At 54.2% G+C, this 68,746-nt stretch overlaps 2 protein-coding genes across 10 annotated transcripts; both read left to right on the top strand.

The window, feature by feature from the left end:
• Positions 1-11,816: 11,816 nt before the first annotated feature.
• GPR157 (G protein-coupled receptor 157) lies at positions 11,817-29,879 on the top strand. Of its 3 annotated transcripts, XM_027060515.2 has the most exons (5): positions 11,826-12,328; positions 24,507-24,720; positions 27,482-27,676; positions 28,148-28,391; positions 29,459-29,879. In XM_027060515.2, exons 1-4 carry the CDS (start codon positions 11,946-11,948, stop codon positions 28,361-28,363), a joined length of 1,008 nt encoding a protein of 335 aa, XP_026916316.2. In that variant the 5' UTR covers positions 11,826-11,945; the 3' UTR covers positions 28,364-28,391; positions 29,459-29,879. The 3 variants fall into 3 exon arrangements, with proteins under 3 accessions (XP_053062673.1, XP_026916316.2, XP_026916315.2); XM_027060514.2 differs by having other exon boundaries at positions 11,828-12,328; positions 28,148-29,879; XM_053206698.1 differs by lacking the exon at positions 27,482-27,676 and having other exon boundaries at positions 11,817-12,328; positions 28,148-29,879.
• A 7,487-nt stretch (positions 29,880-37,366) lies between these two features.
• LOC106984890 (solute carrier family 2, facilitated glucose transporter member 5) lies at positions 37,367-63,968 on the top strand. Of its 7 annotated transcripts, none has more exons than XM_027060511.2 (13): positions 37,367-37,521; positions 42,838-42,931; positions 51,392-51,490; positions 52,007-52,167; positions 54,657-54,781; positions 58,390-58,542; positions 60,705-60,830; positions 60,924-61,111; positions 61,203-61,313; positions 61,764-61,865; positions 62,456-62,531; positions 63,008-63,135; positions 63,241-63,968. In XM_027060511.2, exons 2-13 carry the CDS (start codon positions 42,902-42,904, stop codon positions 63,442-63,444), a joined length of 1,503 nt encoding a protein of 500 aa, XP_026916312.1. In that variant the 5' UTR covers positions 37,367-37,521; positions 42,838-42,901; the 3' UTR covers positions 63,445-63,968. The 7 variants fall into 7 exon arrangements, with proteins under 7 accessions (XP_026916312.1, XP_026916313.1, XP_053062665.1 ...); XM_027060512.2 differs by lacking the exon at positions 37,367-37,521 and adding an exon at positions 42,602-42,744; XM_053206690.1 differs by lacking the exon at positions 37,367-37,521 and adding an exon at positions 50,728-51,238 and having other exon boundaries at positions 42,847-42,931.
• The last annotated feature ends 4,778 nt before the right edge of the window (positions 63,969-68,746 follow it).

The following is a 68,746-nucleotide window of genomic DNA, read 5'->3' as shown; positions in this document are numbered from 1 at the left end:
GCGTCTCTCCTCACACGTGTGCGCACACGCACGTGCTCCTGGCCGTCGATTTGGGGGCACCCACATAAGTCAGTGGCTCCTGGTGACATCCCTGTGCCCTGGACACTTGGCCTTCCCTAACATCAGGGTCGGCTTCATGGTGTGGCATCTGTGTCTTTAGCTGGCCCTGCCTTTGGACTGTGGCCAGATTGAAATGTGTCATAATTTTGGGGGCGCCTGGGGGACTCAGTCGGTCGAGCGTCCGACTTCGGCTCAGGTCACGATCTCGCGGTCCGTGAGTTCGAGCCCCGCGTCGGGCTCTGTGCTGACAGCTCGGGGCCTGGAGCCTGCTTCAGATTCTGTGTCCCCCCCCCCCCCGCCCCCCCATCTCTGCCCCACCCCTGCTTGTGCTCTGTCTCTTTCAAAAATGAATAAACATAAAAAAAATTTTTATAATTTTTGGACAAGGGCTCCGTGAACTGTGTAGCTGTTTGTGACTGTCAGCCTTCCGTAGGCCTTCAGGCTTCAGGTCACGAGGACTCTGTCATCCCACATCAGGAGTTGGGTGCCCGTTTTCCAAGAGGTCTTGGCACAGAACAGGCGCTCCAGCCTGCTGGTCTCACCCAGAGGGTCAGGGTGAGTAGAGCTGAGCGGGACCAGAATGCGGTCTCGAGCTGAACCCAGAGCCAGCCGGGGTGCACACGCGAATAGAGAACTCTGGTCCCAGGCGTGGGGCTGCTTCTGGGGTTAATCCAGAATTGTGATTCATCAGAATTCAAGGAAGGATTCTATTGGTTTTGGGGAATTGTATCTATTTGGGGATTACATTAATTTTCTATAGGTTTTTTTTTTTTAATAGTTTTTAAAGTTTATTTGTCTTGAGAGAAAGAGAGAGAGAACGTGAACGGGAGAGGGGCAGAGAGAGAAGGAGAGAGAGAATCCCAACCAGGCTCCGTGCTGTCGGCGCAAAGCCCAGTGCGGGGCTCCCACTCACAAATGGTGAGATCGTGACCTGAGCTGACGTCGACACTCAACCGACTGAGCCACCCAGGCGCCCCTTGAGATTATATTCATTTTCTAGGGCTGCCCTGACAAAGAACCAGAGACTAGGTAGCTTGAACAACAAAAATTTGTTTTCTGTCGATTCTGGAGGCTAGACGGGCAAGATCAAGGCGTTGCTGGGGTTGGTTCCTTCTGAGGCCTCTCTTCGGCTTGTAAATGATTGTCCCCCACCCCGACCCCCATATCTTCACTTCCCTCTGTATCCATCTGCGTCCCAATTTCCCCAATTGTGTCCCCAATTTATAAGGACACCAGTCATACTGGATTGGGACCACCCTAATGATCTCATTTTAACTTAATCACCTCTTTAAAGACTCTGCCTCCAAATAAGGTCACATCCTGAGGTGCCCGGAGTTAGACTTCCAACATATGAATGGGGTGGGGGACCCAGTTCAGCCTGTCCCCTGGGGATTTTTCTAGGCACTTCAGAATGTAGTTTTAATAGCTTCACAGTATCTCTCCGAAAAGGCGAGAAATTGTCGACTCCTGGGCTCTGCTCTCCCAACACAGGAAGAGGCAACATAAGACTCCGTGGCCAGCAGAATGTGGCTGTGGGTGGTTGCTCAAGGGTGAGAGGCGTGTGTTACTTAATTCTGGCTTCCAGATAGACACAGGAAGAGTGACGGCGCAGGGGATGGGAGCCAGCTGCTCCCCGGGTCCTGTGGGGCCTGAGCGAGAGGAAATGAGTGTGAGCAGGAAGATTGGGGTCAGAGTTGAGGGAAGACCTTAAGGCTGGGGCGGGGTGGGGAGGACCAGAGGCTGAGGTCGGGAGAGCAGGAAATGTGGTCCTGAGACCTGCACTCGGTCACCTGGGGTGTCCCAGGAGGAAGGGCCGGGCTTATGACAGTGGCTCACAAACGCCCTGTGAACTTTGGGAGGGCTCTAAGGCTCTGATGTCCCCGTCCTGGGCCGGGCCTGGCCACCCGGACACTTAGGAAGCTCCATATGTGAGGAGATAATTATTGAAGCCGGTCCCTGGCTTTCTGGAGGTTTATAAACTTTTGTGCTTGTTTGAAATTTTTCATAATAGGGGCACCTGGGTGGCTCAGTCGGCTAAGTGTCCGACTTTGGCCAAGGTCATGATCTTGTGGTTCGTGAGTTTGAGCCCCACGTTGGACTCTGCACCGACAGCTGGGAGCCTGGAACCTGCTTCAGATTCTGTGTCTCCCCCTCTCTCTGCCCCTCCTCTGCTCATGCGCTCTCTCTCAAAAATAAATGTTAAAAAATGTAAAAAGAAATTTTTTTTTCGTCATGAAATGTGTTTTTTGTTTTTCTTTTTTTAAAAGGGAGGGAGGGGCGCCTGGGTGGCTTAGCTGGTAGAATGTGCAACTCTTTTTTAATTATTTTTGAGGGAGAGACAGAGTGCGAGCAGGGGAGGGGGAGAGAGAGAGGGAGACACAGAATCTGAAGCAGCCTCCAGGCTCTGAGCCGTTAGCACGAAGCTCAACACGGGGCTTGAACCTACTGACTGTGAGACCATGACCTGAGCTGAAGTCAGACACTTTTACTGACTGAGCCACCCAGGTGCCCCCAGAGCCTGCAACTCTTGATCTCGGGGTTGTAAGTTCAAGCCGCCCTTTGGGTGAAGAGATTACTTAAAAATAAAATCTTAAAAAAAAGAGAGGCAGAATAAAGACAAAAAAAAAAAAAAAAAAAAGCTCCCAGGGGCTTCTGATGCCAGCCCTGGTTAGGACAAAGATGGGAGGAGGAACCATTGAACCTGCCCTGGGCCTCCCCTGACCTGGGGGAAGCAGCGCCTCCTGGTGGCGAGAGGCGGCACTACTCGCAAAGCCGGGTCACCTGCATTCCCAGACCAGGACAGTGTGTGCCCCGGAAAGACTTCAGAGGAGGAAGCCAGGCAAGCCTTTGCAGCAGGCTCTTACCCTTTGTTATACCACGGACCCCTCTGCCTACCTAGTAATGCCTATGGACCCCAAAGACAGAGGCGAAAAATAAAATACATGGGATTACGAAGCAGAACAATTATAACGCAGTGTAATTATCAAAATAGCTGATAAAGCCAAATTTGTTATGTGCCCCTTATCAGCGTATTCAATATAAGATTCAGCAGAAGCTGGTCTAATGATAATTTTTTTAAGTTTATTTTGAGAGAGAGGCGGGGGAGCGCAGGAGTCAGAGAGAGGCAGAGAGAATCCCAACCAGGCTCCGAGCTGTCAGCACAGAGCCCGATGTGGGGCTCGAACCCACAAACCGTGAGATCATGACCTGGGCCGAAGTCTGACGCTTAACCGACTGAGCCCCCCAGGCGCCCCATCATCTCATTTGCTTTAAAGCCAAGTTTTCAACCTACGGAAGCCCAAGGTCCCTTTTAATAAAGCAAAAGAAATCTTACACCCTCCGGAAGATTCTGAAGGACTTCTGGGAAGGAGGGGTGTTCATGCCTCTTATCTCCTCCCCAGTCATTAAGGGTCACTGCTTATTCTTCGCAGCGTTATTCACAGTGAGCAAAAGGTGTGCATCGACAGCTGAATGGGGAAGGAAAATACCATGGAATGTTATTTGCCCATAAAAGGAAAACGAAGTGTTCACACGTGCTGCAACCTGGGTAAACCTCGATGACATTACAAGTGAAAGAAGCCACACGCAGAACGACTACCTACCATCCGATTCGGTTGGTGGGAAATGTGCAGGAAAGGCAAACACGTAGAAACAAAAAGTAGACGAGTGGTCGTCAGGGCTGGGGAGAGGAGACGGGGGAGTTAACTGCTTAAGGGGCACAGTTTCTGTTTGGGTTGAAAAGTTTTAGACATAGGGGTGATGTGGGGCGCCTGGGTGGCTCAGGGGGTTGAGCTTCCGACTCTCGATTTTGGCTCAGATCGTGATCCCAGGGTCGTGGGATCGAGCCCTGTGTCGGGCTCCTTGCTGAGCCCGGAGCCTGCCTGGGCTTCTCTCTCCCTCTCCCTCTCCCTCTCTCTGCCCCTCTCCCCCACTCTCTCTCTCTCCCTAAGATAAGATAAAATAAATGGTTTAAAAAAAAAATAGCGATGCTGCTTACGTCATCTCTTGAATGTCGTCATTGCCACTGATCTGTGTACTTAAAAATAGTTAAAACGGGGCACCTGGGTGGCTCAGTTGGTTAAGCGGCCGGCTTCGGCTCAGGTCACGATCTCGTGGTCCGTGAGTTCGAGCCCCACGTCGGGCTCTGTGCTGACAGCTCAGAGCCTGGAGCCTGTTTCAGATTCTGTGTCTCCCTCTCTCTGACCCTCCCCTGTTCATGCTCTGTCTCTCCCTGTCTCAAAAATAAATAAAAATGTTAAAAAAAATAAAAAACATAATTAAAACGACAATTTCTTATGTGATATCTGTCTTACCACAATTTAAGACAAAGGAGTCCCCTGCTTACAGACATCTTTCTGGTTACACCGAGCCATCCCCCCCCACCACCCCCAGTCATGCAGTGGGACCGGGGACCCTCTGCAGACCAGACGGCCTTCTCCGCACCCCATCCCTGGCAGCTCGCAGGTCCCCTGGCTTAAATGCTACCTTAATGCTGCCTGCCTCCAGTTTCTGTCCCCAGATAGGACCTCCTCCACAACCCCGACCCCCACCACACGGCTTGTCCGATGGTAATGTGACACGTCCGTCCGCAACCAGCTCCTGCTTTTGCCCGCCCCCAAACCTGCTCCCTCCACTGAAGGCATCTCTGTCCTTTCGTCTCCGAAGCCTAGGGCCTTCCTCACTCCTCATTTGCCCACACTCACGTCGGAGCCCCCAGTAAATCCTATCATCTCTGCCCTCAGAACACATCCATGACCCCAGGCGCCACCATCCCTCACCTAGACCATGCAGGGGCCTCCTAGCCGGGCGTGATTTCTCGTAAGTAACACCTCCGCTCCGCCCTCCCGCGGCTCCTGTGTCGCTCAGTGTGTAAAAGTAAGACCCTCACATTGACTGAGGGCCTTGCGTACTCTCCCTGTGTCTGTTCTCTCCCCTCTCTGTCACGGCTTCAGCCACGGTGGCTCCTGGCTGCTTCTGGGACACGTAGGCTGGGCTCCTCCTCAGGGCCTTTGCACGTGTTGTTTCCTCTACCTAAGATCCTTTCCCTGGCTGTCTGTGCCGATCCTCACCCTCTCACTTCGGGATCTGCTCAGACACCAAACCATTAGAGTCGACTTCTCTGGACACCTGTACAGAGCACCCCCGGGCCCCCACCAGGACACCCCCAGCCCTGTTGCCTGGCTTTACTCTTCTCCCGCATTTACCGCCATTTGCCACCCTGTGTATTTGTTGATGGTTTCTCATCTCTCTTCTTGACCAGAAGGTCAACTCCCGGAAGGCAGGGATTTGATTTCGCTCAGTGTCGTATCTTCAGATAATCAGCAGAGGGGCTCGGTAGATGTGTGTGGAATGAATAAATTGCTGGAACCCTTTGATTCGCTGAAATTCTACAATATTCTTCCAATGCTACTCACTTGTAAGCACTAAAAAATTACTCATAAATTACAGTAGCTCCACTTTACAAAACAAAACCCTGGGGTAAGGACCCTCGGACCTGCTTTCCCCGTATTGGTAGTTTGTGCTGGTGAAGGCAAAGACCAGGCTGCTGTCAGAAAGAGCCCCCGATATCCAGTGGCTCCAAGGAATGGATGTTTATTTCTCCCTCCTACGGCGGCAAAGACCAGCATGCCAGGTTGTCAGGTGACTCAGCCACAGCCACCTTCAGGGACCCCAGTTCTTTCCATCTTCTTCCTTCGAAGCACCGGAGGCTTAGAAAGGTTAAGTGGCCCCTTTTAGGTCATGCGGTGTATCGGTTTGCTATCCGTGTGTAACAAATTACATACACTTGGCTGTGTATCCACACCAGTTTATTCTCTCACGGTGTCTGTAGGTCAGAAGTCTGCCGGGGTGCCTGGGCGGCTCGGTAAGTTAAGCAACCAGTTTCAGCTCCGGTCATGATCTCAAGGTTTGTGAGTTCGAGCCCCACACCGGGCTTTGTGCTGACAACTTGGAGCCCGAAGCCTGCTTCCGATTCTGCGTCTCCCTCTCTCTCTCTGCCCCTCCCCGCCCCAAAAAACAAACATTAAAAAACAATTTTATTTATTTATTTATTTTTTTAAAGACGTCTGTTGTGTGATTCACAGACTGGGTCTCCTGCTCTGGGTCTTGCACGCCCCGCACCGGCCGGCCGTGTTCTCAGCTCCCTGTGCAGGTGGCTGTGGGTTCGGGTGGCCCTCACTTCCTAGCAGCCACGGCCTCACCTTCCCACATTCACAGTCCCACTCGTGACAGTGGACGGCGGGATCCCCACGTCAGAGTCCCTTCATAGGAATCTCCCCTGCCCTTCACATTTCTCTGACTTCCTCTTTTGCTACTCGCCAAGAAAAACTCGCTTCCTGTAAAGGGGTCTCCTGGTGGGGCCAGGCCAACCTGGATCGTCCTTTGTCCTGAGATCCGCTGAGCCCGTCGGCGCCGGGCCGCTGTGACAAAATGCCACAGACTGGGCGGCTTAATTAATAGACCTTGATTTCTCACGCTTCTGGAGACTGAAGTCCCAGACCGAGGTGCTGGCAGATTTGGTTCCTGGAGAGAGCCCGCTTCCTGGCTTGTAGAAGGCCGCCTTTTGCCGTAACCTTCCCTGGCCGAGAGAGAGGAAGCAAGCGTCTGGTGTCTCTGCTTATAAGGTCACTAATCCCATCACACGGCCCCAACCTCATGGCCTCATCTAAACCTAATCACCTTGCAAAGGCCCACTTCCTAATCCGATCATTAAGCTTGAGGGTTAGGACTTCGTGTGGACTTGAGGGGTTGGGGAGGACAGAGGGACCAGCATTCAGTCCACAACCTTAGGCCTTCAATCACATCTTCAAACTACCCTCACAGCAGCACCTGGATTAGTGTTTGATGAAATAACCAGGGGACAGGAATTTTGATGGGGGGGTGGGGGTGGTCTTTAGAAGGCTGCCCACCATGGGCACCTGGGTGGTTCAGTCGGTTAAGTACCCGCTTTTGGCTCAGGTCACGATCTCACGGTTCGTGGGTTCAAGCCCCGTTTCGGGCTCTGTGCTGACAGCTCGGAGCCTGGAGCCTGCAGCCTGCTTCGGATTCTGTGTCTCTTTCTCTCTCTCTGCCCCTCCCCTGCTTGCACATTCTCTCTCTCAAAAATAAATAAAACATTGAAAAAAAAATGAACACGTTCCATGGAGACACAAGGGCTTCTGTAGGAACATACACCCACTAGGTGGTGCCCCTTGAAGAGGGAAGAGGCCGTGGCTGGTCAGCCTTGTCCCCGTCTTTCAACTGCCCAACGGTCGCGTGAGCATGCCAAGGGTTACACCACCTCCTTTGGGGGAGCTGGATGTGGGGGAGCACGGAGCGGGGCCCTATGGGCCGGGTTCCTCTTCCAGGGCCGTCGCTCACTGTGGTACCCGGGTAGGGAAGGCTCAAGACCATGTTCACCTCCACACAGGGAAATGAGAAAGGTGGCCAGCCCACATTTCTACCAGCAACATAAGGAATAGTCCCCCTGCTGTTCTAGTTTTCAGGTCACATACGTGGCTTGTTATTCAGGTTGGTGTGAAAGCTCAGCAAATCGTGTAGGGCTCCTCTGATTTCGAAACAGCAGCTTGTCACCCCTTTTAATGTTTTTTTTTTTTTTCGAGAGAGAGCGAGCACGTGCGTAAGTGAGGGAGGGGCAGAGAGAGAGAGAGAGGGAGACACAGAATCCGAAGCAGGCTCCAGGCTCCAAGCTATCAGCACAAAGCCCGACGCGGGGCTTGAATTCATGGACCGCAAGATTATGACCTGAGCCAAAGTCGGATGCTTAACCGACTGAGCCACCCAGGTGTCCCCTGTCACCCCTCTGGCAGCTGTCCAAGGAGGAGGATCTTGTGCCGTGGCTGGGGTGGGAAGACAGAGGAGAAGCAAGTCAAAGCCAGTCTGCCCTTGGGGCCACTGGCTGTGGTTACGGGGCCTCTGGGCTTCTTGACCCCTCGACCTGCAGTCAGGCAGTTGTGGTGCAGGGAAGGCTGTCGCCATGCGCCAGGACCTTGTAGATGGAGCAGCAGACAACGGCCAGGTTGCCTGGCACAGACTCTAGAGTGGTGACTTGGGGTCAAAAGACTCCATCTGAGTTTCTTACCAGTTCGCCCAAGGAGGAGGAGTGGGGGAGGGAGGGCTGGGAAACCAGGAATGGAAAATGTGGCCAATGGGACATCCCATTCCCCATGGGGTGGGAACCGTCGATGGCAGCCTGGAGCCTGAAGCTTCTCTGGGTCTCCCGCTCTCCGGGTCAGGCCTCTCTGGGGGCCCAGCACCCCTGGGATAGGAGAAGCAGAGAGCCCAGGAGCTCTACTGAGAGGCATGGGGCCAGGAGTCACTGGTTCCTTTTGGTGGAGAACACACTAAGTGGCTTAAAACCACCCAGCCACCTGGCACCCATGCATCTTCCTTCCTGCTCAATGCCCGGACCCACGGGGCAACGTCAGGGAGCTCAGATTGTGGAAAATACTCTCTAAGCTTAATTTGAACTGATTTGAAGCCAATCGTTGTGTGACTTTCCCCCCTTTTCCCTATAGTGGGAAGTCTGAATGTTCTTTGAACGTTGTTCCCCGGTGCAAAGAAAACCAAGCCATCACCTGATCGGACTTGCCTGCAGAATGGCCAGATGCTCTCCGGGGATGGTGGGCAAAGGGCTGTCATCTCAGTAAAGCAGGAAAGACGTAGTCAGTCTAGAGCAGCTAGACCTGTCCCGTCTGTCTTCCTCCCCCAAATACCCAAGGGATTAAATGACTCTGATCTTGGCGGGTTGGGGGGGTGGGGGGGGGCAGTCCATTCTGGGCTCTTTCTTGCCCAGCCTCATGCCAAGGTCCAGGGCTGCCTGCACAATCCAAGCTTAAAACTATTCATCTCAGTAAAAAGCTGAGAGGCTTCATTGACAGCAACCTCCGCCGGGGGCTGTTCATTATCTGGGGTCCTCTCAGGAGGAGGTCAGGGCCTTCTGAAGTGACTCAGAAGGAAACCAGCTCTGCGGAGCAAAGTCCCTGAAGATGTTTGCTCAAGCTTCGGAGAATTGTTTTTGGTAAATTTTTTTCTGATTAAAGAAAGAACGTATGCTTATTCCAGCCTTGCTAGGAATAGCCCAGACCTGGAAACACACATTGTCAAAAAGCAGTAGAATGGGTAAATATATTGGTCATACGATGAAATACTATACAGTGATGAAAACGAACAGCAGCTTTGTGTGAGAACGTGGTGAGTCTCACAAAAATAACATGGAGTGAAAAATAGAAGACACAAAGGGAAGATAGGGTGTGATTCCATTGACACAAAGTTCAAGACAGGCAAGCTGTATATACCATTTTGTTTAGGGATGCATACATGAGTGGTTTTGTAAAAAGCAAGGAAATGAGTGAAGGGGAAAAAAAGGTTTGGGGGGAGGTTTCTGGTGTGCTGGAAATGTTCTATTTCTTGCTCTGGGTGGGTATTTGTTGTATAATTATTCGATTGTACTTTGCATTTTAGTTTTCAGTATGCGTATTTCAGAATACGGTGTTTTTAAAAGTTAGACACAAAAAGGTCTATGCCTATGATAATCTTTACCTTTTATGAGTCAAATGTAAAAGCAAATCTAGTGTATACCGAAAACTATAAAAACTTCATGGAAGGAAATTAAGGGCACTCTAAATAAATGGAAAGACATCCCATGTACATGGAGAAGAGGATTTAATATTAAAAGAGCATTATCCAGGGGCACCTGGGTGGCTCAGCCAGTTGAGCGTCCAACTTCAGCTCAGGTGGTGATCTCATGGTTTGGTTTGTGAGTTCAAGCCCCACATCAGGCTCTCTGCTGTCAGTGCAGAGCCCCCTTTGGGGCCCCTTCCCAGCCCCACCCCCACCTCCGACCCTGCCCTGCTTGCACTCTCTCTGAAAAATAAAAAATAAACATTAAAAAGACGGCGTTATCCCCCCAATTTATATACATATTTAAAGGAATCCCTATAAAAATCCCAGCTGACTTTTTTTTTTTTGTAGCAATGAAAAAATTGCTTCTCAAATTGATATGGCATTGCAAGGGGCCCCAAACAGCCAAAATAATATTAAAAAAGAAAAACAACGTTGGAGGACTCACACTTCCCCATTTCGAAACTTACTACAAAGCTCCAGTAACCAAAATACTCTGTTGTACTGGGAAGGAAGGAAATACAGGTGTGAATCTTCATGAGCAGGGATTAGGCAGCAGTTACTTGGATACGACACCAAAAACACAGCAATCAAAGGGGGAAATTGGACATTGTCAAAATAAAAACTTTTGTGCTGCAAAAGTAAACTATCAAAGTGAAAAGACAACACACAGAAGGGGAGGAAATTTTTGTGAAGTCACATATCTGGTTAGAGTCTAAGATCTAGAAATATAAAGAACTCCAACCCCTCAGTGCCCAAAAGGATAGCCAAGGGAATTGAATAGTCATTTCTCCAACAAGGATATGCAAAGAATCAACCAACACATGAAGAGCCACATCGCTATTTACTAGAGAAATGCAAAGCAAAGCCACGACGAGATACCACTAGGAGAGCTAGAATCAAAAAGACAATAAAAAGTGTCAGGAAAATGGAGAGACGTTGGAACCCTCCTGCATTGCTGTAGGAATATAAAAAGCTGTAGCCACTTTGAATAACAGTCTGGCAGTCCCTCAAAAAGTTGGACACAGAGTAACCATATGACCAGCCGTTGTCTTCCTAGGTACATACCCCAAAGAATTGAGAACATGTGTCCACCCCAAAACTTGTACGCAGATGTTTGTAACAGCATTATTCAAAGTAGCTGGAAAGTGGGCTATCAACGTAATTGATAACATGCTGCAATGTGGATGAACCTTGAAAACATGCCACGTGGAAGAAACCAATCCCCAAAGACAACTTACTATCTGATTGCATCTATGTGGATGCCCAGAACAAGCAAATCCATAGACACAGAAAGTAGGTTAGTGATTGCCTGGAGCGGAGGGGAGGGAGAGGTCGGCAGTGACTGCTAACAGTTTCATTTTGAGGTGGTGAAATGTGGAATTAGACAATGATGGTTGCACAGACTCGTGAATATACCGTAAACTATGGGACGGTACGCTTCAAAGGGCCAATTTGATGGCAGGTAATTGGTCTCTCAATTTTTAAGAACACGAAATGTTGAAAAAAGTAAAACCAGCACATCAGGAATTAGTGTTTCATGAAAAAACCAAACCAAACCCTAGTAATCTTAACTTTAAAAAATCGCGTGCTCATTGCCAGAAAAAATGAAAACACCCCTTGCCCAAAGCAACCATCCCTGCCCTGTATGAGGAATGAGTCTCGTCCTCCACCGTTGTTTCTGTTACTAGTGGAAAGAATGCCTCCCTCCGCCACCCACCACACACTCCGCACACAAGCTGGCTGCAAGGAAGGAAGGTAATAGTAGCCCTAGAAATGCCAGTCCTTCCCCGTCCAGGACAGGATGTCCTAGCCATCTGGCTGGAGCAGGGGTAGCCCTGGCGTAGGGGGCGGGGAGGAGGGTGGCCGGGCGGGGCGCGGGGACGCGGCAGGGCCCCCGGGAGCCACGGGGTGGAGCCTAGAGGGCGTGGGGGCGTGGCTCGGGGTCCGGGTGCTGGGTCTCGGACGGCGCTGGGGGGCCACGGGGCGGGGCGTGAGGGCGCGGGGGCGGGGCGTGAGGGCGGGGCGAGATGCTGGGACCTGGGCGGGGCGGGAACGGGACCCGCGGGCCACGGGGCGGAGCGTGGAGGGCGCGGGGGTGGGGCGAAGGGGCGGGGCCGGGGCCGCTGACCCTGAGGGACCGGGAGGGGTCGGGGCGCGAGCTGTGGGCGCGTCGGTGCCCAGACGGCGGCGGCGGCGGCCGCACGCGCGGCCCGGCCTCTGTCCCCGCGGCGCCGCGGCCCCGGCCCCCTGCCCGCCGGGCCATGCCGCCGCCCGCGCCGCCCACCGAGCTCGTGCCGTCGGAGCGCGCCGTGGTGCTGCTGTCGTGCGCGCTCTCCGCGCTCGGCTCGGGCCTGCTGGTGGCCACGCACGCCCTGTGGCCCGACCTGCGCAGCCGGGCACGGCGCCTGCTGCTCTTCCTGTCGCTGGCCGACCTGCTCTCGGCCGCCTCCTACTTCTACGGGGTGCTGCAGGACTTCGCGGGCCCCTCGTGGGACTGCGTGCTGCAGGGCGCGCTCTCCACCTTCGCCAACACCAGCTCCTTCTTCTGGACCGTGGCCATCGCCCTCTACCTGTACCTGAGCATCGTCCGCGCGGCGCGCGAGCCTCGGACCGGCCGCCTGCTCTGGGCCTTCCACGTGGTCAGGTGGGTGACAACGGCGCCGCTTTCCCTCGAGTCCCCGACCCCCCCGCCTGGGCCCTGCCTGCTGCCTCTGGGGCCCTCGCGCCCTTGTGGCGCCCGCGTCCTGGTCGGACCCCTGGCGGGGGGCCCCGACAGATCGTGTCTGCTCATGTTAGGCGGCAGCCCCGGGGCCAGCGGGACGATGCGAGTGGAGAGGTTGGACCTGTCCTGAGCGTCAGCACCGAGGGCGCCCCTTCCTGCCTGCCCTGGCCCGAGCCTCCCAGCGAGTTGGGTGCCTCAGCGCAGCCCCTTGGAGGGCGGGGGTGGGGGTAGGGCCAGAGCTCGGCCCTCCTAACTTGGAAGACAGCTTATGCCTTCCCTAAGTTCTGGCCATCTCTGCTGCCTTTGGGGAAAAGCGCCTCGTTCCCAGGCAGAGAGATGAGTTAGGTTGGGCTCCAGGCTGGAGAGGGCGGCTGCTCCCAGCCCCCACCCTGTGCCACAGGAGGTGTGATGCATTTGGCCACTCCCAGGTTAGCTGCCCCCTGCTACCTGCAGTGTCTCAGCTGTAAGATTTACAAAAGACCATCTTCATTATTTTGTCTTTGCTCGTCTCTAGACCCAGACCATCTTGACTTCCTAGGGTTCGGCATCTCTGAGGGTGAGGTCAGTGGCAGAAACGGGTCTGGAAGAGGGCCCCCAGCTGCCTGGAGTGGATGGGAGTAGAGGAAGCCCAGGCGGTGCCCTGCCCTGGCATTGAAGCGTCTCATTAGGTCACCCTCACCTACGCCTTCCTGGTGTAATTTCAAGATTCTGACATCTGATGGTGTCCTGTGCTGCACCCAAGGCCGGAATCTTATAGGGCTTGTTTGCCCTTTTTCCTGTCCCAGATAAGAGCACCAAATACTGGGGCGCCTGGGTGGCCCAGTCAGCTGAGCATCTGACTCTTGATTTTAGCTCAGGTCATGATCTCACAGTTCACAGGTTCGAGCCCTTTATCAGGCTCTGTGCTGATAGGGTTGAGCCTGCTTGGGATTTTCTCTCTCCCTCTCTCTGCCGCCCCCCCCCCCCAAATAAATAAATAAACATTAAAAAAACGTAAGCGCACCTAGTGCTGCCCTAATTATAGGACATCTCTGTTAAATACTTGAGTGCTTTCCATGGGACTGAGGACACTCAGCAGTTTGGTAGAGACAGGTCACCTGGGTGTCACAACAGTGAGATCACAAGTCTGCAGGAGTCACTTGACCTCTAGGTCTCAGAACTGCTGGATGAAGGCCAGCTGGTCCCTGGGAAACTAAATGGCCTGCTTCTCAGCTGTTCATGTCAAAAGCTTGGCAAGGAGTGAGACAGGACCTCAGATGCTGCAGGGACTCACAGGGGCTGCCTTTCCTCCCCTTGCAGCACCCCCCTGAGCTCTGTGTCCACGCCAGAGACCCAGTCCTTAGCAGTCTGGCTGGGTGTGGCTGGCATGTAGACTAGAGTTCACATGTACTTGAGAAATCGAGCCTCCGACTGGCTTTCTTTGCCAAGAATCTCTTCTCTTTTTTTCCCCTCTTAAAAAAAAAAATACACACACACACACACACACACACACACACACACACACACACATATATATTACAATGTGTTTTTTAAGGGATAAAGAGAACCTAGTACAGATCCTATAGAAGATACATTTCCTGATGAACCTGAGTTGGGAGTTCCTTCAGCTCAGTCCTAGGGGTGTTTTCTGTGATGCTTAGGAAAGGCCTCCTAAGAAAGCCCCTTTTGCTGGCCACAGAAAAGAAGGGAATTGTTCATCTTGTCCATTGAATGTGATCCATCTACTTCTTAAAAGAAAATTACAAGAAGGAGAAGGAGAAAATTATCTATATCCAAGCTAGGAAGGGAGAATGACAATTTATTCTCTGGGGTTCCCTTTCAGAAGCTTAGTGCTTAGCTCCTGGCTGGTCTAAGAGGATTGGTAGAAAACCTGTCTAACAGGTTCATTTATTGACTGAGATCCTCCCAGCCTGTCTTGCTAATGACCTTGCTAAGGCCTCTCCAGCACCTCTCCTGGGAGTACGAGTGTATCACTGTTAAAGACCTGTCGGCAGGAGAAATCTCATCTTCAGACAGAGGCTGCAGGGTCATCCACTTTTTCACCATTTCAGACTGCTGAAAATCAATCTTCTTCAGACCTCCAGTTGATCATGTCTATTGTAGTTTTTATGAAATGATTTTGTAAAAGATTTTATTTTTAAGTAATCTCTATACCCAGCGTGGGTCTTGAACTCATGACCCCCGAGATCAAGCATCACACGCTCAGCCCCCTAAGCCAGTCAGGCGCCCCTGAAATGATTTTTTCAAAAAACCAGCAGATATCCTGATGAGTGGATAGAGGACACATCCAGACACGGAGTCAAAACGGCTCATAAACATGTGGGGAAAAGTTTACTCCATTCATACTCAAAATAATGCAAATTATTTAACAGTGAGCTACCATTTTGTTATTAAATTAGCAAAAAATAGTGAAGTAGAATACTAACACGATAAATGCCAGGAAAACAGGTATTTTCCTACATTATTACTGGCAATGTAGACTGGAATTATCCACATAGAAAGTACTCCTTGGTCCACTGATCCTATTTATAGGATCCTATATATCTTTAAAGAGATCATTCAAAATACATTCAAAGCTGTATATACAGGGGAGTTTGTGTGAGAATTTGGAAGCAACTTGAATGTCCAAAAAATCAGGGAACAGTAGATGACAAATTGCATCCTACCGGGAATGTATCACAGCCTTTAGATACTGGCTGCGAACTCTTTAAGTCGTGTTTTTTGAACGGTATGATATAAATGAAAAAATCCATCTATAAAACTGAATGCAACCATGTAAAGCAGGAGGCGGGATAGAATCCTGCCCATACACCACTTCCCAGCAAGAGCCTGCAGTGCCCCCAAGACCCCATCGTAATAACTGACCAGGTTGCCTTTACAGAAAGACTTTTTTTTCCCCGCTTTGGAGGAGGGCTGCTTACACTTTGTCCTCATGGACACGGTATCTCATCACAAGCCTGCATCTCGCTCCTGACGTCTTGCAAAATGCAGTTCTGTTCCTTAGCCAGTGACCCAGGGGCCAGGCAGGATGGTCACCCTCCTGTCACAGCTGGTAAGACTTGCCCCAGGTCACAGAACCATAAATGGGAGGCTCGGGGCTAGAGGGTCCGTCCTGTGTTTATGATCCCATCTTGTCTCTTGGCCTGACGATAATTTTAAAAATTGAGGTGCCATGAAACAATTTATTTTTGACGTTCCAGATTTCCACCGTTGTTAACATTTTATCGTGTTTGCTTTGTCCTCTGCAGTTATTTTTCTGGGGCCATTTAAGAGTAAGCTGGAGACTTGGGGCGCCTGGGTGGCTCTAGTCGGTTGAGCGGCCAACTTGGGCTTGGGTTATGATCTCACAGTCTGTAAGATCAAGCCCCTCATCGGGCTCTGCTATCAGCACAGAGCCTGGAGCCTGCTTCGGATCCTCCGTCTCCCTCTCTCTCTGCTCCCTCTCCCCCCCCCCCCCCCACACACTGTGTCTCTCAAAAATAAATATTTAAAAAAAAAAGGTTGTAAACTGATGTCCCCGGAACCCCTAAATCCTTTAGTGTATGTTTCCAAAAGAAAGGAAGGGTCTCTTAAGTAACCACATAAACCTTTCAAAAGCAGGAAAACAGCACAGCACGGAACAATGCTCTCTGACAGTGGACGTCACAGAGACTTTGTCTTCTGCGAATGGCCCCGACAGCAGAGGGAAACCTGGGCTTGTGTTTGGTTTCGTTGTCGGGTCTCTTTAGTCTCTTTCAATCTGCAATGGTTCTCCCGTTGTTCCTAGTGTTTCAACAACACTGACTTTTTTGAAGAGTTACAGGTCTGGGTTTTTTGTTTTGTTTTAATTTTTGTAATGTGTATTTTATTTTTGAGGCGGGGGGGGGGTGCGAGCAGGGGAGGGGCAGAGAGAGAGAGAGGGAGACCCAGAATCCGAAGCAGGCTCCAGGCTCTGAGCTGTCGGCACAGAGCCCGACGCGGGGCTCAAACCCACAAACTAGGAGATCGTGAGCCGAGCCGAAGTCGGACGCTCAACCTACCGAGCCGCCCAGGCGCCCCTGAAGAGTACGGGTCTGTTTTGCAGAAAGTCCCTCTGCCGGGCTGGCAGCTGCTTCCCCAAGAGTGGTTTCAGGTCCTGTCCTTGGGCTGGAATCTCACAGAAGCACCGTCTTCTCATTGCCCCCTTCCCCGGGTGACTTTGATTCCCCCCGCCATCTGGTGATATTAACTTTGATCGCCTGATTAAGGTGTTGCCTGTCAGTTTTGCACTGCAGTTACTGTTGCCCCCCTTGTGATTAGTAAATATCTCGTTGCGATAAAGATCTGTCACTCCTCAAACTTAACCCGCTCGCTCGTTTAGCATACATTGAACCTGACAGTGTTCTGAAGTGAATTTCCTGTTTTTGGTTGCCTTTTTAAGGTTGTGCGAGAATAGGCAGCATGAAAGGGAAATCCCTGTAGTAGGAAGTCCCTCCCTGCTGTATCTTAGCTGCTGAGGCAGCCTGACACAGTCACCCCATGTTTTACATTCACCTGGACATGCATCGGGGACCCTTTACGATTCGCACCTCTTAGAAGGGCCTAGAGCTGTGGTGAGCGGGGGGCGTTCTCTTCTGGTCAGACAAGCCAGGTTGGCCAGAAACCATCCCGGGCCCCCTGGGGATCACTCACGCCCTGCCTTCCGAAAGCAGTTGTCTGCTCCGGTTCCCCCGCACGGGGTGGTGGGCTCCTTCAGGGTCAGTGAACTGTCCCCTGCACCTGGGTGCCCAGGCGCCACTGTGCCAGCTGTCCTTGTGTGTCCTGTGACCACAGGAGGAAGGTGGGAGGGGTGGAGGGGTGGGGCGGGGAGGGGCGCCTCATTTCACCAAGTCAGAAGGAAGGGTCCTGGCCGCCTCAAGCAGTCTTAGGGTTTCTTCCGGCGTCACTGAGGTGGGAGAGGATGGGGGCACGTGGGCCCGCCCACTCCAGAGGTTGCTTGGGGGTTCTGGGGGAAGAGTCTACGGCACCCACCGCAAGTTCACCATCGAGATCCCTGCCGTGGGGGGAGGGGCGCCTGGGTGGCTCAGTGGGTTAAGCTTGATTTCGGCTTAGGTTACGATCTCACGGTTCGTGGCTCGGAGCCCCACTTCAGGGTCTGTGCTTGGGATTCTTTCTCTCCCCCTCTCTCTCCCCCTCCCTGGCTCAAGCTCAAAATGAATAAATAAACTTAAAAATAAAAATAAAAAGGCCCATGCTGTGGGGAGCGGGAAGTTCTAATGTGGACAAAAGGGGAAACAGGGGCCACAAAGGGGAAGATCCTCCGAGCTCTCTGGTGGGAAGCTAGCGCACCGTGGGGCCCCGTGACGAGGCCCCAGGCAGGTGCATCTGAGTGAGGGGCGCCGGTAGCAGCTGCGTGAACAGCACCCCGTGTCGGCCAATGCTCCCCAAAATAACAAGAATTGGGCCGGCTTTACCTGTTCCCCCTAAAAAGTCTTCAGAGGGCACTGCTGCCTCGTGAGGTCTCTGCACAGCGTTTCGTGTTCACGGGATACTGGGCGCAGCACCAGAGGCTGCCCTTGACCTTCCTACCCGGGCAAGGTCAGACTCTGCCCGTCCTTCCCCGGCGTCCAGTCAGCCAGGACCTGGACGGCCAGGAGAGTGGCTCCGAGCGTTGCAGCGTGGCTCCCTGATGCCCACCGGCCCCGGGGCTGCAGAGGCGTGCCAGGGTGTGTGTGCTTCAGCGTCCCTTTGGACAGACACCCCACTCCCTTCTGCGGCCAGAGCTGTGGAGCGACCTCATGGTGGCCTGGGCAGTGGCCGGCTCCCTGCGCTTCTCCCACGACCCACCCCTCTGCCCCCCACTCAGCAATAAGTGCCCATTGTTCCCGGGAAGAAACCTCTAGGCAGCCACGGGCCTTGTGACTCCTTTCACCAGGCCCGGCTCCTTGCAGCTGCGCCTCCCTCCGGGCCTGGCTCTGTCCTGCCACCAAGTGCTTTCTAAATTGGCACATTGTTGCCCGATAGTTTTGTTCTCAAGGCAGTTTTTGAGTTAACGGTCAAGGCCTTCCGTGGGCCACACGGCACGCAGACCAGGCACTGGGAAAGGCTCCTGTTTCTTTCCCAGCAGGGGCCAACCCCCTTGCAGAAAGATCTGTGGGAAGAGTGAGGTTTGGGGTGGGGGCAGATGACTGAGCAGACCTTTCAGGCGGCGGGTGGAAGGTTATTCCCGTCTGTGTGCTAAAGTGGAACTGTCCCTGCCCCTGCAGGTGTCCCCCCCCCCCCCCCATGACTCCAGTGGGAGAGGTTTCGGAGACCATTTAACAGAAGATCCCCATATGGGCAGAGCTGGGGACTCCCAAGGGAAACCCAGAGCATCACTGTCCTGGGGACGGGCCGCCCCCGCTCATGGTCATCTGACACATGCCAGGGAATGCAGGTGTTAGGGATGGCTTACTCACCACCTGGCTCATCCTGTGGTACCTCCGGTTCTGCTCCTCTGGAGGAGACTGAAAAGCAACAGGATGCCAAGTTCCAAGGAGGAGCTAAGCTCGTGGTAGATCTGAATGGCTTTTTGTCTGTTCACCCCTCCCCTAAGCTTACCGAGGGCCCCCCACCAGCTCTGTCCGACCGGATGTGGTGGGGTCCCCAGGAGCTGGCACATGTCTCTCCTGCAGAGTTTGTAGAAAGCCTCTCTGGGGCGCCTGGGTGGCTCAGTCAGTTAAGCCTCTGACTTCGACTCAGGGCATGATCCCGGTGTTCGCGAGTTCGAGCCCCGCGTCGGGCTCTGTGCTGACATCTCAGAGCCTGGAGCCTGCTTTGCGTTCTGTGTGTGTGTGTGTGTGTGTGTGTGTGTGTGTGTGTGTGTGTGTCTGTATCTCAGTCTCTTCTAAGGACAGCAGTTGTGCTGGACTAGGGCCCACCTTACAGACCATTCTAACTTAATCACCTCTCTAAAGACCCCCATCTCCAACTACGGTCACATCCTGAGCTACTGGGGTTAGGACGTCAACATATGAATTTTGAGGGGGACGCAACTCAGCCCTTAACAGCCTCCGAGGGAGAATGAGTCCGACTTGGAGTCTGGCCTTGGTTTCCAGGTGAACACGAGTGAGGGGGTGTGGGCACCTCTCAAAGAACCTCTAGGTTACCCCTCCAAGTGAGGGACTCTGCTCGGCGTGTGGTCTTCGGGCTCCCTCCATCTACGTGCCCCCAGCCCTGCTTCTCAGAGTCACAGGTTTGGAGAGAAAGGGCCTTATCAGTCACCTGCTTTAATCCTGTCCCCCTCCAGACACCTTTCATAGCCTCCCCTGCACGTGGGCCAGTCCATCCCTCAGTTTGGGGATCGAGCAAGATGCCTTGCCCTTTCCTCCAGCCTCCTGACCCCATCTCCTAGGTCAGGTCCTAGCCGGACCTCATCAGGGGTCTTTAAACATCTGAGGATGGCCCAAGGCCCAGCATCTCCTGACGTGCCTGGCTCTGGTGCCAGCTTAACCATCTCGGATTTAGAATGCGGGTCGCAAGTGTCCACACGGAGGCGGGAGAGTTCCCTGGCGGTTCTGATCTGTCCCATCTGAGCACCAGGGTGATCCCTCTGACCACATGAGTTTTTAGGTCATAATCAACTACAGCCCTTGGTCTTCTTCACGTGCTGCTATTCAGCTATATTTTACTTGTCCTGCTTTTGTGACATGTTTTGGTTGATGGCTTCTTTGGGGGGAGGGAAAAGAAAAAACTGTGGCATGGTACCTGCCAGTACACCCTTCTGGAAAGCAGGGATCATGTCGCGCATGTCTTTGTGGAGTGCCTTCCGGATTCATGGCGCCTACAACTCGGGCTGGTCACCTGGCCAGAGAATGGCTCGGCTTATCCGAGGTTGCCCCAAATACTGACTGTCTTCTCACTCTACAGGTTAAGAACACAGGGCGTCTTGCAGCTTCTTATCCGTTTTTATCCTCTGTCCAGAGGTTGTCCTGAACCAGCCGGCGAGACCCCAGTCGTTAAATTTTAGGGCATTTTATGAGCTGATTGTTAAATACAGCCATTAGCAAAAAGCAAAGTATGGAAACTTAGAGTAAGTTACTTTAAAAAGAGTAACAAAAATGCCAAGAACTACATCTTAATGATTTTACTCTTATCCGTACACTGGAGCTGATTTACAACTATTGTCTCTGTGCAGGGGGAATACTGTTGGGCATGCTGCACATCTCTTCCCTACCGCACGTATTGGCGGCTTGAAATTAGCCACAGTGGGGACGTTTACGCCGTGGAAAATGGCAGCCCCTCCAGATCAGGGGCTGGTTTATTGTTTTGTCGATTGCGTGGAGCAGAGGTCAGCAGCCTTTCCCTGTGAAGAACCAGCTAGTAGTTCTTTTCCGCCTTATCTCAGTCGCACCTCTCCAACTCCTGCTCTCTCCGTGGCCTGAGAGCAGCCGTACACATGTACGCAAGCGAGTGCAAATGAGGCTGTCCTGCAATAAAACTTTATTTAAAAAAAAAAAAAAACAGACCTCGGGCCACAGTTGGCTGGATCTGGACTTACGGGAACGGAGAAGATGTTAGTGAGGATGACACTTACGAAGTGTTCCTTGTGAGGACTTCAGCAGAGATAGTAACCCCGTTGGGGCAGGCAGGAAGGCGGGTATTTAAGAGGGTGACAAGAGGCGTTCCGGCACTTGTCTTGTCTCTTAGGTTTCCCTTTTCACGTTCATCTTATTCGGGAAGGGAAACGAAAACACAACCAACTTCACATCATGGGACTACTTTCATTTGGCAACTGCAACCACAGGGTGTCGGCACAGACCAACTAACGCGTTTTGTGAGACTCAGTTGGCTCTTTCGAAGTCACAACGAGGAGGACTGTGTCGTCTATGTTACTTACAGATCGTGTGCTTCGCACGTTTGGTGTCAGTTACATTAATGAGACACGTATATGTACATGCATTCCTACCACACACACACACACACACACACACACACGCACTCTTTGCGGAGAGCCGGTTGTTAAACATCGCCAGCACGCCAGCCCATACCCATAAATTACAAGTCGGGCAGAACCTGCTTTGTGGGTTACTAGGCTCTCCCTCCCTCCCACTCTATTCCCACCCTTCCCTCACGTTACCTCCTCTTCCCGGCTCCCCCTTAAATACCTCCCCAAACAGCTTCTGCCCGTCTGTGCTTATGTTCAAATAGTGACTCTGATTGATCAACCCACGTTCCTAGGATGTATTTTTTCTAATGTTTGTTTATTTTCGAGAGAGAGAGAGAAAGCGTGCATGTAAGGGAGGGGCAGAGAGAGGGGGAGACAGAAGATCCAAAGCGGGCTCCACGCTGACAGCAGAACTCCAACCCACCGACCGTGAGAGATCATGACCTGATTCACCAACTGAGCCACCCTGGCGCCCTTGAAAGCCCTCTACCTGTTTGGTCTTCTCTCTGGCTCTTTCCCAACACAAACTTAGCTCCAGGTGCAACCCAGGATACACAGGATATACAAACCCATCACTCTGTAGCTTTCCTATGACAAGTCACAGAGCGGGGTCCGTCTCCGTGTGGGGCCCAGGTCTCCTGTGAGCGCCGTCAAGATGCTGACAGAGGAGGAGTCCCTGCTGACTGAGCGGTTCCTTCTTCCTGCCCTGTGCTCTCCCTTCCTTCCAGCCTGGGGGCACCCCTCCGCTAGGAGGAACCCTGTAAACCATAAAGTGGTCGAAACACAAATAACTTCAGGATTGCAGTTTAGTACTTTATAAAGCCTCTTATTTCATTTTCAATGACAATGATGTCCTTGCAATGAATAGTTAAGGAGTAAATTGGGGAAAGCTGTCTCAGTCACTTGGCTCAAACTCCATTCATTCATTCATTCATTTCATTCATTCATTCATTCAGCAGGTCCTTGTTTGGCCCCTACCAGGTGCCGGGAGCTGTTCTAGATGCTGGAAAGAGCCCTGCACCTGCCTTCATGGAGCTCATAGCTGTGACATATGTTGTCCCCGGGCCCCAGGATGGCATGAGCTTTGATTTCGTATGGTAACCCTTTATTACGACACAACAGTTTGACGCTAATATATATCAGCTAAACAGATGACTAACTGACAGAACAGGCATTTAAAACGGACAGACTCCCGGGGCTAACTTGGTACCTTTCTCATAGCCCTTTAATTTCTGTGGGGGTTTTTGGCCCTTCTGTGCCTTGGTGACCTCAAGAAAGACAGGCTGCGTCCCGCCTCCCCTCCCGCCGTTGGGCGAGCAGAGGCCGGGGTGCAGAGGTACAGTGACGCTATCCTCCTGCTCCTGTCTGGGCCCCCCCCAGAGGCCAGGGTGGGGACAGGGGCAGGTTGAACAGGCACCTCTGTTCTGAAAGTGCCCCACGCCGAGTCCTTCCCAGGTCCGGGAGTTGGCTTCCTCCCTTCTGTTCCACCCTAGCCCCCGCAGCATTTAGAGACTCTGATTGACCCCAGCACTTCTCAGTTTGGCAAGACTAATGCACAGCCTCGGTCTCATCATTATTCCACAACTTTCTCTCAAAAAGAGCCACTGCTGGCTGGCTCAGCCAGAAGAGCATGCAGCTCCTGACCTCGGGGTCATGAGTTCGAGCCCCACATTGAGTGGAGAGATTACTTATAATAGTAAATAAATAAAAATAGACTTAAAAAGAGCTGCTGTTGCTCTCAAAATATAACCGATTTCCGGGGCACCTGGGTGGCTCAGTGGGTTAAGTGTCCAGCTTCAGCTCAGGTCATGATCTCGAGGTTCATGGGGTTGAGTCCCATGTCAGGCTCTGTGCTGACAGCTCAGAGCCTGGAGCCTGCTTCAGATCCTCTGCCCCCTCTCTCTGTCCCTCCTCTGTACTCCCTCTCTCTCTCTCTCTCTCTCTCAAAATAAATAAACTTCATATATACCTATGTAACTTCGTATATACATATATACGTATATATAACCGATTTCTGAACTAAGCATTTTACTGAAGACCGTGTTCTGTTTACGTAGTGCTTGTCCTTCGGTGACTGACCTGGGACACGGGCCCGTGTGTACTCTTCCAGGGGGCAGAAACTGCGTGGGCCTCCCACATTCCTGGCACCTGCACCACAGGCCGGAATCCTGGGCCGTCAGTCATGACCCAGGACAGCGGTCAGATACGCTGACACACTTACCCAGTCCTGTGTGCCAGGCACACGCCAATCTTTACTGGCGATCTCGTAATGACCTACTCGGTCCCAGGCCCGGTTCTCAACCCCACTTGGTGGGGAAAGACACTGATGTGTTGAGGCCGAGTGGGGGCAGGGCCAACTTGGACCCAGCCTGTGGCGTCACAGCCCAGGCTCCTAACCACCCCTCGTGCCACCATGAGGCTTCTGGGTGTCCCCCCGGCCCGTTTCAAATGTTTTGCCAGCAGACTGGTGCGGGGACACCAGGAAGCACCCTGGGGCCTGGCCCTCATCCTGCTGGGTTGCCATCAGGGTGAGCTCCCAAAATGTCAGCCCCGTGCTTCTGTGAGAGGGGGTCCCTGCCCCAGGTTTTATGCTTTAGGGGGCCCCCTTTTCCAGGGATACCCCCTTCTCTTGGAGCAAGGAAGCCTCTGGGCCATAGACGTGTCCACCCAAAGCCCTTGTTTCCCCTTCTAGAAACGGCTGCAGGTGCACGGGGCCCTGGAACCCTCTGCTCGGGCAACCCAAGCTGCCCGTGTGTGCAAGGGACCAAGGGGGGCCCGGCTGTTTATGGGGTGTGTGGGCGAGCCATGGGCACATGGGCCGGTGTCTGTGTGCTGCCATGCAGGCCCCTTGGGGGCAGGAAGGAGCTGCCCTCCCCGCACCGCAGCGTTCTCGTGCCCATCTGCAAGGAGCCCAGCAATTCTGAATCAGAACCCGGCCTCTGAGGGAGGTGGGGGTGATGTCTATCCAGGCAGGAGGCCGGGACATCCCTGTGTCCTATTACCTGAGCTCCGTGACATTCGGGTGAGCCTGGCAGGGCTTGGGCGGAGCGGGGCCGGGGTGGGGGATTCGAGGATTCCTGCCCGCCTCTCTGCTGTGAGGTGCAGGGTTTGGAGAGCACCGATCTGTCCGCGGAGTGTCCGCTCGCTTCGCCCCTGCCGGCTTTGCCGGGAGCGGGGCCTGACCTCGCAGCGTCCCCTTTGTCCCTTGTTCCTCAGCTGGGGGGTCCCGCTGGCCATCACCGTGGCAGCTGTCGCTCTGAAGAAGATCGGCTATGATGCCTCGGATGTGTCGGTCGGCTGGTGCTGGATCGACCTGGACGCAGAGGACCGCGTCCTGTGGATGTTGCTGACCGGGAAGCTGTGGGAGATGCTGGCCTACGTCACGCTGCCCGTGCTTTACCTCCTCATCCGGAAGCACATAAACAGGGCGGTAGGTACCTGCGGCCCCCCCAGCCCCCCAGCCCAGACCTCCCTGTGGCCACTGTGCCCGGCAGCCCGGTGCTGGGCTCGGCCACCTCGGGGACAAGCCGGGATGGTGCATCGTGGGCCGAACGGTTGGCTAATCACGCGGCCCTGGCAGGAGCGGGTCCTGTCACTCCTCCGTTGTGGATGAGGAAACGGAGACTGGCAGAGGCCGAGGGGCTCCCCAGACTCGCCCAGACCCTGAGGCCAGAGCCACGGTGCGTGGGGTGCGTGGAGTCCGGGAGGCGGAGGCGAGCGCCGCCGCCTGTGTTCGGCGCATAGGCCTCTGCTGCCCCCTCCTGGCAGGCCGCCGGGGTTGCTCCACCTCCAAGAGCGTTGAACTGCTCGCGGAGCGGGCGAACTTGGACGCCCCTGGAAGAGGAGGGCGTGGAATTTCGTAATCGGCGACACAGACGCCTCACCGCGTTACCTGTGGTCGTTAAAAGCGTGTCATAAATGGGGGACTCTTCGGGGTCTCGGGAGCTCAGAGAGCACGAGCTGCGCTGGCCGGAAAAGCTGTTCCTCCCACCAAGTGGCCAAATGGTTCCTGGTCCTGCCGGCTCTGCGGGCGTGCAGTACGGGCGTCCTGCCGGCGGAGGCGCTGCGGGGCGGGTGGCGGTGGGGCCTCACGGGGACGGCGACGGGGACCGAGCGCCACCAGTTCGCGGAGCCGAGCGGGGCGTCCGAGCTCGGGCCGGGGCTGCTGCGGCCGCCGGGGACGGGGCCTTCTTTTCGCCCCTGTGTCGGGCTGGACCTGCAGGGAGCGTGTCCCCGGTCCGGTCTCCCGGCGTCCTGTGACTCGGCAGCCGTTTCCCAGCTCGTAGGGGACTCCCCGCGGCTCCCACCGGCGACTTCGGAGTCTAGACTTCGGGCTCTCTTTTCACGCAGAAATGTCACTGCCGCCCACCTCCCTGCCAGCCTCTTCTGGCGCCGCTGGGGCTGCCGACCGACTGGTCTGAAATCTGTCTCCTCGCTGGTCTCCTGGCGGCCCGGGACTCCCTTCTTGGCTCCTTTTTACCCTGGGAAGGTTCTGGGCTCCCTGATGAAGCCTCCCGGGCCGCCCCTGTGGAGCTGCCCTTCTGTGTGTCTGTCTTCTTCCTTGACCATCCCCCGCCCCCAACCCACCCTGGTGGGAGACCTGGTGTGGTGCCTTCGAGCACCCCATGGGAGAAGGGGTTCTCTCTTACAATTCTGCAAGTGTTTCCAGAAAACGGGAAGACTAGCCAGCGGGGAGGTGTATGGGCTGTTCTCTGCCTCCAGCTAGGAAGGAGAGCTAAAAATAAGTGAGCTGGAGCAAGCTTTGCAAGGGAGAGGACAGCCACCCTGCTCCCCCAGGCTCCCCGGGTCCTGGAAGGGCCCCCGCTACTCCCCTGCCCCCCAGGCTGCCTGGGTTCTGGAAGGGCCACCCTGCTCCCCCAGGCTCCCCGGGTCCTGGAAGGGCCCCCGCTACTCCCCTACCCCCCAGGCTGCCTGGGTTCTGGAAGGGCCAGCCTGCTCCCCCAGGCTCCCTGGGTTCTAGAGGGCTGCTGCTGTCACCCCAGGGGAGGAAGGGAGGAAGCAGGTGCCCCGAGCAGGTGAGGTGCCGCAGCTTGGGTGCTCACAGGTGCCAGGACGTGTGGCTTCTCCCCTCCCCTGGGCTTTCAGGGTCCCGGACACACGGCCAGGCTGAAAAACACATCTTTGTTATGAGGAGCTTCATCTCTTCTTAGAAGTTCAGCTGCAATCTGGAAATGGAGCCTCCCCGTCCTCTCACTGAAGGGTGTTCCCAGGAATCGGGAAGCCAAAAGCCTGTGCCCGCTCACCTTTCCTTTCTCCCCCAGCTTTGGGTGGAGCCCCCTCCTTCGCAGGCCTTTGCAGCCTGGGTGGGCTTGCGATCTGGAGGGGAGGACAGGACCATCATCAGCACCAGGCCTGATAAACAAGGATGAATGGCGTCTAGCAAGGAGGATGGCAAGAGCTACGAAAAAACAGGCGAAAATAAAGAGCTGACTATGGGGACAGCACAACCCGGGAAATGCCTTTGCACTTTAAAAGCCGTTGTCAGGATAGACCTCCTCCAGGGGGCGACATTGAGCAAACACTTGAAGAGGGCGGGTGGGGGGGAACAGCACTCGGGAGGGAGGGAACAGCTAGTGCAGAGGCCCTGCGGCCGGGGTGTGCCTGGTATAAGTTTGGGGAATAACCAGGAGGCCTGAGTGGCTGGAGGAAACCAGGGGAAAGCAGTAAGCATGAGGTCAGAGCTAGGCCTTGTCAGGAACGTATGAAGCGGGGAGACCTTTGAGCGGCGGACTGGCTGAACCTGACTTAGGTGTTCAAGGAACCGTGCGGTGCCAAGAACAAGACTGCGGTGGGAGGAGGGGGGGTGGGGAGGGTGATGGAGGGAGACCGGTAAGAGGGAGCCGCAAGTACCCGGAGAGGCGGCGATGGTGCTTGGACCAGGCTGCCTCTGGCAGTGGCAGTGGACGGAACGTCCAGATTCTGATGTCTTTTGAAGTTAGAACCCGCAGGGCCTAGGGATGGGACGCGGGCTGTAGCAGCGGGAGGGGGTTCCTGGGCCGGGCGACCGGAAGGATGCCGTTTCTGGGGCTCGGATCAGGCATTGCCTTCTCGACACGGGAGGCGTCAGACGTGCGTTGGACGCCCTGGTGGAGACGCGCCGCGGGCGGTGGATGGAGGGCGGTGGGCAGCCCGCCTGGCTCACGCCTGTTCTCTGTGTCCCCCCAACACAGCACGAGGCGCTCTCGGAGTACCGGCCCATCCTTTCTGAGGAGCACAGGCTTCGGCGCCACGCCTCGGCGGCCGACAAGAAGCTGGTCCTCATTCCGCTCATCTTCATTTGCCTCCGGGTCTGGAGCACCGTGCGATTCGTCCTGACCCTCTGTGGCTCAACGGCGGTGCAGTCGCCAGTGCTGGTCGTCCTGCACGTACGCAGGCCTGCCCTCCCTGGTCCTGGGTCCTGACTGCTCTGGCGCTGGGTCCCGTGCCCCTCGCCCCCCCCCCCCCGCCCCTCCTCCAGCCGCAGAGCAGGTGCATCCCAGCGCACCAGCCAGCCCGGGGCTGGCAGGGATCTCGGATGCACGGTGCCTCCCCCCGCTGCCCGAGACAGGGCTAGCCTTGGTGAGAGAAGGTGGAAGGGCGGTGAGGTTGTCGTGCAGCCCAGGGGCATGAAGGTGCTCTCCCCCGTGGCCTAGGAGCAGCCCCGGCTGAGTTGACCGATCCTGTCCTTCCCAACCCAGAAGACCTGGGGATACAGGTCTGGGCCAGGCCTGCGCTCCAGACCCGCCTCAGGGGGTGGAGGACAGGGCTCTGGGGTCCGCAGCACCTCCCGGCCCCCTTGCGTGTGGGTTTAAGACCCCCTCCAGCCGCGGCACTCAGGCCTCTTTTCTCCCTGACAGGGGATCGGGAACACATTTCAGGGCGGTGCCAACTGCATCATGTTCGTCCTCTGCACCCACGCCGTCCGAACCCGGCTCTTCTCTGTGTGCTGCCGCTGCTGCCCTTCCCAGCCTTCCGCCCAGAGCCCGGCTGGCCCTCCCAAGCCTCCTGCGCCCTCCAAGACCGGCGAATCTCAGGGATCCAGACACACCCCAGATGAACTTCCAGTCACCTGAGCTGTTCCCTGCCCGCTTCCATGCACAGGTGCTGCCTACCTGGGGACAGGTGGTCTCGGGAGTCCCCGCTGCAGGGCGTGCGGCCGGATGGCTGCGGAAGTATTAACCTTCTGCTTTTCAAGCTCTTGACGCCCGGTAGGGAGGGCAGCCAGCAAACTCAGCTCCTTCTACCTCCTAGAGCCTCTGGGGGCTCATCCCCACTCACGCCCTCCAGCCCGCGTCCTGCTGCGCTCGCTCGAAGGGGTACTCGTCTGCAGGAGGGTCGGCCGTGAGATTCAGGGCAGCCGGTGGCACGAGGTCACTTTTAGGTCGCCCCGCGGTCCAGCGGTCATCGGCCCCGGGACCGCGCACAGCACTGTTTACAGTTCGAGGGGCCCACGCCTGTGGGGAGGAGAGCACAGTGAGACGTGGATACCGTGCACTCATCCTAAATAAAATGGCAGGGGGTGTCAGAGATGCGTCCCCCACTTAGATGTCGTGAAGCGGATTTTTGGTTTGTCGGGGGGCATTGAGATTTCTGGGAGAGCCCAGCTTTTTTTCGCAGAGAGCTTTGCTCGTCAGTGAAAGAGCCAGTTCCCTTTAAGCAGGTCGAAGGTTTCCCCGGGAGGTTTCCCGGTGATCACGTGAGCCCAGCACAACGCCGCCGGGTGGCCGGCCTCCTTGGGCCCCCCAGAACCTCTGTATGTATGGGTTGCCAACCCTTGATGCAGATTGTGTCTGAATTTCAAGCACAGGCCGGAACCCAGACCCTCCCTTCACCGGTCACTTAAAATACAGGTTCCCTCGTCCCACGCAAGAGCTAGGACGGGGACAGGAAGAGGCCGTTGCAGAGAATCCCCGTGGATGCCCACTGCCCCTCCGGTCTGCCCTTGTGAACACTGAGACGGGGAGGGAGCCAGTTTATTCGCTCCCTGCTTTAGTTTTTTATAGGAAAGGTGACCAGGGAGTCCAAGAATGATCCAAACCTGAAGGGGAAGGTTTGGGGCGTTGGTTGGGGGAAGTGACACATGCATCACGGGAATGACGATTTACATTTAAGAGAAAAGGATTTCAAATAAGCGTATGTGTCTCTCTCTATATTCACGGCTCTTCCAGGAACAATTTCCTCGTGTTTCAGGAAACAGTTTCTCTGTTAAGTCACAGAAATCACTGGCGAAGGTGGCAGGTGACAGCATCACTGCAGGAGGCTTGCGGAGGGAAAGTGCCACTTTACCCCACACCTGTCCTTCCCCTGGGCTCCGTCAGAACCCGGCAAAACCGAAACGATCTTCTGAACCTGGAAACCGGTTCTGGATTAAAGCCAAAGCCTCATCATACTGTTGATTCCTTTTTTTTTTTAAAGTTTATTTATTTTGAGAGAGAGAGAGAGTGCGTGGGAGGGGCAGAGAGAGAGGGAGAGAGCCTGACATGGGGCTTGAACTCACGGACCGTGAGATCCTAACCCGAGCCGAAATCAAGAGTTGGACGACTCAGCCACCCAGGTGCCCTGTTGATTCCTAGTTTATTCTTTTTTTTTTTTAATGTTTTTTTAATGTTTATTTATTTTTGAGACAGAGAGAGACAGAGCATGAACGGGGAAGGGGCGGAGAGAGGGAGACACAGAATCTGAAACAGACTCCCGGCTCTGAGCTGTCAGCACAGAGCCCGACGCAGGGCTCGAACTCACGGACCGCGAGATCGTGACCTGAGCCGAAGTCGGCCGCTTTACCGACTGAGCCACCCAGGTGCCCCTCCTAGTTTCTTCTTAAAAGCAAAATCCGTCACAGGAAGACAACGGGAAAGGAAGAGTGGTCGACAGAACTAGGTCCAAAATGCTTTTTTTTGGTTTCCTTTTTTTTTTTTTAAAGAAAAAGTTTTCTTTATGAAAATCAGCAAGAGGCAGTCCTCCCCTTAGGGACTAGAAGCCCCGGGCTGCCCTACAGAAAGCTACTTGTCAGGGGCGCGGTCTCCTTACAGAAGCGGCCAGCGTAAGAGGAATCCGGGGTTAAGGACAATACAGCAGGTCCTGGGCACATGGCTCGTAAAGACCTTCACATTAGCTTCTAGAATGGAGCAGGCGTTTAGGAAGCTGCTTGCTGCAAAAAAGAAAACGGTTCCCAGCTGAGTTAGCGTGTGGGGCACGGTGGATGATGTGAGACTAAAACCTCGGAAGGGGGCCCAGAGTCCCGGGCTTAGACGGCAGGGCTGGCTGTCCGCCGCCCCGTGTGACTTCCACGGCACTGGCGAGACCTGGGTGTCCCCAGGCAGGCCGCGGTCAGGAGAGGCCCGCAGAGGCAGTAGGGGCGCAAGAGAATCTCTGGGTGCCTGGGGCCGCCTCAAGTTCTCATTCTGCTTGTCTGATGCCGCTGCCGTGCTGTCTGCTTTTGCAAAACCCACCCACGGGTTACCCCTGGCTATTTCCACTTCAGCTTCCTCCACTGCCCGCCCCGTCTCTGCAGCAGGTGGATGTGTTACTGTAAGTGGTGGAGACCGCGTGGGCAGGGGACAGGCTTGTCCCAGGGGGCCAGGTCAGGGGGTGACGGGATTCGGAACCGGGTGGTGGTGGCGATGAGGTCGAGTCTTAGGACTGTGGGAGGGGCTCCTGCTTCCGATCGAGCGAGAGAGGCTTCGTTCGTCTTCCGCTTCGCTCAGGCCCCAGTGGGTTTCTTTCTCTCCCATCAGCCTTGCTCGTGTCCATCCGCCTACAACCCCCCGTCACGGATGCGTAACAGCCTGGACAGGTGCTGCGGGCCCCTCGGCGGCTCCTGGGCCGGAGCCCTCTCTTCCCAGGCACTTTCTGAACCTCGGTCTTTGAATCGGGTTCGCCAGGCACTGTTTGTTTTGTCATTTAATAAAGAGTACGATTTGGTCCTGGGCTGAGGGTGCGAACAGCTCTCGCTGTGTGCCCGACAGGAAGAAACGTTTTATACAGACGTCCTGTCCTGGCACAATGAGCGTGCGGTCTTTTGGCGGGTGCAAAACTGTAATGAAACCCCGGGCATCTTGGGTCGAAGCCACAGTCTTGCTGTTTTTAATGAAATAAAGTAGCTATTTTTCTTTTGCGTGTTTGGTGCACTGACTGCCGGCGATGGGGGTTGGAGGGGTGGGCACAGACTGGCCTGTGCCGTGGGGCGGCTCCAGAACCTTCTACGCGGCTGGGACCTGGAAACAACATCTGGGCCCTTCTCTGTGGGCAAATATAGTCAAGTGGCGGGGGGGGGGGGTGCACACCGTTGGCACAGCCAGCTTCTGAGTGTGCGTGCTAGGGTCTCGGGTGCATGGGGGGGGGTGGGGGAATGGGGACTGTAGAATAGAGATTTCTGGCTCTGCCCCATAGGAGACCAACAGGTCCAGGTTCCAAGGACTCACGCCTGGCGCTAAACTCTGATTAGTGAGAAGCTCCCGCACCGGGTCACTGACCCTGTCCCCTTTCCTGCACCATTTTATCGTGCCACACTGCTGCATCCTGGGAACTCCGCTCCCCGAAGCGCTGCCTGTGCCTTGGTTCTAGTCTCTGGGTTTTGTGAAGTTAAAAGCACATGACCCCTCGAGAGAATGGGAAGAGAAGCCACAGACTGGGAGGAAACATTTGCAAAAGACACGTCGGGGTGTCTCCACGAGGTGCACGGTAGCGAAACTCGTCACCGTCGTCATTTCACAGCGTTGCAAACCAAACCGCCGTGCCGTACGCCCTAAACATACCGCCACATAGGTCGGTTATTTATCACCAAGACTGGAAAAAGCAGACACATCGGGTAAAGAACTCATCCAATATACACAATGAGCTCTTTTTTTTAAAAAAATTTTTTTTAACGTTTATTTATTTTTGAGACAGACAGAGCGCATGAACAGGGAAGGGGCAGAGAGAGAGAGAGACACGGAATCTGAAACAGGCTCCAGGCTCCGAGCTGTCAGCACAGAGCCCGACGCGGGGCTCGAACTCATGGACCGCGAGATCATGACCTGAGCCGAAGTCGGCCGCTTAACCAACTGAGCCACCCAGGCGCCCCTTTTTTTTAATGTTTAAGTTTATTTATTTTGAGAGGAGAGAAAGAGGGAGAAAGTGCACATGCAAGCGGGGGCAGGGGCAGAGGGAGGAGAAAGAGAATTCCAAGCAGGTTCCGCACTGTCAGCGCAAAGCCGGATGTGGGGCTCAAACCCACGAACTGCGAGATCATGACCTGAGCTGAAATCAAGAGTCAGACGCTTAACGGACTGAGCCACCCAGGCGCCCCTACAATGAACTCTTAACACATAACACTAAGTATTAAGAAATGGGCCAAAGGGGCACCCGGGTGGCTCTGTCCATTGAACATCCAACTCTTGATTTGGGCTCAGGTCATGATCCCAGGGGCCCCACATCGGGCTCTGTGCTGAGTGTGGGACCTGCTGGGGATTCTCTGTCTCCCTCTGCCCCTCCCCTGCCTCTCTTTCCAAAATAAAATTTAAAAAGAAAAAAAGAAATGGGCCAAAGGCTTTGACAGACACCTCCCCAAAGAAGATGTACACATGGCAAGTTAAGCATGAGCAAAGAGACGCCGCATCGTGTATCCTCAGGGAAATGCAAATTAAAACGATGAGATCCCACCGCGCAGCTGTCAGAATAGCCAGACTCCTGCCAACGCCAAATGCCGGCGAGGGTGTGGAGCCACAGGAACTCTCACTCATTGCGAGTGGAACGCATCATGGGAGAGCCAGTTTGGAACGCAGTCGGGCAGTTTCTTATAAGACGAAACACACTTTTCCCATCTGATCCAGCGATGGCGCTCGATAGTCACCCGCAAGTTGAAAACCTTCACATCCACACAAAAACCGTCCCATGGATGTTGGTAGCAGTTTCGCGCGTACTTGCCCAAACTCGGAAGCGACCGAGATGCTCATCAGTAGGCCACCGAGACCATGGGATATCATTCACCACTGAGAAATGAGCTGTCAATCCATGAAAAGCCACGGATGATATGCATTGAAGTGAAAAGCCAGTCCGAAAGGCTACGTACAGTACGATTCCGACTCTCAGACATTCTGAAAAGGGCAAAACCATGGAGGGGTTTGCCAGGGGTTGAGGGAGAGGGAGGGATGAATGGGCAGAGCACGGGATTTTTAGGCCGGTGAGACCACCCCGTATGGCACCATGATGAGGGATACTTGTTCATACACGTTTGTGCAAACTCACACGATGTCCAACACCAAGAGGGGACCCTAACGTTCACCTACAGACTTTGGATGATGATGGGCCCAAGTGGGTTCATCCAAGGTCACAGACACAGCACTGTGAGGGAGAGGGTCGGTGGGGAGGCTGTGTGTGTGGAAGAAGGGGGATATGGAAGCCTCTGCACCTTCCCCCTCACTTTTACTGTGAACCTAAAACCATCCTAAGAATCAGTCTTAGTAACACTAACGAACTGAAAATACATCAACTAGCCCCTAGGAATGGTTTGCATCTTTTCTTTACATTAAATTTGCTATTAAGATGTCACCCATAGGGGCGCCGGGGTGGCTCAGTCGGTTGAGCGTCCGGCTTCAGCTCAGGCTGTGATCTCACAGTTCATGAGTTCGAGCCCTGCGTCGGGCTCTGTGCTGATGCCTCGGAGCCTGGAGCCTGCTTCCGATTCTGTGTGTCCCTCTCTTTCTGCCCCTCCCCCCGCTCTCTCTCTCTCTCAAAAATCAGTAAACATTAAAAAAAATTTTTTAAAAAGATACGGCACACACAAATTTATTTTTATTTATTTTTTAAATGTTTTTATTTATTTTTGAAGGAGAGAGAGAGAGAGACAGAGCATGAGCGGGGGAGGGGCAGAGAGAGAGGGAGACACAGAATCCGAAGCAGGCTCCAAGCTCTAGGCTGTCAGCACACAGCCCGACGCGGGGCCCAAACCCACGAACTGTGAGATTATGACCTGAGCTGAAGTCGGTCGCTTAACTGGCTGAGTCACCCAGGCTCCTTACAACACACACAAATTGAAATAGTATGGAAAAATCAGCGCCTTAGTCTCACCTCTAGGCGACGACCACTGTGATGGGAGCTGCGGGTTCTGTTTTTGTTTTTACCTATTCTCTCTGCATTTGCCGCCGTGTCTCTAAACTGGATGCTGTGTGCTTACCTGTGACAAAACGGAAGAAGCCTGTCCCGCTTATGCTGAGAAATATTCCTGCCACCCTACATTCCTCCTAGGGCTCCATGTGCCTGTCCCCACCCGTCCTGTCTCCCTTCATCACCCTTCCCTGACTTTCCCACCGGCCCCCTCCCCCTCGTCCTGCTTAGGGAGGTCCTGAGCACCACCCAAAGCACAGTCTGGCCAGGCGACCCCCAGGCTGAACAGCAAAAACTGTAGGGAACGGCCCCAACCCCCGGTGTGCCCTCTGGCCTCCCCTCGCCTGGTCCCTGTCCCCTGTCCGAGCTCTCACCACCCTCCTCACCCAGCAGGCAGCACGCTGGTCCATGCTTCTGACGTGCGGGTTTCTTCTCAACACCGACAAGCAATAATCTGCGTCACCAGCTGCGTGTCCAACGGTTCAATTCAGTTTGACCCCCGTTGGCCTGGAGACAGCGTCAGGTCCTGCAGAAGGAGGGCTCAGTCCCGCAGGACCGCCCCCCACCCCTCAGATGCCAATCTCAAGTCACCTGTGCGTCTGACCGCCCTGCTGTGATCAGGTTCCAACGACCCCATCCTCAGGTCTGATGAATCTGCTAGAGGGGTTCACGGAACCCGGAAACATTTTGCTTGCTCGATTACTGGTTGATTACGAAAAGATATAACTCAGGAACAGCCAGATGGAAATGACTCCTGGGACAAGGCGTGGGGGAAGGGCACCACTCTCCCCGAGCCTCTGCATGTTCACCAACTCAGGAGCCCTCCAGACCCCTGTCCTCCTGGGCTCTCATGGAGGCTTAATTACAGGGATATGGCTGATTAAATTATTGGCCATGCGTGATTTAATTCACTCTCTAGCCCCTCTCCGCTCCCAGGAAGTCAACAGCGGGACTGAATCTCATCCCAGTCTCACCCCTAGCTTACCTAGGGGCTTTTCCAAAAGTCATCACAAGGACATAAATATGCCTTTTCCACTCTCAGTACTTAGGAAGTTCTAAGGACTTTAGGATCTGTACGCCAGGGCTGAGACGAAGACCGAATATATATTCCTTATTCAATCACAACCTCTCAGTGCTGTTCCATGCTGTCCTATGCTGTTCCCTCTCCCTGGAAAATCCTTTTTTCCTCTTCCCGTCCGTCCGGTCTTTCACTTCTGCCCGGAGGGCACTTGTGTCTGCGTCAGGCCTTCCAAGCAGACCTCTGGCAAGCAATGTCTGCAGATACTCCTCTTCTGGCCTGTTCCCCCAGAGCCTGCCCTGTTCCTGGCACAGGGTGGGCCTCTATCAGGGCCAGCCCAGCACGCGCCTGGAGCTTAAGCCTTTCACATCTGGAAAGGGAGAAGCTTTGGGGGAAAGGCAGACTGCTTTTTGAATGAAGCCTGTGGGTCCAAAACAAACAACAAAACCGTCAGAATCGCTTCCTGGAGAAGAGTCTAGAATCCAGGCCCCGTGAAGAAAGGCTTTGCCTACTGTTACTAGGTCGGACGTTCTTAGTAGCTAATAACTAGCGTTCACTGAGCTCTTGCTTAGGTTTGGGGCCAAATGAGGTAGCCCTTCTCAACATAAAGCCCTGGCCAGCTGCACAGGTTGCAGACCAGGATAAAGAAGAGTACTTTTGTGACAGGGCCTTACTGTATCTCAGGGTGAGAGCAGCAACATTGGGACATTAGGTGGTGCTGTTGAAGTGTGGCTTAGGTGGGTCTCTCAATGTTCTTCGATTGGGCAGGGGTCAAGAAACTGATGAAATTTGACGTGAGGTCCGCGAGCAAATGGCTAAGGAATCTTGAGACGTCTTTGGTGCAAAAAAGGTTTTCATTAAAGCATGGGACAGGACCCGTGGGCAGGATAGAGCTGCCCCAGGACCCTGAGGAGAGACTGGTTATATACTCTGGAGTTGGGGGAGGTAAGGTCAAGAGGAAGTTTCCTAAAGGGATTTTCACATGCTAAAGACTCACAGGTTACTTGAGGCCTAGTTATTGTCAAGCTAAGGTTGTTTTTCCCTCTTAGCAAAGCATTAACATTAAGACAGTAGGGGCTTCCCCGAAGAAATATTAAATTCTGTATTGGCCTCCAGTATTTGTCAATGGGCTGCAGATTATAAGGAAACTTAATTTTCCCCGCATTTCCTTCTCGCCTTTGATCTCCACCTCACTACGGAGGGGAAGGTGATGTTGGGGCTGTGGTTTCTGGACATTAGACTGTTGGTAAGAGTGCCTTTTTCTTGTAATTTACGAAGATTTGCAAACTGGTGGAGACTCAGGTCCTGTGATCTCTGTCAGTGCAACCACTTGTGTTCGGTCCTTTGTCCTTGGGCAGCTGAGGAATGTCATGCATGTCCCACCTGGGGCAGGGGAGGGGGTGGAGGGTGCGGAGGTAGGGTGTTGTTAGCTTGCACTTTGCTCTCAGCTTGCTTTATGCTCCCTCTTCAATCTCCGGGCCCACCGTGGGGCTCCAACTCATGCCCCCGAGACCAAGAGTCGCATGCTCTACCAACGGAGCCAGCCAGGCATCAGGATCTCGATGATCACAGCTTTGGATTAGCCGGCATCTGAGATGAAAATTCAGAGATGGAGTGTTGTTGTTGTTTTAAGTTTATTTATTTATTTTGAGAGCGAGAGAGTGTGGAGCAGGGGAGGGGCAGAGAGAGAGGATCCCAAGCAGGCTCTGCGTTGTCAGCACAGAGCCTGATGGGGGTGAGGGGGGGTGCGGGGGGCTCGATCCCATGACCCCAGGATCAAGGCCTGAGCAAGATCAAGAGTCAACCGACGGAGGTGCCCTGGGGGGAAGGAATGGTGGGCGGCCCCTATTCAGCGAGCATTTGAGGAACTCCTCAAGACTATCAGGCGGGAGATCGGAGATCGGAACAGACCCTCCCTTCCTCGAATCCCTTCTATAGCTTTTCTTCTTGTTCCTGGTGGACGGGACAGGATCGGCTGATCCCTGCACTGGGGACGACCAAATACCAGCGAGCAGACCTCCCTGCAGCCTGTCACCAGCCCCGGAGGAAAAGCAGAAGGCAAGGACACAAGGGTGGGGAATCCCGGCAGGCGCCCAGTGCTGTCTGAAGTTGGCCGAGTGGCCTCACGAGGTAAGAGCCCCGGGGACGCGCGTGCAAGGCCAGAGGGTGACTCTGCCCTGGCCGGATGCGGGAAGCCTCCGGGCTGTTTATCGGAAGAGCGGTGCTTCTCTGATGTTCTGGAGGGCAGAACCACCTGGGACTCGGGTGGGGCCTGAGAGCCCGCAGGTGTGGCTGTCCCCTGCCCATAAACTAGCAAAGCCTGGAGGAGACGGGTTCCGGGGGCTTCAAGAGCGGGGCCTGGGGGTCGCGCGGTTGGGCTGCGAGGGGACCTCGAGTGGCCGGGCACCCCCTGTAGGGCTGCTGGCTTCCATAACGTGTGCCTCAGGATCCCAGGTGGGAGCTGCAAGATGCATTATCTGGCCCTGGGGGGGTCACATAGTACTAGATCCCACGGAGGTGCTGTAAGTGTCCAAACGGAGGGGACTGGATGGGGTGGGGGTGGGGGGTGTTGATTTATAGCCTTTGCCGATGCCTGCGATGCTCCCACCAAGGCCGATCTCAAACTCTGGAGGGGGAAATGAGCTTGGGGGGGGGGGGCAGGGAAAGTGGTGATATCACAGCGCACTTCCTGATTCCACAGAGCTCTTCCCTTCCTACTGCCTTGGAGTTTACGATTCTGCAAGTTGGTGATAACGATGCTGACACAAAATAATTGTCCTACAGTCCCCAAACAAATGCTGGCAGGGGGGAGGTTCCCTGACTTCCCTCCCTCCCTGGAAGCCAGTTTAGATCCATTTACAAATTCCTTTCAACTTGCCTGGTCTATAAATGTGTCTGCTTTTCTGGATCCTCTTAAGAATCATTTATAACCTCTGCCTGGGCCCCTGAATAACGAGTTCAAATATTGAACACGTGCTTATTTTTTTGTCTGTACAGGAGTTGTAGGTTTTTACTTTTTCTTGGGAAAATTATCCTTTAACCTTATTAACATGAGGTCACTAGACGGTAGCTGTTAGATCATTAGAGGATATTTCAGTATTCCCTTTTATTAAAGTGAAATTCACATAACAAAATTAACCTTTTATTTATTCATCTTTTTAATATTTATTTTTGAGAGGGCCTGTGCATAAGCCAGGGAGGGGCAGAGAGAGGGACAGAGAGTCCCAAGTAGGCTCAGATATAAATTAACATTAAAAAAATTTTTTTTTAAATGTGTATTTACTTTTGACAGAGAGAGACACAGAACACGAGCTGGGGAGGGGCAGAGAGAGAGGGAGACACAGAATCCGAAGCAGGCTCCGGGCTCCGAGCTGTCAGCACAGAGCCCGACGCGGGGCTCGAACTCAAAGACCGCGAGATGGTGACCTGAGCCGAAATCAAGAGTCAGATGTGTAACCTACGGAGCCACACAGGTGCCCCCCAAATGGACCTTTTTAAAGTGCACCATTCAGTGGCACTTAGTGCATTCACAGTGTTGTATCACCACGACTCCAGCTAGGTCTGAAACATTTTAATCCCCATCCCCAAAGGAGATCCCACCCCCATTAAGCCATCCTTCTCCATTTCCCTCTCCCCCCAGCCCCTGGCAACCACCCACCTGCTTTCTGTCTCTAGGGACTTACCTAGTCGGGGCTTCTCCCATAAGCAGAATTGTTTAATGTATACCTTTTTGTGCCTGTCTTCTCTCACGTCGCGCGATGGCTTGGAGGCTTGTGAAGGGTGTACTTTGGGAAATTCGGGGGGCGCCGAGTTGGCTCGGGCGGTTAAGTGTCCGATTCTCGGTTTCAGCTCAGGTCACGATCTCACGGTGTCATGAGTTCGAGCCCCAGTCGGACTCCGTGCTTGACGGTGTGGAGCCCGCATGGGAGTCTCTGTCTCTTTCTCTCTGCCCCTCGCCCACGTGCGCTGTCTCTCTCTCTCTCTCTCTCTCTCTCTCTCTCTCTCTCTCCCTCTCTCAAAATAAAATATTTTTTTAAATGGGATATTTTGTTATTTTTTTTATGACCGTTAAAAACAAGTAACAGGGGCGCCTGGGTGGCTCAGTCGGTTAAGCATCCAACTTCAGCTCAGGTCACGATCTCACAGTCTGTGAGTTCGAGCCCTGCGTCAGGCTCTGTGCTGACAGCTCAGAGACTGGAGCCTGTTTCAGATTCTGTGTCTCCCTCTCTCTGCCCCTCCCCTGCTCATGCTCTGTCTCTCTCTGTCTCAAAAATAAATAAACATTAAAAAAAATTAAAAAAAAAAGTTAAAACAAAAAACAAAAACCAGAAAATAAAACCCAAAAGACAAAACACACAAAAACACCCCAAAAATCAAGAGTTGTCTACCTACGGTAACGTACACGCAAGAGAAGCCACTTGGGTCCGTGAGGAGTCTCGGGATCTGGCTTTCACGCTTTCTGCCCGTGATTCTTGGGGGACACACCCGTTTGTGCACGTGAGCTCTGATAAGCAAGGTCAAATTCTGTTCTTGGAAAGAACGCATAGGAACCTTGTAAAGTCTCAAGTTTATTCACCAGGTGTGTCAGAGTGTGATGGGCAGCCTCCCCGCCCCGGGGACACCTGATGGCATCTTGAGCCAGGTTCCATATCAGAACTCAGAATTGGCTTAAGGAGCGAGAAAGGTAACTTGGATCCGGGTAAGTTTTCTCCCTCCACCTCCCACCCACGGTGCAGAGTTGACGGGTGGCGGTGGTTGGCCCCCCTGGGCCCGGGGCTCGAAGTCTTGTGTGAACAGACTGGACCACCCTCCCACCTCCCCTCACTGCACCGAGAATGCCCTGTGCAAAGCCAAGGAACACCTGGATAGCTGGATCCATGCTAGTCACCTGTTAGTTACTCCTTATCTAAAGCTGGCCTGGACCCGACCCGGTCCCTTCCCGCCCCTCCAGGAAGCAAGCCCCATACATGCTACACCTTGTAGACGGCCTCTCTTGTACCCCCGGAGGCACACGCAGACATTTCTGCTGTGATGCTTACACCTGTTCCCAAAGAACCCCACATTCTATGTGGTACAGAAAAATAACAGGGCCGGGGTGCCTGGGTGGCTCAGTCGGTTGAGCATCCGGCTTCGGCTCAGGTCATGATCTCACCGTCCGTGAGTTCGAGCCCCGCGTCGGGCTCTGGGCTGATGGCTCGGAGCCTGGAGCCTGCTTCGGATTCTGTGTCTCCCGCTCTCTCTGCCCCTCTCCTGCTCATGGTCTGTCTCTCTCTGTCTCAAAAATAAATAAAAACATTTAAAAAAACTGTGTGCTAACATTTACATTTTATGTGAGTAAGAATAATTTGGGAACTGAGATCTGAGGCCTGAATCCTTGACGAGTACTTTCTGCATCGCGAGAGGTCAGAGGAGACCTAATAATAATATATACACATTGTTTCTTGAGAAAGAGGAAAATTGGCTTTGGGTCCTTCTCTCCCTCAATGATAAAATCCTAATAAATTTCCCTGTGACGAACCAACCTTTAGGGACGATGGGGGAGAGAGTCAGAGGCCCCACCAGTACCCACTATGGCCCTGCAACTGTCCCCTTTCCCTTAAAATGTGATTCCTTACCTCTCCTTCAAGGTAGTTTCAAAACACGTATTTTCTGGGAAATATCTATACACAATGGATTAATCAGTGTTGCTCATTACTGTCATTTTAAACCCATGGCGAAAATAAGCATCAAGCGGCAGGTTCCTCTCCTGGTCCCAGACCGGGACTGGGCAGGGGGAGTGAGGCTCCCCACCGCCACCCAGAGTTCAGAAAACCACAAAGACCACTTGCAGGGCCGGCAGTTCAGGCCACACACCCCAAGTCAGCCTGAGGCAGGGGGGTCTGCCTCTGTCCCCTGGGCCAGTCCCCTGTCTGAGTGCCCAGATCCTGGGAGCCCAGGGCCCCTCTATGGCGGGGCGGGGGCGGGGGAACGAGACGGCCACCAGAGGTCCCAGGCTGCTGGGCCCAGGGTGGGGAAGGACCACTCAGAGACACAGCACCTGCCTGGAGCCTTCGAGCCCAAGGGGGGTCTGGGTGGAGGGCGGCCTGACCACTCGCCCCTCCACAGGCCGTGCTGGGGTGTTGGTGACACCCAGCTCTGCCCACAAAACCCGGGGACTCGCAGGAACCAGGCTCGACCTGAGCAGGTCAAGGAGCCGTGCAGGGACCTCCGTGCCACCTCTGCTCAGCGTGTAGGAGGGCAAGGGGTGGCTGGGCCTCACCAGGAGCCAGGATTGCAAACTGCGGCCGTTTCTTTCTTTGCACAACTTGCGTCCTTCCTCCTCTTTCCCCCCACCTAAAGTGCATTTTCTCTGGAGAATTTTCCAAAACTCTTTGAAATGACTGGAAACCTCTGGTCTTGGCAAACCTTCTTTGGAAACCGTGGCTATGATCCAGAAAGAAAGGACAGGACGTGAAATTGTGGGGAAGAAATGGCCAATCCTCCCTTGTGACGGGGGCTTAGGGACCCCCCCAACCCACACACACGGAGGCCCCTCCAGTCACCCTCCCCCCCCCCCCAGTCTCCTGCATGCAGGAGCCCTGGTCACAATTCCCAAGTTTGCTACTGATGCAGGAACAGTGCCCAACACACAGAGGCCTCCCGGTTGACTTGATTTCTGCACCAGGGGAAGGAACGGCCGAATTCACTGCATTTGTCCCACAGCAGATAAAACGGGGAATATATCTTGCAAACATGAAAGCCTGTGGGCCACGTGGGACTCAGCTCCGGATCTTGGCCCCTTGTCCTGGTGCGCTCCATGGAAGCTGCACCCGTGCTGAGCACGGGGTCTGGCCGCGGCCTCGGTCACGCATGGAGGGCCCACAGCAGCAGCCGTGACTCACTTTCCCTGCCCTGTAGATAAAGGCATCCGGACTATCTACTGCCTTTAGAGCGGTAATGATTATACACCCTTCGCATCATACACACTCGGTTCCTTACAAAGGAACCGAAACTCTCCGAGCCAGCGTGGCCTGGGTATTCGGGCGGGAGCTGACTCTCTCGGAGAGATTTGCGGCAGGCTTCCTTTCAGGGACCGCTTCTGAGAAACCTCCTGTGACCCGATCTCTTGCCCTCGCGGGACCGGGAGTGGCGTGGGGCCGGCGACTTTCCGTGTGCTTGTGACAGAAATAACCCCGCCGGCCTCGCATCACGAGCCTCCTGGTGGAGACTTGCGCAGTGAGGAAGTACCGCCGTCGGGAAGGCTGTGCCTGCCGTTGGGGGCGGGGGCGGGGGGCACCCTCTTGCTGAGCTAAACCCCAGACGTTGAATTTAGAAAGAAGGGGAAAGAAGACGCACGTCGGGACTCCTGAAAGGGTTAGTCTGTGTCGGGCTGTCTGTAAAAAAAACAGGCTATTGGCTGTGACTTGGCGGCCAAAGTACAGCCAGAATGTTTCTGTCTCCATTCAGAGCACTTGTTAGTCTGGTGGAAAAGAAGGAAACGGCTTGGGCAAGCTGCACTTTCAGGGCCAGGATGGAGCAGGTTCCGGCCAAGAAGGAAGGGGTAAGCGGGCCCCCCGGGGAAGGAGCTTAGAACAGTCGGCTCAGCGTTGCTGGAGGGGTAGGGGGGGTGGACCGTTGGAGGAACCTGCCCCTCAGAGTTCACTTGCACAGGGACTAGCGGCCAGCTTTAGAGACATTTCAGTTTAGAGATTGTTTGGGGATCGTTCTACTGGAACAGCCTTGAAAAGCCCTGTCACCAAATGGGAGGGACGCAAAGAGTTAATTTGTCCCAACTGCCTTGCCCTTAAAAGTTGGAGGTGAAGGGATTCTGAAACCAGCAGCAAAAGCCCTTGTACATGGTTTGTGGCTTTTTTTTTTTTTAACGTTTATTTATTTTTAAGACAGCGCGCGAGCAGGGGAGGGGCAGAGAGAGAGGGAAACACTGAATCCGAAGCAGGCTCCAGGCTCTGAGCTGTCAGCACAGAGCCCCACGCGAGGCTCGAACCCGTGAACTGCGAGATCGTGACTTGAGCTGGTCAGAGGCTTGACCGACTGAGCCACCCAGGCACCCCTGTTTTTGGATTTCTCTTGATTTGGGCTGCAGAAGGTTTTCACTGGGCTTTTCAGCAAGTCGCACGGCTGGGCCAGCGTGGGAAGAAGGTGGGCTCGGAAAAGACCGTGCAAGACCCGAATCGAATTCAAATCTGCAGTGGAGATTCCCTTGTTTCAGAGACAGATTTTTCTGGACCTCGTCCCCACCCCCCCCCCCCGCCCCCGCACCGCCCCATTCCCTCGATTGACGAAAATGCATAACGACAGAAAGATAATAGGAATGTATTATGAATGCTTTGAAAGGATTTGTGTCTTATTCATCACAGCAGCATTTGCTTGTATTTATGGAGGCAGAGGCACATATTTGTGCAAGTTATTATTTAATCCGTCCTGGACGGAAGACCATGTCCACAGGCCGGTCAGGAGCACGCCCTGAAGCTTGTGGGTTCTGAACGTGTTTGGGAGATGGTTTCATTCCTGTTCCATCCTATTCTAGCTGTGGGAACTTGGGCAAGTTATTTCACTGTTCCGTGCCTCAGTGTTCTCATCTGCGAAATGGGGATAATAACCATACCACCTCATGGGGCTGCGGGAAAAGTGAGATGGGGTAATGCATGTAAATTATCTGGCCCATAGTGATTCCCCCATAAATGTTATTGCTTTCGATCAGCCTTTCGAGCAGGGCACTAATGACATTTGACGCCGGATGATTCTGTGCTATGGGGGACGGGCCTGCGTAAGGCAGGATTTTCAGCAGCATCCCTGGTCTCCACTCCTTAGAAGCCAGGAGTGCTCTTGTCCCGTGAGAGATAGAGCTTTCGAGGTTACTGAGTGCCTTCACATGGACCTTGGTGGACTCTCATGACAACTAAGAAAGTGTTAGACCTCTCAAGCGCGGTGCCCCTCTATTTTATAGGAAAGGGGCTATGAGGGAACAAGGCCGGAGGGGCTTGGGAGTCAGGAGAGACCCTGATGTGATCTGTGCCCTCTCCGCAAAGAGAGGTGCACTGCCTGGTGGTCCCCCCACGTAAGGTTGCAGAAAAACAGAAATGCCCCTGCAGCGTGGGCCCTGAAAAGCAGCAATCCATCTTGAAAGGAAATGGTTAAAACGGTCACATGCAAAAGGTCTGGGCTGAGTATAGCCACCTGCCCCCTGGGTGGAAGGAAGCCCCTCCAGTGCCAGGGGGGATGAAAGTGTCCCCTTCCCGGCTGCCTGAGGGCAGACCTGCCCCTTTGGACAAAAGCCAGGACGCGTGCTGGGTTTCCTGAGAATCCTGATGGCTGCTTGCAAGAACCCGCAGATCTTGAAGTGAAGTCCAGGGGGGATTCAGGAGCCCGGGGAAGCCTGCAGAAAGCTGGCGCTGTGCGGGCTGGGCTGGGGGGTGGGGGGCGGGGTACAGCTTTCTGTACCCCCCCCCCATTGGCTGTGTGACCATGACCTCAGTGGCCTTTGGGTTCCTCATATGTAAAGAGAAAAAACCAGAATCTGACCAATGTGCATCAAGGACTTTCTGCGCAGAAAAAGTACTCTTGGCCTGGAGGGGGGACAAATAGGTTAGGAAAAAAAATATGCCAAGTGTTTTAGAAACGAAAAACATGTCCTTTTTTTTTTTTAAGTTTATTTATGTATTTAATTTATTTTAATAGTTTAAAAATATTTTTAATAGAGAGAGAGAGAGAGAGGATCCAAAGCAGGCTCCATGCAGACAGCAGAGAGCCTGACGTGGGGCTCGAACTCATGAACCGTGAGATGGTGACCTGAGCTGAAGTCAGAAGCTTAACTGACTGAGCCACCCAAGTGCCCGAAGTTTATTTATCTATTTTTGAGAGAGACAGAGCAAGCGCATGTGGGAGAGGGGCTGAGAGAGACAGAGAGAGAGAGACAGAGAGAGAGAATCCCAAGCAAGCTCCATGCTGTAAGCACAGAGCCCAATGTTGGGCTCGAACTCACCATCCATGAGACCATGACCCGAGCTGATCTCAAGAGTCAGACACCTAACTGACTGAACTTCCCAGGCGCCCTGTAAACACATCCTTGTGGGCGTGTGCCTCCATCAACAACACATCTAGCATCATAGTAACTTCCCTCTGGTTCTATCATTGTTCGTAATAATGATAGCAAACCTGTGGGTAGCACTTTCTACAAGCCAGGCAGGGCTCCAAGTGGTTTTCTTAGAACTCATTTTCTTAGAACTTCTTCATTCTTCACCTCAGTCCTATGAGGGAGGGAGTATCGCTGTCCCCATTTTACAGGTGAAGGAGCTGAGACACAGAAGTTCAGTGACCGGCTCGAGGCCACACGGCCAGCCGCAGGAGCACAGGACCTGATGATCCCAGGCTCTCGGCCTGCCCCCACTGTGCTCTAAACCACCACAGCCACAGGACAAGGCACCTCTCCTCTGTCCCCTCACCACCGAAGCCCCACTTTCTGTTTGAACTTTGGGATCAGGAGTGTGAGAAAGTGGCTCAAAGAGTTAATAATTCATAGGAGCTAACTTTTCTGGAGATGCTTGTGTTCTAACAGAGATTACTGAATGGATCTTGGAAGAAAATCCCCAAGGGACCCCGTTTGGGTAGGGCTCCCTTTCTCAGTGGCCTTGAATGACACTGTGCCCCGGGGGGACCGGCCTTGAAGGTGGCTATTTTACTAAGTCTCAAAAAGGTACTCAGCATTATGGAACAGGAAGCCAGCTCACTATGGGCGTGAGGAATGTGGGATTTCTCCAGAAAGCAGAGCTGAGTCATGGCTCCCCTTGGCCTCTGAGGAGACCCCCCCCCACAACCCCCCGGCTCATGTCTGAAGGCCACCGGGCCATGCGTCATTTTTACAGGCTGCTGGGGGACCTGGAATCCTTTGCTCTCCCTCATGCCCTAATCTAACCCAGTGCTAAGTCTTTTTTTTTTTTTTTCCCTCCTTCCTGGAAAGTAAAAAAGAAGAAGAAAGAAAGCTTAAACCCTGGCTTTCTTTTCCACGCCTTTTTAAATATAGTCCCTTTGCTGAGACTAGGGAGGGGACGCTGTGTTTTTTTTCTTTGTAGAGCTCACTACAGTTACACTTAGTATGGTAAAGTTACAGTTCATTTAAATTATTCAATTATTATGTACTTTTGTATTTTTATTTTTTCCTTTTTAGAAAAGTTTATTTGTTTATTTTTGAGAGAGAGAGAGAGAATGAATGCCAGTGGGGGAGGGGTGGAGAAAGGGAGCTAGAAAGAGCATCCCAATCAGGTTCTGCACCCACTCGTGCAAAGCCCCCTGTGGGGCTCAATCCCATGAACCGTGAGACCATGACCTGTGCTGAAACTAAGTGTTAGACACGTGGGACGCCCAGGTGGCTCAGTCGGTTGAGCGTCTGACTTTGGCTCAGGTCATGATCTTGCAGTTCATGAGTTCAAGCCCCACGTCAGGCTCTGTGCTGATAGCTTGGAGCCTGCTTCGGATTCTGTGGCTCTCTCTCTGTCCCTCCCCCACTCACGCTCTCTCTCTCTCTCTCAAAAATAAAGAAAGATTAAAAATTATTTTTTAAGAAGAGTTGGACACTTAACCAAATGAGCCACTCGGGCACCCCAGTTTATTTTATTATTTAAACATTTTTTTGGGGCGCCTGGGTGGCGCAGTCGGTTAAGCGTCCGACTTCAGCCAGGTCACGATCTCGCGGTCCGGGAGTTCGAGCCCCGCGTCGGGCTCTGGGTTGATGGCTCAGAGCCTGGAGCCTGTTTCCGATTCTTTGTCTCCCTCTCTCTCTGCCCCTACCCCGTTCATGCTCTGTTTCTCTCTGTCCGAAAAATAAATAAACGTTGAAAAAAAAATTTTTTTTATTTTAACTTTTTTTTAATGTTTATTTATCTTTGAGAGAGAAAGAGAGAGAGCGCGCATGCATGTGCGCTAGTGGGGGAGGGGCAGAGAGAGAGGGAGACACAGAATCCGAAGCAGGCTCCGGGCTCTGAGCCATCAGCACAGAGCCCTATGCAGGGCTCGACCTCACGAACCATGAGATCATGACCTGAGCCGAAGTCGGACGCTTTACCAACTGAGTCACCCAGGCTCCCCAATTTTTTTATTTTAGAGAGACTGAGAGCAGAGAGGGGCAGAGGGAGAGAGAATCTTAAGCAGACTGCACGTCAGCACAGAGCCCGACGCGGGGCTCGATCCCACAACCGTGGGATCATGGCCCGAGCCTAAATCGAGAGTCGGGCACTCAACCCACTGAGCCACCTGGGCGCCCCTATTATGTATTTTTTTAAACGTCTGCCTTCCACATTGGACCCTGGTGTTGGAGGGCAGCTGATCTGCTCACCAGACTGGCGTGGCACCTGGACTAGGGTCAGCTGTCAACCACTTTGTTTAATGAACGAAGGCATTCGGACCGGCAAGGTCAGTGAGAACCTCCCGGAATGGCTTTGCTGTTTCCGCAGAGGGGAGCCCCTGACCCGTACGGGTCTGTAGAATGTGGCCGCGTCTTGAACTCGAGGAGGAAGATGGACCTTAGATGTTAAACGGTAGGCTCTGTGCTTAGAGAGTCTATCTGCGACCCGCGTTCCTCCTGGTCACGTTCACTGGGACCCCACGGAAGCAGTCAGGCCGCGGACTGTCCACGGTGCCTGCCAGCATCCCCCATTCTGGGGCACCAGCCAGCCCCCCAGCAGCGCTTGGCCAAGGACTCCAGACCGTAGGACCCATCGAGGTGGGAAGTGGCCGAGAGTTGCACTTGGCAGAATGAGGGAAGCCTGTTGTGTTTCTAGTTAATCGTTTACCTGGAAGAGAATTAAAGAGGAAAACTGTTTATCAATTTTCTCCTTCCTTCTCTCCTCCTCCCTCCCTCCCTCCCTCCCTTTCTTTCCCTTCTTCCTCCCTCCCTCCCTTTCTTTCTTTCTCTTCTTCCTTCCTCCCTCCCTTCCTTCTTCCTTCCTTCCTCCCTTCCTTCTTCCTTCCCTCCCTTCCTTCCTCCCTCCCTCCCTCCCTCCCTCCCTCCTTCCCTCCCTCCCTCCCTCCCTCCCTTTCTTTCCTTCTCTTCTTCCTCCCTCCCTCCCTTTCTCCCTCCCTCCATTCCTTCCTCCCTCCTTTCCCCCTCCCTTTCTTTCTTTCTCTTCTTCCTCCTTCCCTTCCTCCCTCCCTCCCTTTCTTTCTTTCTCTTCTTCCTTCCTCCCTCCCTTCCTTCTTCCTTCCCTCCCTTCCTTCCTCCCTCCCTCCCTCCCTCCCTCCCTCCTTCCCTCCCTCCCTCCCTCCCTCCCTTTCTTTCTTTCTCTTCTTCCTCCTTCCCTTCCCCCCTCCCTCCCTTTCTTTCTTTCTCTTCTTCCTTCCTTCCTCCCTTCCTTCTTCCTTCCTTCCTCCCTTCCTTCTTCCTTCCCTCCCTTCCTTCCTCCCTCCCTCCCTCCCTCCTTTCCCCCCCTCCCTCCCTCCCTCCCTTTCTTTCCTTCTCTTCTTCCTCCCTCCCTCCCTTTCTCCCTCCCTCCGTTCCTTCCTCCTTCCCTTCCTCCCCCCCTCCCTTTCTTTCTTTCTCTTCTTCCTTCCTTCCTCCCTTCCTCCCTCCCTGCCACAAAATCAAACAATAGAACAGTCATAGGGGAGTGGTCTTTGTTTTGTCCTCCACTGTATCCCCAGCACTTAGAACCCTGTCTGGATGCTCCACATGTTGAAGTGAGTGCGTCTCCGGTGGGGGTGTGTGCGCGTGGATGTGCCTACTTGTGCACCCCCTGCCTTTAGAAATCACGGGACAGCGCGGCAGAAGCCCTGGAACCCGCTTTCTCTCCTGGGTGCCATCGCCCCCACTTTTGTCACCTGCGCCCCACGCCGGCTCCAGGGGATGGTGGGGACAAAGGGAGACTGGAAACCAGAGCCCAAGGCTCATACCTGGCTTACCAGAAACTTTCTGCTGAATTAACCGTCTTTTAAAATGTTTATAAGAGAGCGCGAGTGAGCAGGGGAGGGGGCAGAGAGAGAGGGAGAGAGAGAGAATCCCACACAGGCTCCGCGCTGTCAGACAATCCCACAGGCCCTGAGACCCCGGCCTGAGCCAAAATCGAGTCAGGTGCTTAACGGACTGAGCCACCCAGGCGCTCCTGAATTAGCCATTCGTCAATCCTTTTGGTGGGGGGAGGAGGAGGGTGAGGTTTCATTTATTGGGGGCTCCTGCTGTGCAGAGGGCTAACCAGCTCGGGCTCCCCAGAGCACCACAACAAGGCAGGAAGGACCACCGGCTCTCTGCCTGCCCTGGTCCTCACTTACCCCTCTGCAGAGCTCGTACCCTCTTTGGATTAGGCAGGGGGGTGGGGGCACCCAGAGGAAGACCTGAGGCCCTGCCCCGCCGGTGAGGGGGAGGGCACGTGTCCCCTGGACTGGGCCTCCGTGGGAATACGTGCGTGAAGATGCTTCAGCGGCCGCCTCCGAGAGCCCCATCCAGGCCCCAGTCAGTGGATTCACCTCCACGGCTAATCGCTCTCGTAATTACACCTTGCGACGGCTCTGAGGGAGCGTTATGACCCTCCTTTGGAAGATGAGGAAACTGAAGACTGTAGCAATGAAGCTAGAAAGTGGCAGTGGACACATGTGAGATGAAACCTGCAGATTCCAAGAGAAAAGCTTTTTTCACTTCGATTTTTCTCCGGCTTTCCGTGACTTTGCAAACGACCTTCCTCTGGTCATCGAAAAGATTGCCTTCTGTGTGTACTCAGTTTCCTCGTGGCTGAAAGGGGGATGTTAGCACAGAATGCATGTGTGTGAGAGGCCCCAGAAATCTGTATTTAAATGTTTTCCCCGGGCGCCTGGGTGGCTCAGTCGGTTAAGCGTCAGCTGTCGATTTCAGCTCAGGTCATGGTCTCACGCTTTTGTGACCTTGAACCCCACGTCGGGCTCTGTGCTGACAGCGTAGAGCCTGCTTGGGATTCTCTCTCTCTCTCTCTCTCTCTCTCTCTCCCTCTGTCTCTCTCAAAATAAATAAATAAACTTTAAAAAGTATAGATTTTCTCACCCTGCCTTTCATCTGTTACAGCAAAAGTCCAAAGGCTAAAGGAAGTTAATCAGAGGCCCTAAATAAACGATGAAAACTTTCCCATTCTGGGGCACCCGGGTGGCTCAGTTGGGTAAGCGTCCGAATTCGGCTCAGGTCATGATCTCTCGGTTCATGAGTTCAAGCCCCGTGTCGGACTCTGCTGACAGCCTGGAGCCTCTTTCAGATTCTAGGTCGCCCTCTCTCCGCCCCTGCCCCACTCATCCCTTTGTCTCTCTCTCTCTCTCTCTCTCTCTCTTTCAAAAGTAAATAAACATTAAAAAAAATTTTTTTCCCATTCTCTCCTCCCCAATTTTTAGGGGACTTTGTGTTCAAGGCAGTACTGAGTGCATTTGCTACGTTCAGCAAATACAGCCACACGTCAGGAATGTTACGGAAACAATTCGGACATTACAGTGTTGGAGGAAAGGACCCTTCCGGGTCTTTCTGACCTAGTGATTCTCATCCCCCCACCCCCTTCCCGCCAATCAGTGGGACATGTATAGTGCCTGGAGAACTCTGGGTTGTCGCAGGCAGGGGAGGGATGGCCCTCCAGTGCATATAGGACAGCCCCCCAGGGCAAAGAATTACCTGGCCCTAAGTGTTGGGATTGAGGGAATCTTTTTTTTTTAAGGTTATTTATTTATTTTGAGAGAGAGAGAGAGAGAAAGCACTGGCAGGGGAGGGGCAGAGAGAGCGAGAATCCCAAGCAGGCCCCGCACCGTCAGCGCAGAGCCCGACGCGGGGCCCGAACTCACGTGAGCCTGAGTCGAAGTCAGACCCTTAACCAACTGAGCCTCCCAGGAGCCCGGAGGGAAGCTTTTCTGCCAGGTTAGATGGTAGAGGGTAGGCATAGGGCACACTCGAAAGACTAAGGATCTTCGGATTCTCTCCCGTGCTTCTAGAAGACTTCAGGGTAAAGTAGGGGTTCTCGTGAACCGCAGCTGCTTTCTGTGACCTAAGTCAGGATCTCTCCTCCCTCAGAGGCTGACGCTTGTGCTTGGCCTGGCAACGCTGATTGCTGCCTTTGGGTCATCCTTCCAGTATGGGTACAACGTGGCCGCCATTAACTCCCCTGCCCAGGTAGGTCGTTGGGGTGCATGAGACACGCCCCCCACCCCCTGTAAACGGGAGGGGGTTTTGGAGCAGCCACCAAGGTGGCAGTGAGTGCACACTGGTGCACACAGTGGGTCTTCAGGTAACAGGGACGCACGGCCCAGGGCCTTGGGGATGAACCTGGCCCCGGCCTCGGCTTCTCATGGAGCACCAGGCCTGGCTGGGTGCCCCGGGGTTGGCCTCGGGGGTGCGGCTGGGGGCTCTGGTCTTCTGCGGCCTCGTGCTCCCCAGACGAGTCTGGAGGGTCAGGGGTCATGCAAAGGAACGGAGGACTGGAGTTCACAACATCCTGGGCCGCGTGCACATCGGAGGCCCGGACAGCCCTCTCCGCGGGCGCCCCTGCTAATTGCTTGGTCCCTACTCCCTTTCTTCCCCCGACTGGTGTTGGCGTCTTGGCGTTGCGCTTGACGTCTTGACGTAGGCGCTTCCGTCTGCAAAGCCGGGTCCAGGTACACGGGCGCTCTGCTCTACTTTGTTCTGCAGTTCATGAAAACGTTTTACAACAAGACCTACTATGAGCGGAACAATGGCTACATGGACGAGTTTGCCTTGACGTTGCTGTGGTCTGTTTCCGTGTCCATGTTTCCCTTCGGAGGCTTCGTCGGGTCCCTCATGGTCGGCCCCCTGGTGAATAACTTTGGCAGGTAAGGAAAGGTGCGTTTCCAACTCCTGTAGCTCCCAGACCCCATCGGTTTAAAACACAGGCCTCAAGCTGAAATCGTCCGTTTGTAAAACTAGGTACTAACCACTGTGATGATTGCTGATGTCTCATATGGTCTTAAGAAGACCAGATGTTGACCTGGGGACACAGCAGGGTCTCGGGGCGACAAGTGGGAGCGATGGGTGTCAGAATCCCGGGGCAGACTCAGAAAGACCAGAAAGTGCTTGGGAGGTCAGAACTCCCTCTCTCTGTTCTCTTGCCCTACGGGCCTTTTCCTTACCAGAAACCAAAACCAAGTTCTACCCTCTTCGTTTGTTTTTTGTTTTTGCCTTTATTTTATTTTTTTAAAGATTTTTTAAAGTTTATTTACCTTGAAAGAGAGGGTGTACGTGAGTGGGAGCGGAGGAGGGGCAGAGAGAGAGAGAGGGAGAAAGAGAATCCCGAGCAGGCTCCGTGCTGTCAGCACGGACGCGGGGCTCGAACTCACAGATCGTGAGATCGTGACCTGAGCCAAAACCAAGAGTCAGACGCTTACCGACTGAGCCACGCAGGCATCCCCCCCCCCCTTTTTTATTTGCCTTTAAAAGAGTCAAACACCAGATAATATGGCCAACGTGTCAATCCTGATGTAGATCATAAGTGTTCTTAAGCCCTGCCTCCCAAACTAACACAAACTCACTACTCTGTTCTTTCACCTCGGGATCAAGTAATAGGCAAAATTGGGTCCAAATTAAATGCCTGTAAAACCCTGAAATGGCTGAGATTAATGTGAAGCGCTCGACTGTGAAATCCTGTAGACCCAGGACACCTCTCACCGTGAGTGTTCTGGATGTCAAGGGCTGAGTTTGTATCTTTGCCCCCAGTTCCAGAAACATTAGAGATTCTCGTTCCATAGTTGATTCCAAAAAACGTCCTTAAGACATCACACCCCCTTGTGTAAATTCCATGGGCATGAGAGAGAGGCCTTGTTATGAACAGTATTAAAGAGCTCCTCCCCACCAGCCCTTTCCCTGGGCAGATGAGCACACAGACGCCGGCCGGGTAAGATCTCTTCTCGCCACAGATCTTGCTAGGTCGAGAATCAAGGCCAGAACCCAGTGCCTTCTCCGGTATTTTTCAAAAAGAGTCTGAAACTAGCAACATACAACCTCTGGTTTGGGAATCTAAGGTCCTAAGGCCTTCCTGGAAGGTTGGTGTTGAACTCCACAGTTCTCCCTAGGGGCCCCGGGGACCAGGACATCAAATGAGGTCACAGATCTGCAGGACAAGTCTCCTCCGAGTGCAGGACTTACCGTTTTGGTCCACGGAGGCAACGGACAGTCACTTGTCCAGCTTTCTGCTTTGGAATGTGATAAGTTTTTGGGGCGCCTGGGGGGCTCAGTCAGTTGAGCATCTGACTTGGGCTCAGGTCATGACCTCTTGGTTCGTGAGTTCGAGCCCCGCGTCGGGCTCTGGGCTGACAGCTCAGAGCCTGGAGCCTGCTTTGGATTCTGTGTGTCCCTCTCTATCTGCCCCTCCCCTGCTCACACTGTATCTCTCTAAAAAAATAAACATTAAAAAAAAAAAAAAAAGAATGTGACGAATGTGTTTTTCTGAAGAATCTGTTCCTGAAATAACAGTAGCAACTAATAGTTGACTGATGGGTTGACTTTAGGGTTATTAATTCCCCTAATCCCTACAAAAGCCCCATCATCTCCTTTTTTAAAATGAGAAAACAAGGCACAGAGAGATGCTGTAACTTACCCAAGATTATACAGCTGGGAGGAAATTTCACCCCCCTGCATGTCCCGAGTAACTGTTATTTCAGGCAAGTATGTTAATCTGTTGCCTTATTTTTAATCATATCCATAGTATCTTTTTCACACGAGATGTTTAAACGTTCGAGTGGGCAGATTTAACTCTCGGTTACGGTTCTTGGCTTTTGCGCCTGAAGACAGCCTTCCCTACCTGGAGTCCCACGGATAGCCTTCCATAGTTCTAAAAATAATGTTACAATTCTGTGTTTCCCAGGGAGATCTGGCGTTTTATCTGGTGTGGCCTTTTAACATTGAAAGATTCGCACATATGCTGTTGAATTCGATCTGCTACTATTTCGTTTAGGACTTCTCCCTCTATGTGGTCTAAGTGGGGTTGGCCTATGCGATCCTTCTAATGTCATTCCCTGATCTGGGCCGCAGGATTACACTAAAATCATGCGAGCGTATGGTTTTCGGGACCTGTCAGGGTATCGTAGCAGGCGGCCCTTCGTCCTCTGCTCCCCGCCGCTGACGTGCTCTGCACTGTGGTCATTGCCGTTGGCTCCCACAGAGAATGTTCCCGCTGCAGGCTGTGCACTTGACCTCCATCGGTCTCCATCACAGTGTCAAACAGCAGCAAAGGCCGCTGCTGTAGCCGGGCAGACCCTTGGCGAACATCTGCGAAGACAACAGCGGAACCCTTAACCCAAACTAACTGAGATTTCGTCCTCGGCAGGAAAGGGACCTTGCTCTTCAACAACATCTTTTCCATAGTGCCCGCCGTCTTAATGGGGTGCAGCAAGGTCGCCGGGTCTTTCGAGATGATCATTTTGTCCAGACTTTTGGTGGGAATATGTGCAGGTAAATGGTGCTACGTGCGACGCCTCTGTCATTCAGGATAATCGAGGAGGAGGGGGAGGCGGGGGCAGACGCCGGGGTCTGGATCGTTCTGGAACCGCCGAAGCACATAGACACGAGCTGTTCCTCTGTCCTGACGCTTCTCAGATGCAGTCAAGGGACCGAGCTTCACTGTGATGCTTCCTGCAAAGAGAGCTGTTCTGTGAAAGACAGAAATCCAGAGTCCTGGTCACAAGGGCACTTCCTTTCCTTTCCTTTCCTTTCCTTTCCTTTCCTTTCCTTATCTCCATGTTTTCCAAGCTATAGGTGGGGCCAGTGAGTGGGTGGTGCCTCTGATTAGTGAGCAGCTTTTTCCTTTTCTTTTTCTCTTTTTAAGTTTATTTATTTGGGGGAGGGGGAGGGGCTCCTGCCCGAAGCGGGGCTCGAACTCACGAACCGTGAGATCATGACCTGAGCCGAAACCATGAGTCAGATGCTTGATGGACGGAGCCACCCAGGTGCCCCAGCATTTTCTTTTTCTAGGCAGAGTGTAGATTGTGTCGTGTGCAGTAGGGGTAAGGGTGGTCTTCTGAAACTTGTTTCGGTGACTTATCCGTATACGTGGGTGAGAACCAGGTTGCAACGTTAAACGTGTCTCCCCATTTTTACCGTGGGTCGTGGTCAAAAACGCATGAGAAACAATCTAATGTACGAATCCCTCCGCCCAAGAAGAGTTAATGATAGCAACCTGTCACCTTCTAGAGGGAACGTGAAGTTTGCAGAAGGATTTTTAGGGGTTCTTTTCACCTATTCCTCCAGGGTCCACCTGCTGAAGAGGGTAACACTCACTCGCCTGAGGTCTCTGGTCTCGTAACCCCCGGAGCTGCTTTGCAAACCCTCCAGAGCTATGGCCCCCCGGGGCCGCACTCTGGTGGTGGTAGGAAACTCCCCCGTGATTCCTTCCGACCGAAAAGATGCGGTTAAAGCCACGCCCGTGGCCTTCCCCCGACGTGGCATTCTTTTGTAGACAGTGTTTCCCAGGGCTGGAGGGGGCAAGCGGGACACCCGCCCTCGGGGCCGTGCACCTTCAGGGTGGGCGCCCCCAAAGGGCTGCATCCTGGGCGCCTCGTCAAGCAACCCTGCACCCGGCCCTGGCATTGGCAACCAACTCTCGTTTTCTGCTTCCAAACACAGGGATGGGGTGAGCGGATGATTTGGCCTGATATCCGCAAACCCCTCAGCTGGCCCTCCTGGGTGGTGGGGGAGAGGGCGAGGAGCCCGGTGTCGGGGGAAATGGCAAGGAATTGCGAGGCTGGGGGACAAAAGAGGAAATCAGCCTCCCTGAAGAGAGAAGAGGTCATGTCTCGGAGGGAGTGATGGGCCCCATGGCAAGCGTCGCCCTACTGCTTTCCCTGAGAGCGCCTGGACGGGTCTCTGCCGCCTTGGTCTGGCCCTGCTCCCGCCTCCCGCCTCCCCTTGCAGCGGGGCTCTGCTAATAAAGAATAGACGATTCCGGGGCGCCCGGCTGGCTCAGTTGTTCAGCGTCCACCTCTTGACTTCGGCTCACGATCGTGGTCATGATCTCACGGTTCGTGAGTTTGAGCCCTAGCGTCAGGGTCTGCACTGTCAGCAGAGGCTGCCTGGGATTCCCTCTCTCTCACTCTCTCAAAATAAATACATTTTAAAAAAGGAAAGAAAGAAAAAACAAACGATTCCTGGAAGTCACCGGCAGAGGACAGGTGCAGGCAGGCACTTTCCTCTTGACCGTCCAGCACTCCAGAGTTGGTTCCCACAGGGAGATATTAGGCTCCAATAGTTAACAAATCACCAAAACCCCAACCTTTACTCTTAAACAAGCATTACTTCTAAGTCCGTGGTTCTCAAACTTTTTGGCCTCAGCATCTTCTTTCTTTTCTTTTCTTTTCTTTTTTTTCTTTTCTTTTCTTTTCTTTTCTCTTTTCTTTCTCTTCTTTCTTTCTTTCTTTCTCTTTCCCTCCCCCTCCCTCTCTTTCTCTTAGGTGTTTTTATTATAGCGCAGGGACAGGACCCATGGGCAGAAAGAGTTGCTGCCTCAGGACCTTTTTACACTCTTAAAATTATTGAGGGCCCCGAAGAGCTTTTGCTCGCGTGGGTTGTATCGGCCAATATCTACCATTTACAAATTGCAGCCAAGAAATGTTTGTTTAATTCATCTAAACGGCAACAATAAGCCTGTCACACGTCTCTGTGAAAATAGGCGTACATTCTGAAACAAAGAGTTTCAGCGAGAAGGGTGGCATTGCTTCACGGGTTTGCAAATGTCTTTAATGTCCCGCCTCATAGAAGACGGCTGGCTTCTCAGACCTGCTTCTGTGTTCTGCTGGCCGTGACCTCACACGGCGGGGAGCCTCTGGAACACTCCACCGTGTGGGCACTATACAGGGCAGTATCTCAGGATTGTTGGAAGATGGTTTTGACCTCACAGGCCCCCTGAAAAGGTGTCGGGAGTTCCCTAGGTCCTCAGATCCCCCTTGGAGAAGCAACGGAGTCATAATCCATTCGCAGTGAATTCTTGCGCACGGTTCCCGAGAAATTCTGGGCGGTGTGTGAGTCGGCAGCTGCTGCTCAGACACCCTAAAAAATAAGGGAGCAGCTGGTCCCCCAAAGGGGGTGGGGTGAGAAGGGGGGCACAGGAACAGACGTGAGCAGGACTTGAGACACAGTTCACTGGCTTTTAGTCAACTTGTGTGGCCAGAAGACCAACTGCTTTCATGGAAGGAATTTCAAATGTAAAAGCTGCTTTCTCTGACTCTGTCAGAACATAGCGGCTGGGGTTGCCCAGTGGAGTTTGTTTGTTTATTTATTTATGAGAGAGGGCCTGAGGGACCAGCGAGGGGCAGAGAGAGAGAGGGAGAAAGAGAGAATCCCACGCAGGCTCCGAGCCGTCAGCCCAGAGCCTGACGTGGGGCTCGAACCCACGAGCCGTGAGACCGTGACCTGAGCCGAAGTCAGATGTTTAACCGACTGAGCCACGCAGGCGCCCCACCAGTGGAGCCACTTTTAAGACAGGTTAGAGATTGCTTCCCACCGGCAGGAAGGGGACCCCGTCTCTCACAAACCTTCTGAGGTTTGCCTTTTCAATTTTGTCCCTGGTCAAGTGAAAAAGAACTTGCCACTGAGAAGCGTCCCCCGCCCCCTGACCCCTGAGTGGTGACCATGGAGCCCGCCCCTCAAGGGCCCCTGCTTCTTCCCAGCCCTGTGGGCACTAGGCCTGCAGGGTCTCCCCCCACCCCTCCCACCAGACTTCTAAGGGCTGATATTGCTGTGACAACTGGAAAGAATTGGTGAACAGCGAGCCTCTTTTAAAACACTAAGCAGAGGGGCGCCTGGGTGGCTCAGTCGGTTGAGCGTCCGACTTCAGCCCGGGTCACGATCTCGCGGTCTGTGAGTTCGAGCCCCGCGTCAGGCTCTGGGCTGACGGCTCAGAGCCTGGAGCCTGCTTCAGATTCTGTGCCTCCTTCTCTCTCTCTCTGTCCCTCCCCTGCTCACACTCAGAAACAAACATTAAAAAAAAAAATGAATGTGTTTGAAGACAGACCCTGTCCCGGTCAGACTAATGTTTCCTGATGGTGTTTTCACTTCAATCCTGCCAGGTCTGTCCTCCAATGTTGTCCCCATGTACCTGGGAGAGCTGGCCCCTAAAAACCTGAGGGGGGGCCTCGGGGTGGTGCCTCAGCTGTTCATCACCATCGGCATCCTCGTGGCTCAGATCTTCGGCCTTCGGAGCCTCCTCGCGAGCGAAGAAGGTAAGCTCAAGACACCTCTGGACCACAGCCCTCTTTCTGCCTGGACGTTTCCGTGGGCTGCTCTTTCCTCTCCAGTCGTGTCCAGGCAAGTGTCCTTGCCTCACTGCCCTGGCCCCGTGGTGCTGGTGTGGTATTTGCACAGAACAGGCCCCGAACAAGGTGGCGGGGCCCATGTGGCTAGTATTTTCCAGTCCCTCCTAGGACACAGAGGAGGGGGCTTTAGCGTGAGCAGGAAGTGTCATTGTCTGACTTTCTCTTGGCTTGCGTGGTGGCCAAGCGAGGGGCCCGGGGCATGGTAATGACCACCGCCAGTGTGCTTGAGGCCTCACTCGAGCCTCCCAGCAACGCTGCTGCCTGGTTGGGAGGGTGGGGGGTCCTTTGCCGGTCCTACTCTGTAGACCAGGAAAGAGGGAGCCCCCTAGGGGTAAAATGGTGAGTCTCAGGGCCGGTACCCCTTCCAGATCCTGACTCTGGAGCCTCCCCACTTTCCTCGGGAGCCCAGGCCCGGCACACCATAAGTGCACGGTGACTGGTAACTGTCACTGCTTCTGCATGACCTCCCCCTTCTGGTCTCGCAATCCCCATTCATGGTAACACCAGCCAAAACATACAAAGTGCTTACGGTGGGCCAGGCACCAAGTCTTTCGATTAAGTCCATTTAATCCTCCAAATAGTCTTGTAAGGCAGGTATTATCATTATACCCATTTTCCAGATGCAGAACCTGAGGCATAGAGAGGTTGGACACCAGGTCCAAGGTCTCATTAGGACACAAATCCAGGTGGCTTGGGCCGGGCTCCACATGAAACGACCACTGTCTTCCTTCCAGTCACCCTCGTAAGGAGCGGGGACCAGGGCAGGGGCTAAGTTCCTGTCTCCCAGTGATGTCACCTATACACACGCAGGACCCAGGGCAGCCTCAGAGCCCCGGTGTCGGTGAAGTGCTCTCTGGTGTGCCCAGTGAGGGGGGCCTCAGAGCAGGCCCGACGGAGGGAGTAGGACCAGCCTTCCAGACGTGGGCAGACGGGGCACACCTGTGGAATCTCCCTGCCACGTTCGGGGAACCACACATGTGTGGATTTCATTTGTCCCTCCATCCTTTATGGAAACCATTTTGTCGTCGGTGTCCTTCCTCTGGACACAGTGTGGAGGGTGGGGCTTGGCCTTATTCTCCAGCTCAACTCCTGGCGCGTGCGTACTACTAGATGCTCAGAGAACAAGGAAGGAAGGAAGCCCACCAGAGAACGTTGGCACAGGAGGCAGGCGGTCATGGAGCAGAGGTTGAGAACGGGTGTCCCGGTCTTCTCGGAAAGCAGATGGAAACAAGGTCCGGGATTAGCCGGGCCCTGGATTTGGAGTCAAGGGAGGGGAGGCGATCAGGAAAAAGAGGATCCAGCCAGCAGAGCGGTGGGCAGGGCAGAAGTTGAACTCATCGCATGGCGTGTGTTCTTAGGGGGAAGCGTCAGAGGCCGAAACAAGACCTGGAAAAGATGATGTCTACACAGGAGGCTGTTCTTTGTTTATTCCTCTCCCACATCAGGAGTGAGACCCCCTGGGGGTGACGGGACAATCGCCTTAGGTCGGAGTCCACGCCTGTATTACACTGGGTTAAGAGTCCGCAGGGGAAGGGGGAGGCCTGCTGTGGCCCTCAGCCCTGGCCTTCCCACCCCCACAGGGGGCCGCCGTGCTGACATTTACCATCATCCTATCCTTGCACCGCCCCCGCCCCCCATGGTTTTTTTTTTTTTTTTTTTTTTACCACCTTTGGCAAAGATAGAGTTAATTTTCCGCTCCTGGACTTCATCCAGTTGGACCCCATTGCGTAGATCGCTGCATCGGACGCTGAGTTTCGGGGATGGGCTCCCGCCATGGTCTGTACAGACTTCTATCATACGGCTACGCCGTGGCTTCTGTGGCCCCTCTGTGCTGTGGACGTGGCCTTGCTTGTGGCTTCCGTGTCTGTGACCAGTGCTGCTCCGACCCTGCCGGACCAGGCGTCCTGGTGGCCCCGCATATTCAGGGCGCTGTGTCAGAGCACGGGACGGTGTGGGGTGTCGTCAGCTCTGTGTCGAGTCAGGGGACAGGGTGGCCGGCCAGGCTCCGGGGCGGGAGGGGCTGGGGAGGGGCGAAGGCAGCTCTCACCTGGGCACTGGCCTCCTTGCAGGCTGGCCGATCCTCCTCGGGGTGACCGGGGTCCCCGCGGCTCTCCAGCTCCTACTATTACCCTTTTTCCCCGAGAGCCCCCGGTACCTGCTGATTCAGAAGAAGGACGAGGTAGCTGCCCAAACCGGTAAGGCTCCACTGTGCAAGGGGCGGAGGCCGCGGCGTCTCTGCTCCAGGAAGTTGGGGTCCCCTGAGCCCGCCCCCTGCTCCCCTCCCTTAGCGCTGAAGAGGCTGCGTGGCTGGGACGACGTGGGCCCCGAGATGGAGGAGATCCGGCAGGAGGACGAGGCCGAGAGGGCCGTGGGCTTCGTCTCCGTGCTGAAGCTGTTCCGCATGAGGTCCCTGCGGTGGCAGGTCATCTCCGTCATCGTCCTCATGGGCGGCCAGCAGCTGTCGGGGGTGAACGCGGTACGGGGGCCGGGGGGCGGGGCTGGGCGGGGCGCTGTCGTCATCATAGGGGGCCCCGAGCACCCCGCCAGCCTCTGGGGGTGCCTTCCAGATCTACTACTACGCGGACCAGATCTACCTGAGCGCGGGGGTGAAGGAGAATGACGTCCAGTACGTGACAGTGGGCACCGGGGCCGTCAACGTGCTGATGACCGTCTGTGCCGTGAGTCCCCGACAGCCACCGAGGACGAGGGCATCTCGAGTGTGTGTGTGTTGGGGGGGGGGGGGGTCCTAGCTGAGGAAAGAGCCAGATCTGAGGTGGTGACGTGCCTCTTGGTCTCCTCATCTCCGGGCCACTTGTCAGATGACAGCCTGTCTCTTGGAGGGGGGGGCAGCCTGTGCCCGCCCCCAAGATGGAGACCCCCTGCCCTCCACTCTGGGAGCTTCCGCCATGTGAGGTGGCTCTTCCCCAATCTGTCCCATGTGTGGTTACTACCTGTGCCCTGCTGGGGGGCAGACACACGGGCAGGCAGGCACACAGCTGCCCCTTCGGAAGGGGGGTTTGGGAGACGGGCGGAGGACTTCCTGCGCAGGCGGCTCTAGCAGGGGTGCGGCCTCCTGTCTAGCGGGGCTGCTGAGCCTCCCTGCTTGCCCTCTGCCCCCTCCCCTGCAGGTGTTCGTGGTGGAGCTCTTGGGGCGAAGGTTCCTGCTCCTTCTGGGTTTCTCCGTCTGCTTCACGGCTTGTTGCGTGCTGACGGCGGCCCTGGCCTTGCAGGTGAGGAAGGGGGGGGGGTGTGGTGGCGGCTGGAGCGCCCAGTCCGTCCGCTGAGCCCTCACTCTCATGGTAAGGAAAGTGACCAACATGATCTTTTCGCAACTACGATGAATCAGACACCTGGGGACCATCTGCCCCCTGGGGCCCCCTGGGAGCCTCCACGTCTAAGTAGCCCACTGCCGGGGCGCCTGGGTGGCTCAGTCGGTTGGGTGTCCGACTTCGGCTCGGGTCGTGATCTCTCAGTCTATGGGTTCGAGCCCCGTGTCAGGCTCTGTGCTGACAGCTCGGAGCCTGGAGCCTGCTTCGGAGTCTGTGTCTGTCTCTTTCTCTCTGCTCCTACCCCGCTCATGCTCTCTCTCTCTCTCTCTCTCTCTCTCTCAAAAATGAATAAATGTTAAAAAAAAAAAAAAAGATTTTAAGTAGCCCGCTGCCCACTTCCGGCCAATTTCCCAGAGGCATCTGGGTGGCACGGTCTGCTGGGGAGCCAGGTGCCCTCCTTGCCCAGCCCGGCCACAGCCCCTGGGGACCAAGATGCCCCACCCAGGTCGTCTCTGCCCTGCCAGGTGTGATCCAATGTCCTCTCCCCACAGGACACAATATCCTGGATGCCTTACGTCAGCATCGCCTGCATCATCGCCTACGTCGTGGGACACGCCCTTGGGCCCAGTATGTTCCCTAGAGCTGGCTCTCCCTGGTTTTGTCTCCTCCTTTCCTGAACCAGAAACTTCTGGCTTGGGTCCCCTGGAGAGGCTCCTTGGAGGCCTCATGCAGCCCCAGAATGGCCTCTCCCCCCCTGCCTTCCTGTCGCGCAGGGGTTTGCTCAGAAGGTTATTAGAGTGACCGCACTAAAGCGGCCTTCGCCCCGTGGGTTGAAACAGGCTACCCCGTGCGATTGGCGTAGAGAGCCTTGCGGTGGTCCCGGGCCCCTTTTAGGGACATCACAGGATGTCACCTGCGGTGCCATATTCTTGCTGTTGGCCTTCTCGTGCTGCTTCTGCGCCAGCCCAGGAGTCCCGGAGACACCCTGCTCCTCGGGCCGGATGCCTCGGGCGCCCCGCGCGCGGCAGGGCCTCCGGGACCCTTGGCGGGCTTGCCTGCTTCCAGAGGAGACAGCTCCTCCCCTTCCCCCTCTGCCCCCCAAGGCCCCGTCCCCGCGGTGCTCATCACGGAAACCTTCCTGCAGTCCTCCCGGCCGGCCGCCTTCATGGTGGGGGGCAGCGTGCACTGGCTCTCCAACTTCACGGTGGGCTTGATCTTCCCGTTCGTCCAAGTGAGTGCCAGCCGCCCCGCCTCCCCCCTGCCCCCTGCACAAAATCCTCACGCGGTTAAGGGAGAAGTTTCTGGAGAAGGTGAGCCCCACTTGCCCTTCCCACAGGTGGGCCTCGGAGCCTACAGCTTCGTCATTTTCGGCGTGATCTGTCTCCTCACGACCATCTACACCTTCCTGGTGGTCCCCGAGACCAAGGCCAAGACCTTCATAGAGATCAATCAGATTTTCACCAAGATGAATAAGGTGTCAGAGGTGCACCGGGAAAAAGAGGAACTGGAGGAATTTCCACCCTCTCCTCGGGGGCAGTAACTCGAGGGAAGGAGCCTGCTGAGCGGGTCTGCGCCGGCTGCCCTCCCGGGCTTTTGTCCCGGCCAATAGCCGTGAACGTGCGGGACTAGGCGCCGTCCGGGGTGGAATGCACCGGGGCTGTGCCGTCTGTCTCCAGGTGACCGCCGCCAACCCCGAGTCCCGGGGAGCAGGCGCCCCTCGCGGCGCTGGGCTAGCCGTCAGGTCCTGATAACGCCGGCTCTCACGACAAAAATCATTAGTGTCGTGGTGGGATGGAAAGAATCACATCTGGCCAGAGAAACACCTCTTCTGAAATCCACGGGTCTTCTGGGGACCAGAGGCCCGCGTTCAGGGGAATTCTTCCTCTTGCCCGATCCGTCTCCAGAAACGCCAGTCCTGGAAAGTGTGATGTCCGAGAAGCTGCGAAGCAGGTCCCTATGGAGACTTCAATGGAGTCGGAGCTTGTTAATTCCGGATTATATTGCTGAAGGGCAGCGAATGGCATTGCCTCTGAATGCTCAATAAAACACATATGATCCCTTTTACCAAGACATGCTTCTTTCCTGTGAGCAGGTGGAAGAAGGCAGCGGGAGGGGTGTGCGGGGGGCGGGGTGAGGGGGTCCCTGCTCCTTTGAGCAGTTCGATCTTGCTGGAGCGTCAGCCCCTTGAGAGCATGAGTTTGGCCACTTTTGCTTATCCCGGAATCCCGCTGCCTAGACCCGGCCTGGCGTCCAGGAGGCCCCCAGACAGTATTTGCTGGAAGGGGAGAAGCAGGAACTGAGATGGTGAGGCCACCTGTAGGATGTGAGATCTGCTCCCTGCTCCGGGGAGTCAGGGAGGCAGACCCGGGGCCGGCTGGGGGCGGTTGGGACGGGAGCAGCTTTTGTGGGGGGTGGAATGGGGATCCCTCAGGTGATGAGCTAAATAAATAACTTAGAGGAGAAGTAAAGAGTTCGCTGCTGTGGTTGGACCACACTGTGTCCCTGTGCCGGGACCCGTAGCGTGGAAGGAGGCGCAGGAAGCAGGGAATTTCTCGGCACTGAGGAGCGGTGCAGCCGGATGTGTGAATCAAGGAACCTCTAGCCTGGGGGAGGCTGGACCTCACATCCTTGGTCCTGCCGCTTAGTAATGGTGCAATGTGGGTACTTACTCAGCTTTTCTGTTCCTCAGCTTCCTCTTCCATTAAATGGAGCTAAGAACAAGTGTCTCACGTGGCTATGGGATTGAAATAACAGGCGTGTGGTGCTTCGATCAGCGGCTGGCTTGTATTATCTCCGCGGTTATTTTTAAGTGCTTGGGAATGAGCGTCGATCTTGAGGACAAATAAACTCACAGGTAAAATGCGGCGAGAGACCACTCTTCATATACAACTGCGATTAAACAATTAAGTAAATGGATGGCAGACGGTGGGAGGTTACAGATAAGCCAAGATAAGGAGTCTAGGATGATCCACGTGGTCATAAATGAGCGTTGGAGACACTGGTATGAGGTCACGTTCAGTTTGCCATAAACACGATGGCTACAAATAGGAACACTTACAGACACGTGTATTTACACGGGTTATAAAATACAGGAGGAGGGGTACCTGGGCGGCTCAGTCGGTTAAGCGCCCGACTTTGGCTCAGGTCATGATCTCGCAGTCTGTGAGTTCGAGCTCCGCGTCGGGCTCTGTGCTGACAGCTAACATCTTCTGTCCTGAAGATAACACAGGCATGGGGTGATCACCGAGTCTGAGGGAGTTGTGTGGCAGTAATAAGGACCTGGTGAGCCTTCGGTAGGGGGGCCAGTTGGTAAGAAACAAGGGGGTCCCTGCAGAGCCAGCAGCAGTCAGGCCAAGATGCCAGGGAGAGTTCAGAGGGAGAGCTGTTGGATTTAGGGACCCTTGGCCCCCACAGTAAGGCACCTGGCCCCCTGCCGGCTTCCTGATGGGCCAGGAGTGAAGGGTGTGGGGAGGTTTGGGGAGAAGACATGTTGAGATGGAGGTGTTTTATGAAAAACCTAGAAGTGTCTAGAAGGATGTCAGCCACATGGCTCTGGAACTCAGGAGAGAGAGACCACATTCACATCGCTTTTATTACAGTATATCGACATGATTGTCCTTTATTATTGTGTTAATCAAATGAAACTTTATCATAGGTATGTATGCATGGGAGAAAACAGTGTATCCAGGGTTCAGAGCTGTCTGCGATGTCCCTTGGGGTCTTGGAGTGGATCCCCTGTGGATAACAGGGTGACTGTATTTCTTGCTGTCTCCCTTCACAATTTCTGGTTGAGTGTGTGTGTTTTATCACATGACGTGTACGTATGCATAACTTATAAAAAATAAATATACATAACTGGAGGTTTGTGTTCAAAACTTAGTGACTGATGGGGGCGCCTGGGTGGCTCAGTCGGCTAAGCATCGGACTCCTGATTGATCTCACAGTTCGTGAGTTCGAGCCCCAGGTCGAGCTCTGCGCTGACAGTGCGGAGCCTGCTTGGGATTCTGGGACAGAAGGCTTGTGGGACAGAGTCTGAAATCCCACTCTGGAATGGGAGTGGGGCGGGGTTTTGCCATCTGAAAGTCTGTCCCCTTAAGGGCTGGCTCCTCGGTCCCCAGAGGAAGAGTGAGGAGATAAGGGCCTGTGATCGTCACACCCTCATGTGCACGGGGTTCGTCGTGGAATCATGGGAGACTCGGGTCTGTCACCCGCATCGGGCACAGCACAGTGACGCACACACGGCCTCTTCTGTCTGCAAGGAATTTAGAGTCAGTCAGGAGGATGGAAACCACATTGCCCCGTGGTAAAAAGGGACAGAAGGGGAGACTGCTGCGTCTGGTTCTGAGTCTGCTGTGAGCCCTGTCTTAATCAGCTGAGCAGCCCCAGTGGCCCTTGCTGGCACTTAATGAATGTTGAATGAATGACTGTGGGCCAGAATCGTCTTCGGGGAAAAGGTAAACCATGGGCCGAGCCTTCAGGAACGGGTGAGGCTCATACAGGAATAGAGGATAAGGCGCTTGGAAGGGTAGCAGGGAAGAGAGCGATGTGCACATCGTGAATCGAAGACATTCACTCAGCAAGTATTTGTTGAGCACCTACTGTGTGTCAGGCATTGGGTATAACGGATCTAATGGTCAAAAACGTAAGTAAACAAATACTTAAAGTTATCGCAGGGAGTATTCAAGGTAAAGTTTGAGAGAGCGGCAGGTAAGGGGTGAGGGGTCCCCGAGGAGACGTCGCCAGGAGGTGACATTTGTCCCGTGGTCTGGAGGAAGGATGTTTCAAGCGCAAGGAATGGCATGGAAGGAGGCTGGTTTTGCCATCGACTTGACTTGACTTTGCCGCCGACTGAGTCGACTTGTGATTGGGGTCGACTCAGAGGAAGGGAAGGCACACGGAGTTTAACCCTTGTGATTAGACCGTGAGCACTGGGGCCAACCGGAAGAAGCATGCCCAAAGTACAATGTTCAACCAGCTGATAAAGCAACCCTATCTGTCGGACTGGCACTCAAGAGTCTGTAGGGACTCACCGAAAGGTAACTTCGGTCAGCAGAATAACGCCCCCACAAACGTGTCCCTGTCCTAATCCCCAGGAACTGTGAATGCGGTATGTTTAGCTGGCAAAGGGAATTAAAACAGCAGAAGGAATTAAGGCCACTAATCAGCCAACCCTGAGATGGGAATTTTTCTGAACGGTCCAAGAGGGATCCGTGTGATCACAGGGAAGAGGCAGAACCATGAAGACGGCAGCTTGAGACTCAGTCCAACGTCGTTGGCTTTGAAGATGGCGAAAGTGGCCATGAGCGGGGAGTTCCGGTGGCTTCCAGGAGCTGGAAAGGCAAAGAAACGGATATCCCCCTGGAGCCTCCGGAAGGGAATGCAGTCCGTGGCACCTTGACGTTAGCCCAGGGAGACCCACCTCAGACTTCTGACCTTCCAGAACTGGAAGGTAATACATCTGTGTTATTTTAAGCTGCTAGGTTTGTGGTGATTGGTTAGAGCAGCTGCAGGAAGCTGATGGGGACGGGCTGGGAGAATTCTGAGAAGCAGAACAGAAGTTAGTAGAAACTTGAATGTGTGTATTTCATTGCTCCCTGGGTGGCCCAGCTGTGCCCCCAACGGGAAAAGGCAGGTAAGTGCCACCCAAGGGAGAAACCAGAGTGTGATTCAAGGTCACTGAGGACAGACCACTGGCACAGCGGGCTCAGGTGGTACAAGAGAGGGTGGGGACAGCCTACAAGAGCCAGCCCCTTGTCCTGCGTCCTTCCCCCCCTGGCCAGCGGACCCACCCGCAACCCTGGAGCACCGTGTGGCTGTGTGCACCCCCTTTCTGCCATGGAAGGACCGCTCGCTCCCCCGGGGGGTCTAAAATACAGACAGGTGGGGGCATCCACTTTAAGCAGAACGGGGGAGCACAATGGGAGACGGAACAGGGAAAGCCATCCCCTCACCGCGGAATAAGCCTGGCCCAGGCTACCCGGGCTCTCCATGACTCGGTACGGAGTGTCCCGGGCCGCAGCCCAGCCAGCAGGGGTCACAGACACGTGCCTCTCCCAACAGATACCGACTCCGGGCCTTGGAAGGGACGCGGGGCGCCTCAGAGCAAACACAGCCCTTTACAGACCGTTCACAGCCACCTGAGCTGTCGCGAGCAGACGGTTAGGGTCTTGTCCCTGTGGTGCGCCCTCAGCACTGGTTCACCTGTGCACGCCAGTGCCTTCTGCTTGGGTCGCTTCACACACACACACCGTATACAACGTGTTTCCACGTCCCTCTGGAATTTTCTTTTCTTTTAAACAATGCTTATTTATCTTAAAAAAATTTTTTTAATGTTTATTTTTGAGAAAGAGAGACAGAATGCAAGCGGGGACGGGCCAGAGAGGGAGACACAGAAGCCAAAGCAGGCTCCAGGCTCCGAGCTGTCATCGCAGAGCCTGGCGCGGGGCTCGAACCCGTGATCCGCGAGATCATGACCTGAGCCGAAGTCGGACACTCTACCGACTGAGCCACCCAGGCGCCCCCTTCTATGTATGTTTCATAATTCTCCTTTATATTTGGGGTTTTTCTTGTTTCTTGAGATAGGCCTGGATTGCAATGCATTTTCCTCTTAGGACTGCCTTCACTGCATCCCAAAGGGTTTGGGTTGTTGTGTTTTCATTTCCATTTGTTTCCATGTGTTTTTAAATTTCTTCTCTAATTGCCTGGTTGACCCATTCATTCTTTAGTGGGATGTTCTTTAACTTCCATGCTGTTGGAGGTTTTCCAGACTTTTTCCTGTGGCTGATTTCAAGTTTCATAGTATTGTGATCTGAAAGTGTGCATGGTATGATCTCAATTCTTTT

The sequence above is a fragment of the Acinonyx jubatus genome, chromosome C1 (assembly GCF_027475565.1).
Source record: "Acinonyx jubatus isolate Ajub_Pintada_27869175 chromosome C1, VMU_Ajub_asm_v1.0, whole genome shotgun sequence".
In the NCBI taxonomy this organism is placed as follows: domain Eukaryota; kingdom Metazoa; phylum Chordata; class Mammalia; order Carnivora; family Felidae; genus Acinonyx; species Acinonyx jubatus.
Note: the sequence above shows the minus strand (reverse complement) of the source record. Positions and strands in the feature narration are given on the sequence as shown.

Coding starts and splice junctions, on each gene's coding strand:
- GPR157 (XM_027060515.2), top strand. CDS start 11,946: ATGCCGCCGCCCGCGCCGCCCACCGAGCTCGTGCCGTCGGAGCGCGCC. Junction 12,329..24,506: donor TGGGCCTTCCACGTGGTCAG/GTGGGTGACAAC, acceptor CTTGTTCCTCAG/CTGGGGGGTCCCGCTGGCCA. Junction 24,721..27,481: donor GGAAGCACATAAACAGGGCG/GTAGGTACCTGC, acceptor CCCCCAACACAG/CACGAGGCGCTCTCGGAGTA.
- LOC106984890 (XM_053206671.1), top strand. CDS start 49,974: ATGAAACCTGCAGATTCCAAGAGAAAAGCTTTTTTCACTTCGATTTTT. Junction 52,168..54,656: donor CTGGTGAATAACTTTGGCAG/GTAAGGAAAGGT, acceptor CGTCCTCGGCAG/GAAAGGGACCTTGCTCTTCA. Junction 63,136..63,240: donor TGATCTTCCCGTTCGTCCAA/GTGAGTGCCAGC, acceptor CCCTTCCCACAG/GTGGGCCTCGGAGCCTACAG.